We start from the raw sequence: 72,089 nt of genomic DNA on the forward strand, positions 1-72,089 counted from the left end.
CCGGAATATTTTGCTGACGCCTCGGGGTCACACGCTGGCGTGTCTTGCGCGGCGGTCGGTCCGTCCTTTTCGGCTGCCGGAGTTCTGCACCCGAACACAACCATCTTTGCAGCGGAGGCCTGCGCCATCCTGGCGGCGGTTGGACACATCAAACGGTTGGACATGCCCAAGGCAGTCATCTTTACTGACTCTTTATCCGTGTTGAAATGTTTAAAAACTCTCAGTGGGCACAGAGGCCCCGTCATTGTGGCTCTTTATTCCATAGTTTGCACCGCGTATGCATCCGGGCAGCAGATTGTGCTGTGCTGGGTGCCGGGGCACCGCGAGATCGAGGGGAATGAGTTGGCCGACAAGCTGGCCACATCTGCTCATACAGACGCTGCCACTTCACCCATAGCTGTCCCTGTAATGGACCTGAAGCCCTTTCTCAAGAAGGGGGTCGGGGCCTGCTGGCAACGTCTGTGGGACGGAGAGGCGAGCAGCGGGTTGCACACTATAAGGCCTCAACTCGCTCATTGGCCACCGGAATCGAAGACGCGCCGCACACGGGTTGCACTTTGCGGACTCGGAATGGGACACACATGCAGTGCACGCGCATACTTATTGTCCGGTGGTCGTCCGCCTGTCTGTGATGAATGTGGCGAGCCGCTTAGTGTGCTTCGCGTCCTCCTGCAATGCCCTGAACTGGAGCCTCAGAGGAAAATACATTTTTCATTATCGTTGCGGCAGAATCTACCATTGCATCCATGTATGTTTTTGGGCAATGAACCTCTTTTTAAATACCAATCCGTTATCGCGTTTTTGAAGGATATACCTAACTTTCGTGTTATATATCCGGGTGGCTTGTGGCGCGGTCTCTCTGGAGAGGCCGCTGCTGCGGTATTTTATTAAAGAAAGCACGTGCCTCCTGGTCTTTGTCTACAAGGGCTTCCGGTAGGCGTCGTGCTACTTTTATACTCTTAATACTCTAAGCACCATGACCATTTCTCATCGATTCACTACCCATAGATCATTCCACACGTCACTGCCATAATTATATTCGATATATGTTTTGCGCTTCTATACCGCGATTTGTTCTTGGGCCCCTTTGCAGCCACATTGCATCCCGTCGTCGGAACTCACTGATCATGGCAAACATACCATTCATTGTCTTGGCGCTCTTTGGCCACACTTGGCCCTTGCGCCACAAAACACCAAATATCATCATCATCATCAACATGAAAGGAATCCTGGCCGTGCAACCCCCCAGGCACGCAGCAGGTGCTCCTTCTGCGCTTCTCATGTTCATGTGTTTCAAAATACATTGATAACAAAAATAAATGTGTGCTTACTAAACGCAACGAGCAAACGAGTGTTTGCTTGTCTTCTGAAACCTAAACGCAGAGTAGACGATCAGGAACATTGTATTATCGGTGATTGGAAACGAGCAAGCTTAGACGGCATTATTGATGTATCCTAACAGTTTGTATTCTATATTTTTTGTAAATTATAATAATTTCAATTGTGTTTCGGAGTGTTTTAGGTTATATATGCAGCAAGTTTTGCACAGCATATTTAAATGTCGCGCTCGGCACACCGGTCGATCGCAGCGCCGTCTGATGGCGTCATCGCAAAAGCGAGCACGGTTTTCGCATTGTTTTACTCACTACCTACTAGTTTCACTACCACGCGGACGACACGCTCCTGTACTGGTCACGCAAATGACTGCATTTCATTTCTTTCCTCACAGCAAGCTTGTTAGCACCTTCCATTTGTGACACTGAGATAGCGACAGCTTATTTCCTTTACTTAAAGCTGCTCTTATGTGTCAGCTGTGCGGTTGTGCACTGTGAGCGCGTCGGTCAACAACGCCGCTTGACCGCTTGACTGCCGCTTTCGCTTACGGGCATTTCCAAAGGTAAACATACATGAGCGCACGAATCATTCCATCGGTCTGTGCAATGCCTCCTTATATGTGCATGTCCGCTGCATTCGTGCATAAATCTTGCGCGTAAGTTTGCATCCGTAATCGACATTCTAAAAACAGCAGAAGGCAATTCGACAGAGGCACTGTGGGCTTTAATTCTTTGTCTGCGCCGTTTTTAGAATATACATTACGAACTACCTTGGTCTGTGTACAGCTAAGGGACGTTTTTACCTTGATGCATGGGAAGCGTGCTTCTACTTGTGGCAGTGACGTGGTGAAGGGCTCTAGGCCCATATCCCGGGCTGTGTGCGCAGCACTTGTCTAATTTGTTTCACTGTGTTGCTGCTGTCTTTACAGCTTCTGCTGATTTCTTCTGCCTGCACCTTGTATTTGTTGTGTTCATCAGGATCTAGCCTATCTCTGCCTTGTTGAGTACAAATAGCCCCAAGTACTGATTGCTGCTGGTTTGCTCAGTCCAGAATCTGGTATGTATGTCCATTTTCTGAGGGTGTGCTCTTGATTCAGTCGCTCAAACAATCGATCAATTCTTTATTCGGCACCGTTCCAGGGTGCTAGGAGCGTGGAAAAAAGCCAGCAGAAGTGCTGGCTTCTAATGCTTGTGCTGCTCCTGTAAAAGAATACTTCAGATTATAATGGGGGTTTGAGTGACGTATGACATTGTCATAATCGTGCCAGACAGGTGACAGGGCTTGCTCACATATTTAAATTTTGCAAGCTACCACAATGGTCATAAATTTCCATTTCAAATTGTGTAAATTCACTTGTAATATTGTATTGCACTTGATACATAGTGCTATCACAAAAACACACTAGAAGATGAAACCAAAAAAAAATTTGTTTCCAGCTGACCTGCGATAATTAATCATAGAAGAAGATTTGTGTTGCAAGCTACCAACAGCCATTCTCAGCTTTGGCCCATATTTCTATGGGGCTGCTGTTTTTCACCAGCATCTATTGCACGAAGGGCCCTATTTTCAATTGCATCCTTAGCATCTGACTCAGAAGACTATGTCAGTCTGTAGGATGTCTTGCAGGTGAATCAGAAATTGGAATCGGTACAATGCCATGGCAGTGCTATGAGTGTTGCATGTGAACGGATGAAGAATTGTGTTGGGAGCTACCAACAGCTTTTATCAGCGCTGGCCCATAAGTCTATGGGGCCGCTGTTTGTCACCAGTGTGTCTTGCATGAAGGCCCCTATTCATGCATTAGCATTCTACAAGTATTTAATTCTCGTCCATCATGCTTCCATGTGTAGGGTAGCAAACCGGTTATGCTAAACTGGTTAACTTCCCTGCCTTTCCTTCTCCACTCTTTCCTTCCTTCCTTGAAGTATTTCACGCACTTTTCAGGTGCTAGATATTTATGTATGCAACGGCGTACCAAAGGAGGGGTGGCGGTGTTTCGGGTGTTGTAACCCCCCCTCCGTCACGCGTCTAGCCCCAGTCCAACGTGTACCTTCAGTGCTCTGTTCACATTGTCATTTCAATTCAGGAGGTGGCTTGAGGTCGAATTTGCCTGATAGACAGAAACAGTCTATCACTGTTTTGTATTTATTCGTTCACTCTTAAATTACTTAGAGTAAAATGCTGAAGGAGTAAACGTCATCATCCTTGGTGTCATTTTATTATAAATATTAGGTATTGTATTTGCTGTTAGATTCCTCTGGCTTAAGCAAGGAAATTGCATATTATGCAAAGTGCTTGCTCCCCCCCCCCTGGCAGTGATCCTGGGTGCGCTACTGTATGTATGGATGTTTGTATCTAGCCGTTTTCGCGGCTACCTGGCTCACTGGGTAGTCCATGGTCAAATGAGTAGCGCAACGGACTGCTGTGCATAGGGAACAGTTCGAAACCAACTGTCGGACCAGATTGGGTCACTGAGTATGTGGCAGTGTTTACATATGTGCCATTCTTCAACGAACTTCTTTCACGCTGACATGGGTCACTGTAGATGTAAGACTGGGTGGTTACTGCTGTTCAATGAACCTCTTTGATGCTACCTTGGGTCACTATGCTACTGGGAATATGCCACTCTACAATTACAGGAAAGATTCCGTATATTTATTTGATATATTTGATATTTCTTGGAGGGAAATCACACCCGTCTCACGAGGGTTTGATTCCTCACAGCAACCCGATGCGTTGTAAGGCTGTGCCGCAAATGCACTGGTTATGTGCTGCTTTTCAGTGAATGGTCTTTCATGCCAACACTTTAGCAGGCAGTGCCATGATTGCAGTGGGTATGTGTCACTCTTCTCGCCAACTTGGGTCACTGAGTATGTCCCACTGGGTGTTTGGGAAGTGAGGGAACAATTCCGAATGTTTGCAGGCACCGGCGCGACACGCTTCTCGTCTTGGAGGCCATGCACGGAGTTCTCGGCAGCACCACTAGGTGGCACAGTGGGTCCAGAAAGAAGCGCTAAAGAGGAGCCCAGTTGCCGCATGACGCATTTCTCAGTGTTCGCTGGCATTTGTGAGCCATGCACTGCGGTAGCCATGCGCACGCGTTATGGCAGCAGCACTAGATGACGCCGAGTCTTCTTTGGGAAACTTAAGAGATTCTTAAGGTTCTCTTCGACTTACAAACACAGCAGGAAAGAAATCGGGAGATAAATTATGCATGATATTGCAAAAGGGATGGCCTTGCCGAAGCTGAGGACAAAAACATACCGGAGCAAAAATGCGCCACAGGATGAGGCATGTCTGTGTGCTGCAAAGAAAGCCCAGAGATGACTTAGGACATCCTAATGGAATGCCAAGATGTTCACCCAGCGAGATCTGTAAGGAGTGTCCACCTTCCAGAAGCATTGGGATTTCACTTCTTCACTTTATTACGTTGAAGGCCCCCAGGTTTGGGGGTATTAAATAAGAGGTGGGCAACAAGTATAAAGTAAATAATACACATGGAAAGGATGTTTAAGTACATGTTTGCTCGCGGTTACATATGGAAGTTATACAGTTCAAAAATGTGGATGGGCAGGTGATTGCGGCGATGTCGTGTGAAAGGCCGTTCCAGTCCGAGGCTGAGCGTGGGAAGAATGACGAGGCAAAAGTGGTAGTGTGCGCACTTGGCCGGGCGAATTGAAGGGGATGACCAATGCAAAGTGAAATGCGGGCCGGAGGACTGATGTAGGGTGGATGATTAAGTGAGCCGTAAAAAAAGTTATGGAATAAGTTTTTGGAACTTATGAAACATACTAGCGATACGACGCCGACAAGCCAGGGTTGATATGCCGGACTCTGCTTTTAACGATGATATACTGGTATTGTATGAATAGCATGAATGAATGAATCTTGTGGCACAATTTTGTACCGATTCTATGCACTTTATTAGATATTTTTGGTTAGGGCTCCAGATGGCAGATGCATATTCCAGCTTAGCGCGTACGAGTCACTCGTAGGCAAGCAGTTTTAGGTCTGGTGGCGCGGGACGTAGAGGATGTTTTAAGAACCCAAGGCTTTTGTTAGCAGATAATACAATTTTAGTGACATGCGTGTTCCAGGTTAGATCATTAGACAACGTTACGCCGAGGTACTTATAAGACTGTGTTTATTCTATGGTGACATGCGAGGTAGTATAAGGGAACAGGAGAGGATTACGTTTTCGGTTGAACGACACGAGTTTGGCACAATGCGTTGGCGGGCTAGTTGGTTAGAATCCATAATTACTGGTTTAGCGCAAAAGCAACGGACACGTGAAAGACGACAGGACAAGGCGCTACTCTCAACTGACATAATTTTATTGCATCACTCCTTTATATAGAGCAGAAACAAGAAGAACATGCGCAGTGAGCACCATGCGCGGCAACCACCACAACTTCTGATCGCCAGAGTGCACTCATGACACATAATCCAAAAAACCATATTCAGCGCTGTACAAGCTTAAGGAAGGCACACTAATGCACTGCGAACCCAGTGACTGCATGAAAAAATCTTCTGATAATTCTCGGGCGGTGGTATCACAGCTCTTTTTCAAAATCGTAGTGTCATGAAACATAGCCTTGCACTTGCATATTTTGCAATGTTGAGCTAAATGGGAACCTGTGCCTGTCGGTATAGATCGCTCGTGTTCTCTAAGGCGCTCGTTAACACAGTGGCCTGACTGCCCTACGTATACTTTCATACTAGCATACGGCTAGTATGTCCATCGTCGTATGTACAGATGACGACGACAATATGCCCAAAATGCGCCCACACTACAAAAATTGCTCCAAAATTACTTTGGGCAGTCCCACCCCTGTTGAGCATTACAAGGTGCTCATCAAGGCTGACCTGTCTCAGAAGACCATTGGTGACATTAAGTCTGTCCAAGTGTTTCTGACTCAGCCTTGCTGTAAACATGGCTAAGCTGGCAGCTGTCAATAAAAATTCACGTGATGTAAAAAGCAATGTCTGAGCAGCTTCACTTAACTTTAAATAAACTAGTTACAGTACATTGTGGGAACAGGTTTGTTGTCGTTGAAATTAAAGGGAGGCTCAAATTTACGTCTGCCTTAAACATTTATTTATAGGAAGAGCAGCGTTGCTTTACAGCAAGCAAATACTTTCAGGAGTTAGGCTTGTCAGTTTGAAGTATTCGAAATAACCTAGGGCGTGTCCAGCAGTTGGTATATATTGGCTCCAAAGTGCTCCAAAATCTGTATTTGAGTGCTCCAAAACTAACATTTTGCTGCTCCAAATATTGCTCCAAATCTCAGTTCATCAGTGACACCACTGGATGTAGTAAATCATGATTAAATCAAGCAGGCTAGGTGGCTATTTGTCCCTGCCCCATTTCAAAGGGAATGCCTATAAATATCATCATTATGTAACGCGAAAGAGAACTCCTGCCGCAGTAGACGCCGCATACATAACTCGTTTTGTGTTGATTGATTCAATGTTAAACGCATTAAGGCTTATTCACACTAGGCCGACACGACACCGGTTTTGGTCGGATTGTTGGCGACAGCAGTTTACAATATGGAAAACGCTGTGGCCGACGATTTAAAAGAAGGAAGATGCTGTCGCCAACAGTCGGCAGACCAAAATCAGTGTCGTTTCGGGGCCTAGTGTGAGTGAGCCTTTACCGTCATCATGACAATCATAGTGAGTTGGGTCTGCCAAATTTTTTGACCATGGACTGCCCAGTGACCTTAGTTGGCGGAAAAGAGGTTAGATGCAAACACACGCACGTGCGCACACACATACACACACACACAACAATTTGGATGAAGTTCCCAAAGAATGCTGTTGCTATAAAAATAAAATTTGGCAGGCTATGTAGTGTGTAGGGCAGGTGTATTGGGGCTACTCAATGGGTACCAATCGAAGGGACGATACTTGTGGTGTTTTATGTGACGAATATTTTGGAACATGCAGTTACCTGTTGTCAGCGAATAAGGTGGTGTGATGAAATAGGAAATTTGCAAGCGCTGGTTGGTATCAGCTGACACAAGACGGGGGCAATTGGAGATAAGCTGAGAGATGCCTTCGTCCTGTGATGGACATTAAATAGGCTGCTTATGATGAAAATGACCTTGGCATCTCGCATTAGTCGGACTACACTAATAGCTCTAAAATGCATGAGATGAACTTAAGCCTGAGAGATGTTCTCCTGTCGTACAGCTTGTGCTGACAAAGGTCGCCCTGCTTTCAAATATTCGGTGTGTATTGTCCCTTGTAGCTTTTTAGTGCTACTGAACTGACACGATTATAGTGAGTTCCGTGGCTACACTGTAATCTGCCCCTGCATCTTTTTTGTTGTTTTATTTTCCACTTGTTCTCAATGCAGCAATCGCTCCAGTTATTTTCTGCAGGCCTCACAAATGCAATGAGTCTTGGTGAATGCATCACTGTTGCCATAGTGGCATGCCAGGCCCCTTCCAAGGTCGTCGGTCAGGTCAAGGTTGGCACGCAGTGCTGCCTGCCTCTGGCTGACAAGTCTGTCGGGTGCTCCCTAAGAGCACAGAAGGTGTCGAGGAGCATGCAGACTGCAGAGGCTGTGGATCAGTCCAGCTCCACCTCAGGTAGGCAGTTACCAGCACTTCTCTTACTTCAGCTTGCTTGTGTGAACCTATGGTAAATGGCTGCCTGGTACGACCTGCTCAAGTGTATATGACCTTCTACTGCTGAGCACAAGTCGGCAGGTATGCAATTCTCGTCTGCATTCTGATTTAGGTCAAATGCAAAATCTGCGGATCCCACGTGCTGTGGGAATCGGTTTAAGTGAATCTTTCATTGTTGTTTGTGAGAATGGCTGTTCCTGCTTAGTTATCATTTGCGAGTAACCACATGAGGCAGTTGGGTAGATTTTCAATGGGAACCTCCTCACTCAACATAAACTTGTTGCTCTCGATCATACACGTGGCATGTATGATGGCAGAAGAACGACAACGATAAAAGCACCATGATGGCATAAAGATAAGAATGATGCTATGATCATAATGGATGAGGATGACTGTATGATGATGGAATGGCGACATTTGCATGGAGATAATGGCATGATGATACTGGAATCATGCAATTCCCATATAATCCAAATGCTTTCGAATGTACTCTGGTTCCCACTGCTGCTAAGGGTTCCGAGGAATGTCGGCATGCTCGCCCACTGACCAATCGTGCCAAAAGCTTCGACGTGATGATGACTGATCTGCTCCCACATTCCCACCTGAATCTCTTGTGTGGCCCTGGGTCCCACCTATCACCAAACTTCCAAAATTTGATTGTCCTTATCCCATCATTCGGATAAGTGGTGCCGTGGAGCAGAGGTAGAATACCCGGCTTCAAATCTGAAGGTCGTAGGTTCGAATCCTACTCCAGTCCACTACATTTTCAGGCATGGAGTGGTGCCTGACACCGGCAAGAAAAAAAAATATAGACATATATATTGCCGAGAGCTAGTGGGGCTATACTAGTTCAGGTGCAACCAAACTAGGAAGGCCCACTAAGCTTCATCAAAGTCACTCCCTCACCAGAACAGGAATTGGCCTCCCTGGTGCAGTATTCGGCCACTATCTTCCTCATGACTCCGACAATTAACCCATGGCCCTCAGTCCCCAATGGCTGCGGAGCACCTGACCAAGGCGGCGGTGAGACTTGCTACTCGGCAGAGGGTGCTAAGAATCTCTGGGTCCGGACAGGCCGCCAATGGAAACTGAACCTGCCAACGTTCCACACGCGCGTCTTATCGAGTGAGGCTAGCTTAGCAGGGCTACTTGAAGAATCATCAGGTATTGCCTGGGATATTATTGGCCTTAGTGAGGTTAGAAGAACGGGTGAGGCTTACACAGTGTTGACTAACGGCCACGTCCTCTGCTACAGAGGTCTTCCCGATAACAGAGAATCCGGGGTAGGATTTCTAGTCCATAACAACATAGCGGGCAACATTGATGAATTCTACAGCATCAATGAGAGGGTAGCAGTCGTCATAATAAAGCTGAATAGGAGGTACAAAATGAAGGTAGTACAAGCCTATGCCCCAACCTCTAGTCACGATGATGAAGAAATAGAACAGTTTTATGAAGATGTTGAATTAGCAATGAGCAAGGTGCAAACTCAGTATACTATAGTCATGGGCGACTTCAATGCAAAAGTGGGGAAAAAGCAGGTTGGTGAGCAAGCAATTGGAAACTACGGCATCGATTCTAGGAATGCAAGAGAGATGTTAGTAGGAATTCGCGGAAATGAATAGGCTCCGAATAATGAATACCTTCTTCAGGAAGCGCAGCAACAGGAAGTGAACCTGGAAAAGCCCTAATGGAGAAACAAGGAATGAAATCGATTTCATACTCTCTGCCGATCCCAGCATAGTGCAGGATGTAGAAGTGTTAGGTAAGGTAAAGTGCAGTGACCATAGGTTAGTGAGGTCTAGGATTTCTCTCAATTTGAAGAGAGAAAGAGTGAAATTAGTCAAGAGGAAACAGGCCAACCTAGAGGCAGTAAGAGTAAAAGCAGACCAATTCAGGCTGGTGCTCGCAAACAAATATGCAGCTTTAGAAAAGGAAGATAAAGACAACATAGAGGTAATGAATGAAACCGTAACTAGGTTGATCTCAGAAGCAGCAATTGAAGTGGGAGATAAGGCACCAAGGCAACCAGTAGGCAAGCTCTCCCAAGAAACAAAGGACCTAATAAAGAAACGACAAAACATGAAAATGTCCACCTCAAGAGATTAGATAGAATTCGCTGAACTGTCAAAACTGATCAACAAGAAGAAAGTAAGGGATATTCGAAATTATAACGTGGGAAAGATTGAGGAAGCTGTAAAATATGGTTGCAGCATTAAATCAGCAAGAAGAAAGCTTGGCATAGGACAAGGCAAGATGTATGCACTGAAAGATAAGCATGGTAATATCATCAGCAATTTCGATGACATAGTAAAAGCAGCGGAAGAATTCTATACTAACCTGTACAGTGCCTAAAACAGCCAAGATACTTTCGTTTGAAATAGTGATGTACCGGATACAGAGGCTCCTCCTATAACTAGTGATGAAGTTAGAAGCGCCTTGAAAGACATGACCAGGGCAAAAGCTGCTGGAGAAGATGGAATAACAGTAGATTTAATCAAAGATGGAGGAGATATCATGCTTGAAAAGCTTGCAACCCTTTATAGGCAATGCCTCACAACTTCAAGTGTTCCAAAAGCGCTAGAATAACGCCAACATTATACTAATTCATAAGAAGGGAGACGTTAAAGAATTGAAGAATTATAGACCCACTAGCTTGCTTTCAGTATTGTATAAAATATTCACCAAGATAATTTCCAATATAATCAGGGCAACACTTGACTTCAGCCAACCAAGAGAACAAGCTGGCTTCAGGAGGGATATTCTACGATGGATCATATCCATGTCACCAATCAGGTAATCGAGAAATCTGCGGACTTCAATCAAGCTCTCTGTATGGCTTTCATAGGTTATGAAAAGGCATTTGATTCAGTAGAGATACCAGCAGTCATAGAGGCATTGCGTAATCAAGGAGTACAGGAGGCATACATGAATATCTTAGCAAACATCTACAAGGATTCCACAGCTACCTTGGTTCTCCACAAGAAAAGTAGAAAGTTACCTATCAAGAAAGGGGTCAGGCAAGGAGACACAATCTCTCCAATGCTATTCACTGCATGCTTAGAAGAAGTATTCAAGCTCTTAGACTGGGAAGGCATAGGAGTGAGGATAAACGGCGAATATCTCAGCAACCTTCGGTTTGCAGATGACATTGTCCTATTAAGTAACAATGGAGACGAATTACAGCAAATTATTGAGGACCTTAATCGAGAAAGTGTAAGAATTGGGTTGAAGATGAATATGCAGAAGACAAGGATAATGTTCAATAGCCTGGCAAGGGAACAAGAATTCAGGATCGCCAGTCAGCCTCTAGAGTCTGTGAAGGAGTATGTTTATCTAGGTCAGGGGTTCTCAACTACGTTCATCCCAGGGAACCCTGCTAAGCTCCATAAAGTGCCAAGAACGCTGGCCTGCTTTCAACTGTCGTGCACGTCGCCATGGAGCTAGTGGAGTCTGAAAGTGACGACGAATTTGACGACCTAGTCGCGATAATGGCAGTGAAGCTAGCAAGAGTGGACAGAAATCGCATTCCAAGATACTGTGAGGACGTCGTAGGCCGGTACTTCGGGTTCGAATTTAAACGGATGTTCCGACTCTCACGCGAGACGTTCAGCGATCTTGTCGCCCGCTACGAATCGTCTCCGTTCTTCCCCGATTCTCCAGGAGGGCGCACACGGATCACTGCCGACAAGACGTGCTTGGTGGTACTGAGCTATATTGGAAGCCAATCGAGTATGTACTGCCTTGCTGACAGATTTGATTTATCCGAATCTTCAGTGCACGTGTGCATTGAGCGACTGTTGAACTTTTTAAACAGCATAAGTGGAGAAGTCATCGCATGGCCTAGCGGGCATGATCAAGAAAGGACCAAGGCGGGCTTCTTGGTAAAGAGCTCCGGCAAAGGGCTGCGTAACACCATAGGCTGTATTGACGGGTGCCACATAGAGATCAACAAGCCGACTGAATCCTCCCAGTCCTACTTCAACCGCAAGAAGTTCCCGTCTGTACTGATCCAGGGAATATGTGATAGTAGGAACAAGTTCATCGACGTTTTTATCGGTTTTCCTGGATCGGCACACGATGCCAGGGTGCTTCGTGAAGGCCCCTTCTTTGAGATGGCAGCGATGAGATGTGATGGTGGCTACCTGCTCGGAGACTCTGCATACCCCCTGCTTCCATGGTTGTTGACGCCGTACCGCGATAATGAGCACAGTTTTCCGGCATGGAAGAAGCGCTATAACAAGTGCCACTCTCAGCAAAGGTGTTCTATTGAGAACACCTTTGGTCTTCTAAAGCAAAGGTTCCGTAGGCTTTACTTTGTTGACGCTGCTACAATCAAGCAGTGCTGCCTCATAGTAATGGGTGCTTGTGTGTTACACAACATGTGCAATGAAAATTTCAGAGCTTGAAGATGTTGGAAATGGTGACGAAAGTGACATTACTGACCAAAGTTTGGCTGCCTATAGTGAAAATTTGAGAAATGCAATTGCACAAAAGCAGTGTTAGTGTTCCATTTGTTTAATAGAGCACTTTCTTAATGCGAGAGGTGCTGATGTGAAGCATTCTTGTGGAGTTTTATAAAAAATAAACATTCCTTCATGCTCAGTGAAGTGTTCTTGCAGAGTCTTATAAAAAAAAATCATTCCTTCATGTTCAAAACTTATTTATTAGCAGCACATGCCTCAACGGCACCAACAAGGCGCTCCAAAAGTGCCATTTTTTTCTCAAATCGCAATTCCCGCTCCTGCTTTGCCGCCTTATATTCCTCGACAAGAGCCTCCACAGAGGTAGCAGATTTTCTTTTTCTTGCTGGGGCATCTTGGCTGGGGTGGTTCGATGGCCCTGCCTCCTGGCAAGGCTCTGTCTCCGCAACAGTGCCCTCTCTGAAGCATAAAAAAATTAGGCTTAGAAACAACTACATATCAAGTAGGGCCATTGTACCTGTTGTTTTCAATCACCTCCCCGGGCACTAGGAGGACTGTTGGAGTGATATGGTGTTCCTTTTCAAGTACTTCAGCCAGTTCCCTAGAAATAATAAAATATCAGATACATAGTAGCTTTACGAATTTACGGCAACAATGGCCTGTACTCACTCCTCGTAATCGCAGGTGATCAGGGAGTGGCCAGATGAAGAATTATTCGTCTTGCTACGCTTATATGCCCTCTCCAAGCTTTTCCACTTATTTTGAGTCTGCATGGGCGTCACTGTGCAGTTGAACTCCGTTGAAATAAGGGAGGCAAGGCGAATCCATAAAACTTTCTTTGTACTGAAATAAATGCAACGAGAACCATAAACAGTGTGTGGAAGCCGAACACATACGAAGTAGTCTATAAACTCGCTGTATGAGTAAAGACACTTTGATAGAATTATTGAAAAAAAAAACTGCCTCATAGAAGCACAAACCTGTGCTGCTATTGCCCAAGGCGTATGTTTCCGTGCATTTTGCCACAATGTCATTTGTATGCTACACATACATTATCCTTCACAGGTTGACCAGATGAAACAGGCAAAAAGAGGTACCCCTCTCTAAACAAGACCAATTAAGTAGCACAGTTGGTCTAAAATAGTTAAGTAATAATTGATTAAATTTAGATTGTAGGACATACATCATTAAAGTTAAACGAACATGCTTGTGCATTGTTTTCGTACTTGTTTTAAACAGTAAGGTGAAACTGCCATAGATTAGTTTCATTAATCACAATACTAACTTGTCTTAGCAATGTATGCCAACAGGCTTTAGATTGCTATTTCATGTTTCTGAGCGTTACTAATAACTGGGCTTACTGCAATTTTAACCCTGCAAGATATCCAGAAAGGAGAGAATAACCAATGAATTACCATTTGTGGATATCAATGTCAACCACAAAAACAAGCCGAAATCCAATTATGATAAAAAGAAGTTACTCTGATGCATAAAATAAATGAGCATACTTATGCCCCAGCAAATACATTTTACTCTTAAGTCAACTGCTTACTTAAAAAATAAAGGATACTTGCCGAAAGCCACCCTTCTTACGAAGTAGCTCTTTCAGTTCCATATATTTTTTAATAAAAAACCTAGTTTTCGCCCCGCTCCAAAGGTCGTTCTCACGGCTTTCTTCCTCCTCGGGGCTCTGTGCCAAGGGCTGTGCAGCAGTGCCCACAGCCTGTGTTTCGTCCAAAGCAAAACAGCCCGGACTCTGAGAAAGAATTGGCTCCACAGTGTCCGCAGCCGGTGGGGTTGATGGCACTGGGACACTGGTGTCTGGTGTAGGATCTACAAATATGGTCAGCAGAGTACCATCTGTAGAAGGAATAAAAGGAAGGATAATTGTGGAAGTGCCTAGCTGTAAACAGCTTCATCATTTAATAAAAACACTGCAGCTCTTCTGTGCGAACTAATTTTATAGCTGGCCATCAACATATTACTAATAACAAGTCACGTAAACCGAACGACTGCATACCTATATTTTGATCCGTGCATCCAGCACGTGACACCCCTATTTTTTGTCTTGCCTTAAGGTGGCTGCAAAGTAAATCTGTAGATTGCTCGCAGTGTCACCCAATATTACCGTCACACAGACGCTTGCGAGTGTGCGTGAATCAACGCAAATATGACATCATACAGGTCGACGGCTATTGTAATCTCAAGTTCGATTCCGCCCGGTCCAATCCAAACCCACGGCCTCTGGGTAAGAACGCACGCGTTGCAGCCTGCCTCGCTCCCATTACAGCCTGCACAATATTTAATTCAGCGGCTGTGCCAAACTAATCACGCTTACTTTACGGCCACCGAGATTTTCGAGCACGAACGAAACGACATTCGTAAGCTCACAGCACACGACGGACACACATTGTTATTGTGTGTCCGTCGAGTGCGCGGATTGTTGTTAGGCATAAAGTTATTGCAGTCACCAGTACATTTCGCACTTATTAGGTCTAATCTCGCCACCCTCGAAGCTAAAACAAGCATAACACGTTTTTATTTACAGAAAACGATTTCTTATGTGCCGCACACGCTTTGTGCATGTAGTACTGCGGCAACGTACCGACTAAAATGTTCTCAAATAACATCTAAAGGGCTCGTGTGACACATGCATACCACGATCGTATACATACCTTGTGCTCTGTAGGCAAAGCCGTTGCCATTCCTCACTCGACAACCGTCTTCGGCAATTAGTGGCGTTATCGTCTGCTCCACGCCGTCAATGCAGACGACCATGCCGTCTGCTGCCATTTCGAACGCGCGCGAAACAAACAATGCTGCACCAACGTGGAACCACCAACTCCGGCGGTGCCGAAATTTCAGGAACCAGCCCTGCACCTTTCCGGCACTTTTTGAAATGAATACCGGAGTGCAGAGGGCGCTAGGCTGCACCAGTGAAACGAACGGCAGGGTGCAGCACCTCGTGAACTGGTTCCGATGGTGCAGGCGAATCGAACGTACCTATTATTGATGACAACGGTCCGAGCAACAAATCTCAAACGCTATGGTTTTAAGAATCGTCTATTTTACCCATCATTTTCACCATTTATACATGCCTGTATATTTTTTATTTATGTAGTTTGGTTAGAATTTCTTAGTTTTGCTTCACCCGGCAAGCCCGCAGGTAACCCGATCAACCCTGTCCACAGTGTATAGCCAAATCACCATCGCCCTATTGTTCCAATTTTCTTTCTCCGTGTACTATTGTGCTGTTGCCTGACTGATCCATGTGCAACTGATCTTCACATGCTTCATCGATGTGGACAGCCGTTGCCTGGCTGTCACCACATGGGTATGGAAAACAGCTCCATCAAGCGCCGTACTTTCCTGACTGTCGCAAAAAAGTTGGACATCATTGCGAATATAAAGTGTGCAATGAAGCAAGCTGACGCCGCCAGGAAATTTGGGTTGTCCAGAAAGGTGGTCGGCAGGATTTGGACCCAACGAGAGAAGCTGTTAAAGGAAGCGCCAACCGGAGCAAGCAGATCGAAACTACATAAGTCATCTCATCATGCTTTAGAAAAAGTGCTTCTTCTGTGAATACAGGATGCGCGGAGCAAGAACATACCGCTCAGTGGACCCTTGGTTCTAGCCAGAGCCAGGCAGCTTTCGTTTGGCCTTGGCATTGAGTTTGAGGCCAGTCAAGGATGGTTCAACCACTTCAAGCGTAGGCATGGAATCAGCTACAAAGCTGTTTGTGGCGAAAGCAGAGCTGCTGACAAAAATGCCGTAAGGCAGTGGAAAGACGGGACATTGCAAACATTGCTGAGAGGAAGGAAGGCTTGCGATGTCTTCAACCTCGATGAGTCGGGAATATTTTTCAAAATGCTCCGTGGAAAAACGTTTTGCCTTGCTGGTCAAGATTTCAGTGGAGGCACAAAGTCAGAAGATCGTATTACAGCTATGTTCTGTACTAATATGGACGGAACTGCAAAAGAAAATGTTTTGGCTATTGGCAAGTCCAAAAAACCATGCTGCCTAAAGTACTACTCTATGAATGTAAAGTACACTGCAAATAAGGCCACATGGATGACAGCTGAGATTTTTAACAAATGGCTGACTAGTTTTGATGAGAAGATGGCAATGAAAAACAGAAAAATTCTCATGTATCTAGACACCTGTTCGGCACACATGGAAGCCCCGCCATTGAAAGCTGTTGCGCTGAGCTATTTCCCACCCGGCTGCACGTCTTTGCTACAACCTCTAGATCAAGGGGTCATAAGAGCTGTTAAAGCAAAGTACAGAGAACGGCTTGTTCAGCAGCTGCTGTTTGATATGCTGCAGATGCGGGAAACAGCAATAAACTTAGGACAGCAGTTGCAATGCTCTATGGCTACTGGAACGACGAACGACGTTACGAGCAGCACTGTGAGAGGGTGCTTCCGTAAAGCAGGTTTTAATCTGCAGCAGGAAGACACAGACGAGGACACTGCAGATGAAGACTTTGTTTATGTAGATGAGGAGCCAGAATCTTGGCCAATCATTCAGAGGAACTTTAATGAGTCGGGCATATTTCAGGGCTTTGTTGAACCAGATGACAATCTTGCTGGTACAGAAGACCTCTGTGATGAGAACATAATCAGGATGGTGCAGGAAGATGAGAAAAGTGAAGACAGTGCCACATATGTTTCTGACAACGAAAGTGATTGTGCAGCACCAATGACTTCTGGGGAGGTAATGACAGTACTTGGCCGAGTTCGTCACCACTTACAGCTTTGGACTAGTGACCGTAAGGATCTCTCGTCCTTGTCATCAAGCTGGAAGAAGCTGTGCTGAAGAACATTCAATGCAGCCAGGAAGCAAACCAAGCTTGAGAACTATTTCACTAGTAACCCAGTTTAACAACAAATGTCATATAATAAAGCTTTTTTCAACAGGTTATAGCCTTCTTTTGTGCTTCTTTTAATTGTATGGTGCCAATATCGAAATAAGGGCTGGTTAGAAAATGAGAACTTGGTACCCTGCTTATAAGAGGCCTCTCATATAAGTGACATAAAGTGACATAAACTGATCCCCAGCACGTGTCTCTTATAAAGGGGTTCAACTATATGAGCCAATCCTATCGTCCCTGTAGGTTGCCAGGATGGCTCCTTCTTTAGCCAGGGGGCGATTGTAAGGAAGAACAATGGCACACTAGAAAGTCCGTCACCATTGCATGTCTTGGAGCCAGGAGAAGAAAGCAGTCTCCATCTCGCGTCTCGTGGCCACTTCGCCCATCCAGCTGAGCTCTCAATGCTGCCACTGCATTTCTGGCTGCCGCTCTACGACTCCAATAACCCTTGCCACAGAATGTATTTTCAATAAATGCATTGTAATGCTTATTATTGCACGACACATCTCTGAGTGGTCTCATTTGTTAACTTCAGTTCTGGTACAATATGCTGTGTATTTCTCCGAGTGCTTTCAAATATAATTTTCTTTATATACAGTCAGACCTCAATATAAGGACAAGGATATAAGTTATCGTACTTAACGAAATAAATATAAAACTTGCTTGTTTATTCTTTATTTCAGTGGACTACATTCTCCTGCTATTATTAAATCGGAATTGATCTGTCACGGTGTTGGTTGTAGCGAAGCACATTTTCTTTGCAGATGCCTCATAATATATACACTGGTAGGAAAAACAAATAATAAAATTGTCACTTTTCGGACGCCTGAATTTTCTTAACTTCACAATTCCTGCGGCACCACCACCTACCCCAAGCACCAATCTATAACGGCAATGACCACAATTTCATATGCTGCAAGGTGTTTCGGCCACCAACTGCATTGTGATATCACAAACTTTGCGGCCACGAAGAAAGGTGTTGCCATCTCCACTGGCACAAAAGCGCAACTTTGGTTGCCGACTCCCCAATGAAGTGGCGCTGGTTAGGCTTGTTGGTTTAAGCAGTGCTGCCGGTGAAGTGACTGGTGGCAAGACATCTTAAAAATCCTGCTACCGACATGCTCGCGTTCTTAGACCTGTGGGCACTTGAGCGCGATATCAGATGCAATTTCGCACGAAAGTGTCGCCAGATGCGCGACTTCGCAGTTTGCATGGAAAGGCAAAGCATTGAAAGCAGTAGAAGAGCATTAGACAACTACATTGAGTAAGGCTCACAGTTTTATCGTCCTTACAAATTGCAGTAAACATTTGCTTAATAATTAAAGTAATAATTATAGTGTCACGCACGCACAGGCAATCGCGAACACATCTCACTCGATGATCACAAAACTTGCTTGCACAATGCTGGCATGTTGAAGAGCACCCGCCGTGCTTCGTCCTCCATCTCGCTTCACCGGTTCTTCGAAACTTGAGATTGTGCAGCCTCTGACGCTAGGCACACGGAAAAAAAGCGCGCCTAAAGACACCAGCAATCTCGGCCGGCCCCTAGCTATAGCACCTGTCGCATAGACCTCTTGCGTAATGCAACATCTCTGTGCCGACATTGGGCTTTGCCACCATCTTGAAGGGTAGACGTGCGGGCGAGTGCAGATTGCACGTGGGGCATTGGTGGACAGCGCGGGCTCTGCTACAGGTCGTGGTGACTGCTTGTCTGAATCTTGTACTATAATTGTAAAGGTTGAGTGCAGCTACAAAGAATATGTACAGTACACGCATGGCTTGTTATTCGTTTTTCACACCGATGAACTACAGCGTTGTAGTGAGCTGTGCATCACTCGCTTAAGCCATGTAAGCGGCAGCTCGCGTGTTTCTTGAGCCGAAGATATTATGACGGTCAAAGACTGCTGCGACAAGATGGTCAGATGCTCTAGCACTTGCAAGTCCACTTTGGCCGTGCTAGATGATTGCACTGAAGTGCTACACTAGGACAAAAATATTGCAGCATGCCACAGATTTGTAATTTGCTTGGATGAAACCACGATACCTTTAGTGCTCTTGCTGCTCTTTGGCATATCACAATAAATTTCACTGTTGTTTTAGTTGTGCAGCATCAAGGCCTTCTATTTCACCATCAAAGGCTAAGGGAGACAACTCGCACCAGGGATGCCTCCACCGCTGTCACCTCAATTATGAGACCAATAAGCTGTGGTGTATGAAAGTACATGCCAGGATCCACACTGGCAAGCGTTTGTTTGAATGCCATTTTTGCCTTCAGACTTTCTCACAGAGGAGCATCCATTTCGATGCCCTCGGTCATTCTCCGATGCGTCCACCATGAAGCAACACCTGCACAACCACACGAGCGAAAAGCCATTTCAGTGCCTTTCATGCCCTCAGACCTTCAAGCAAAAGTCCACAATGCAGTCACACTGGCATACCCATACCGCTGCACCGTCTGCTCCATGTCCTTTCGGTGGTGTGGTTGCTTGAGAACACATAAAAGAAAGTACCAGGATACCATAGTTCAACTGCCATGTTGAACTAGAGTCTGTGTTAGAAATCTGCTTACATGTGTAGCATGCTTCGTGGTGTTCTGTGGATCAGTTAGCTCAAGTGTCACCATATGCTCCTTTATGGCGAACTGCTAAGTCACTTCGCAGGAGGTCCCAGCCTAATTTACGAAGTTGCAGGGACACTTGTAGTAATAAGATTGCGGTACATTCAGAGGCCACGTTCATTTTGTATTCCTTCATGGGAACACACAACACAGAAATGCTCATTTCTTAGTTATGCCTTCAAAAGGCTCAGTGTGTGTAATAATAGTATACCCACACATGATAAATTCTGATAATTAGATGTCTCACACAAATATATTGGTGTTCTAAATATACTGCGGCCTACTTGAAGTAATGGACATAAGATGGAAACAGACAATCAAGCCGGAGAATGCATAGAGGAAAATAATTGTTGTGTTTAATTGAAATAATAAGCAAAGGGGAAATGAAGAGAAAGCTTCCTGCAAGTGGGGCTACATCTCCCACATTTCATGTTCAGTGCTTTACTAGGGCGTTTGGTTTAAGATTGGTGAGACCTAGGTAAATAAACCATCCTTTCCTTATTTGTGTATGTGTAGAATATTACCACTGGATGTGCTAGCTGGAGTGCCGCTGATAGCAGTGGATATGGAACATCCTTAAACCTATCTAGGGTTATAAGGATGTTCCATTGTTATTCTACTATTTCAATCAAAGTGACCCACTTTAACCTTCTTGCGATTTAAGAGTTAGACCCAAATCAGGCACGGTGCAATCAGACAGAATGTGCTTCATCAACATGGGCAGTGGTTTACTTGTTATTAGCTATAACGAATCCATCCGCACGATTCCTGCTTATCGATATAACACATTTGTATATCAAGAAATCAATGCATCAGATAATGTTGTCACGGTGCCACAAGAGCGACAAAGAAGATCACCAACAAGAAGAGAGGACGTAGTGGGGCTAGCCTAACGTTCCGCCATGCTGGTTGTACTGGCCATATCTTCTGCAGAATAAACACAGTCCCATTTAACCTTATTTATTTCTCTGCCCATTTCAATATTAACACAGTAAGGACAATGCAATCAAACCAAACAGCTGTGTATGATGATTGATGAATCACTAAATATACAACCTTCTTCCGTAAAGTTCAGAGACTGAGTCTATTAAAAAAAATGTGTTTAACATTGCAATCATTTGTGCAGCACCCCTTTGAAATAGTCTCCCTTGCAGTCTATACACAGCTTCCAACGATTCTTGAGGTCTTGGAAACAGTTGGAAAACACTTCTTTGGGCAGGGCTGTGAGCTCCTTTGTCGTGGCGTCTTGAATGGCCTCCATGCATCCAACGACCTTTTAGGGCTCTCTTCACACGAGGAAACAGGAAAAAATTGCATGGGGAGAGGTCAGGCAAGTATGGCAGATGGGAAAGTACACTAATGCTGTGCTTGGCAAGAAATTTTGTCATGCTGAGAGTAGTGTGTGGCCTTGCGTTACCGTGGAGAAGGCTCCATTGTCCAGATGCCCTTAAGTCAGGGTGACGGCGTCGCATGTGTTGGAGCACGCGGGTATAAAACTCCTGATTCACCCTCTGCCCTTGTGGGACGAACTCATGGTGTATGACACCTCTGGCATCGAAAACTATCAGCATCGACTTTGTTTTCGTCTTCTGTCGCCGCACCTTTCTCGATGCCGGAAAGCTTGTGGACCGCCATTTGGCACTCCACCTCTTTGTTTGAGGATCATATTGAAAACACCATGTTTCGTCTTCAGCAATGATGCTATCGACAAATGCAGCATCCTTCTCTGCCTCGGAGAGCAAATCAGTGCTCACGGATGCCCGAGTGTCCTTCTGATCCTGGGTGAGGGAGTGTGGCACAAGTCTGGCATTCAGCTTTTGTTTCCCCAAGTTCTCACGCAAAATTTGGTGGCATGTTGTCTTACTAATGTCGAGAGCATCCGATAGCATGCGGACTGTAATGGTGCGGTCTTGCTGTACGATCTCTCTGATCCGAGCCACGTTGTTTTCATTCCGTGAGGTTGCAGGGCGTCCCTGCCTTGTATAGTCTTCCACTGACGTTCTCTCCGAAACGAACCCTTGTTCCAATTGAAAACTCGCGCCTGCGATAATGTCTCGTTGCCCTAAGCGCCATGAAGGAGATCTTACGTCTGTGTGGCTGTCTTGCCAAGCTTCACACAGAATTTTATGTTTACACGCTGTTCGAGGTGGACGTCCATCTCTCCACATTCACTCACAGTAGAATGCACAGACGACTAGTGACAACGTATTTTTCTACATTTATTGCCACCTAGCAGCTGCCACAGGTTAGCTGAAAAAGATGGCGCTACACATGCGCACCAACATTTGTTTTGAGGAATCATTTCTAGAAAAGAAAATAAATCAGTCTCGAAATATGGACAAAGGTTGTATAAAAAGAAAACATAAAATTTTTATGCCTACCACTAAATAGATTTTTCATCACTCATTCTTCTCTTACATATGTGCAGAATTAGTGAATGTCAATCACAAAATTGGTGATACGAGCGCATTATAAATATAGCTTGTTATTACCATCTTGTCATGCCTAAGCAACTTTTGAAAAGCTAGCTGAGAAAGGAATTGTACTTTTTCTTGAGAAATATAACCTACTAATTCCAAAGCCACGTTGCATTTGGAAACGTGAACTTGCTTGGCAGAGCAGGCTATGCTGTTCGGAGACTGAGATATACTGGCTATGCAGCGATCATTTACACTTTCCGAAGAGTTCTGTGTACGTGAACAGGCTTCTAATCTGTTTTCTAAAGCTCTATTTGTGCTTATCATAAGCAACGCTTCCTAACGTGCAGTGTATTGACAGAAAGTTGCTAACATTATGAATACTTGGATCTGATCATCGTTTTATATAACTTTTGAATGAGACTACTTATTATTTAAAAAATAATATATGTATAATTAGATTTGATTCCTTCCTGGTACTATTTCATTCGATCTCAAAAATTGCTGTTCATGTGCCCCTACAAAATATGTATGTTCAATGAACTGCACTGTAATGCTTATTACTGCGCTACAGATGTCTGAATTACCTGCTTTGCTAACTTCTGCTAGGAAATTCTGTGTTTATTTACATAATGTTTCTTCACATACAGTCAAACCTGGATATAACAAACACGGGTATAACGAATTATCGGATATACCGTAAAATTCCGAGCAAGCGCCCCCCCTCAAGCAAGTCGAAATTACCGGCAAAGTTAGGGGGGGTGCTATCCCGGAACGGCACCAAAATTCAAGATGGCAACGACAAAATTTTCTCAAAAAAAAAAAAAAAGAAGCGCAGTGGGAATGGCATTAAAATTTCATTGAACTTTATTAAGCTAAAGATTTGTTAGTGGTGTTTATCAGTCTCAAAACCACCGAAATAACTATAGAAAGAACGCATCGACGCTGCACCGACGCGTCGCCGCGACCGGCGAAACGAACATTGGTTATGCAGCTTTTATTCCAGGCAAAATTATGTCCTCTAGAGTAAAGTGACGCATAATGTTCACTTTATTAAAAACCATGTCTACGGTGAAACGTTTAGCACTAATGAGAGTTCCGATATAAGTCAAGCTCAGCTGCAGTACATGGCTACCGACGGCAGACAGCGAACCGCGGCTCGGCCATGCTCGCATCGCAGCTGGTGGCACCGCAAATATCAGCATGTTTTCTTCATCGTGTGAAACTGTTGTGAGGAGAGGGTAAAGCGGCAACGACGGTAGCAAAACATTGCTGCTTGGGAGCGTCGGCGGTTCGTTCTGTTACGTCGTCTGCTACAGATTCGAAGTGAACTGGAAAAGGCCTAGCGACGATATCGGTGACGAATGATTAGCAGTGGTGAAGCTGCCGGCGACGCCAGAGCGTAGCCGCGACCACTCCTCTGTTGCCGAGTGATCATGTCGCTGTGCCGCAGGGAAATCCTCTGTGCCGTGTGAGAGGCAGATCACGCCGTCGGCTGGCAGTCAGTGAACTACAGACCGCCAGCCGCAGTTCGCCCCGATGCACACGTGTGCCCACTGGGGGGCCCGGGAGCGACCATGATTCGATGAAATGGCTCATCGGGGCACCCCGATGCGCACCGGTGCGATTTGCCATTATTTTCGTGGACTGGATGTGGCAGGCCAGTGTTGGTGCGGAGGGGGGGGGAGGTGCTTTCCCGGAACGGCGTGGAAATTTGAAATTAGCAGTGAAGTTAGGGGGGGGCTCTTGCACGGAATTTTACCGTAGTAAAGTAAATGTAAATTTTTTTGTCAAGCTTTATCTGTGCAGAGCAAAAAAAAAATACATTATGGAATTTTATGTGCCAAAACCACAATCTGATCATGAGGCACGCCGTAGCTCCGGAATAATTTTGATCACCTGGGGGGTTCTTTAGCGTGCACCTAAATAAAAGTACATGGGTGTTTTTGCATTTCGCCGCATTGAAATGCAGCCACCGTGGCGTCTGTGCAGAGTATTCTCCTGCTATAATGAGATCGAAAAGTAGGAATCGGTCATGGGTATAAGTTATACCGAAGCAAATATTTGTTTCCACGTGCCTCAGAATATATGTAATAATAACAGTAACAATTTACAGGGTTTTACATTCTGAAACCATGATCTGATTATGAGGCATGACGTAGTGGGGGACTCTACAAATTTATCGCTCCGTTATACGCTCCCGCTTAGACTATGGTTCCGTAGTGTATGGTTCAGCAAGGAAGTCATACTTGAACCGCCTGGACCCAGTACATAACTTAGGTTTACGTCTTTCAACTGGTGCATACAAGACCTCGCCCATAAACAGTCTGTATGTAGAAACCAATGAACCACCACTTTCAGACAGAAGAACTATGCTCACATGCTCATACATTCTAAAAATCCGTTCACTGCCCAAACATATCTGTTACCAAATAGTTACAAGGTGCCCATCGCGAACACTGTTTACCAACAAACCCCATGCAATAAGACCACTCCTTCTCCGCTTTGAAGAGAGATGCCAAGAATTAGATATAATGGACACATTGCCTCATATAGCCCAGAATCCCGACCCACTCCCGCCTTGGTATCGCCTGCCCTCTGTGTGCGACTTCACATTAACGCAATTTCACAAAAAACAAACACCGCATGAACATATATTACAAGAATATTTAGCACTAAACGAAAAGTACGCGGAACACTCAGCATTTTATACCGATGGTTCGAAAACAGCAGGCTACGTTGGAAGTGCCGTGATACAACGCAATTGGGAAAAAACTGTACGCCTAGCTCAGTGTGCATCCATTTTCACTGCCGAGTGTTACGCAGTCTCTGTGGCTGTAGAAAAAATAATAAATGAGAACATTGAGAACAGCATCATTTACACAGACTCACTAACTGTACTCACAGCACTTCAGCCTAGAAATGCAATTACACCATTAATCGGCAACATCCTACATAACATAAGAAGAGCCACAAGCCAAGAACACAACATAAAATTTTGTTGGGTGCCGAGCCACGTCGGAATCAGTGGCAATGAGAAAGCAGATGAATGTGCTGCGAAAACGCGGCATAAAGAAATCATAAATGTGAGAATTCCTTACAAAGATTCCATGAAATTAGTGTTCCATAAACTGCGAAATAAATGGCAGTCTACATGGAAAAAAGAAGTAAACAATAAACTACATCTAGTAAAACCTAACATAGAAGAATGGAAGTCATGCTCACACCAAAAACGCTTCATCGAAGTCATATTATGTCGCCTCCGCATTGGACACACGCATCTTACTCACAATTTCCTACTGACAAAACAAGACAAGCCTGTTTGTGAAAAATGCGGAGATGAACTTACCGTAAGCCACATATTAATATCATGCACGAAACTCGAAACACTGAGAAAAAAATATTTTACTTTGTTTTACAATGAACACATTCCTTTTCATCCATCATTAATTTTAGGCGAAGACGCACTAGTAAATATGACATACGTTTTTAGCTTCTTAAGGGAAGCAGGTGTCCTCGAAAAACTATGAATCTGACCCTGCGCTTCATTTCACATTATGATACACCTCATTCACCTTCTCTTCGCCGAGAAGAAGACTGAGGTTTTTTAATTTGTTGGGATCCTGGGGGTCCTTGCCTAGACAAGGACTGTTGATCAGGTGACCCAACTGTCGAAAAGAAACTTTACCTTGTGGTTGGCGCATGATAGCCTTAGTTGCTTATGCACCATTTAACACAACACACACACACACATTAATTTGGGCCACCTGGGGTACACAGTACACAGGCGTTTCATTTCACCTCCATTGAAAAAAAACTTCATGAGCCATTCCACTTTGTGAAGGTGGATGACCAGCAAAGCTGTATAGATGGTATGTCTAAATGTACAACAGAGAGATACATAAATGTCTTGCTGTTTATATTTTCACCCAAGTTACTATTGCTTTGTGGTCACTATGGTAGAGGGCCAGGGGTTCGGTGACGGCGATGGACAGGTTCTTGACGAAAGTTCAGTCCAAACACGTGCGCCTTGTGGTCGTTGGCGCCTTGGGATCGGTGTGGCACTGTAGCCCTAACGGTTCGAGCATAAACGAGGGCAGCCAGTTGTCATCTGGCTGCGACACATCCACGCTGACCAACAATGTGGGCAAGTTCCTCTTCTCAGATCCCCGAGTCGCCGCGACGATGTCGTTCCTTGGTGCGGGTGTGCTCTTCTTCCCACACCGTCGGGTCGGCGGCGCGACGTAGATGCTCGCACGCCGTGTCGCGGGCATGTTCATCTTCTCGGGAGAGCAGGTCAGCTGTGCGACGCCGACGGTCACATTCCCGCTGCTGCTCTCGGTGTCATTTCTTGTAAAATCGTTATTCGGTCGTACAAACCACTCGCGGCCATGCCATGGTGAATGAAGATCTAAAAAAAGACTGCACCTTCATCTGCTTGAACGTATGACACTGTGCGCATGCTCTATACGGAGAAATACGTTCGAGCAAATGTTTAAAAGACACAGGTGGCAGCTAAAGCACACTTCGATGCGATGGAAACAGATGTGATGATGATAGTTTTATCGCACAACAGAGCCAGCTGTGGAAGAAGATGATGAACGCGCAAACAGTGGCACGAGCGCGTTCGTGTGGTTGCACCGAGGGGCACCAACTAGCTGGGGAAGAATGTGACGCTTGCGCCATTGCTGATGATGATAGTTTTTGTTCGCGGACAACGGACATTCTCCATCCACATACAGCTTTGCTGTAATAATATATTCTGGCAGAAAAAACGTCAAATACAGATGCGAATCAATTTTTTAGATGCCAGATTTTTTGGACCTGCACGATACATGCGCCACCACCACATACCCTTGCACCAATCTATAACAGCAGTGACCTCAATTTGTTATGCTGCAAGTTGTTTCGGACATCAACCGCATTGTGATATCACAGACATGGTGGCCATGAAGCAAGGTGCCATCGTGTCGACTGGCACAGAAGTGCAACTTTATCTGCTCGACGATGAAGCGGCATTGGTTACGTCTGGCAGCCTAAGCAATGTGGCCGGTACAGTGGTTGGCGGCGACACACCACGAGAGGCCTGGCACCAACAGTTTAACATTCGAAGACCTTGGTCGCTATCTTGTACGCGTTCGAAAAGCCGACGTCCGGTTTCGTCTTTGACCATTGCACAAGCCATTCACCTTTCATGGATCATTGATTGAAAACCCAGAAAGCTGGCTGGAGGCATACGAAAGAGTGGCGATGTTCAACATCTGGAACTCTTGAGTTCCTTTATGTATACTTTTTGGAAGGCGCCGCGAGGACCTGGTTCGAGAACCAAGATTCGACCCTAATGATAAGGGACTGGTTTCTCAACAGCTTCCTGCAGACCTTCACGAGGAATGTGGGCAAAGAACGAGCGAAAGCTGTGCTAGAAGCCCATGCCGAATTAGAAAAATCACGACCTGTTCAGCCATGCTGACCCCGACATGGGAGAAGAAAAGAAAGTTTGTTTCCTGATGAGGGATGTGAAGCAAGAACGTTTTTCCAGATTGATTCATGAACCACCCAAGACTTTTGCAGAATTTTTTACTGAAGCAGGGGCCATCGAGAAGACACTGGAAATGCACACTAGGCAAGATAATCGCCAAATACTTAAGCCGAAGTGCCAAGTCCAAGCACTCGGCACTGACAATCTCCGGGAAACCATCAATACCATTGGCCGCGAAGAACTGCACAAAATGTTTCCTGCGTCGCAACCTCTGGTCACCTCCACACCGACATTATGAAAGAAGAAATTCAACGGTCACCTGATTCTTCCTTAGGAGATGGACTTCACTGATACAGAAGCTGTTGGCTGACTACAAAGAAGAACTCATTTCAGTATTATGTCATCGGCTTGGGAAAGCAGCATGTCTTGCTTTTGGGGCAGATTGGCAATGCAGATGAAACACCAATTTTCTTCCGATAAGTCATCTGCTGAAACAATCCACCAGAAAGGTGACCACCAAGTCAGCATGCGGACCACTGGAAATGAAAAAGCACGGGTGACCATAATGGGGGCTTGCACCGTCGATGGGCACATGATGCTGTCATATCAAGTATTAAAGGAAATCTATTCCAAAAGAGTATTTTACGAGAAATATCCATGTTCACTGCCACGAGAAAGCATAGATGACTCACTGTGGCTGCCACGAAGGAACTCTGGGAAGGTGCCAAGGTAATGGGCACGTGCTTTCGGGCTGCAGCGATTGGCAGCAAGGGGGACTCATCTGATTGTTTGGGCTATTCGCGTACATTGACAATCATTGTTGATTGTTCCTGCAAAATTATTTTAATTTAGGAAATCCTCGCCTCGCCTATGGGGAGCAGGCAGCTCGCTGCCACAGCAACGTTGCAGTTGACCTTTTGCGCCAAGTGTGCAAGCGTCGTCTGCTATAGCGTGGTGCCGTTATAGTAGTTTATTGTGGCACTCGGAATTTACAGGATGCTCGCTGATTAAATGAGCCATCTTGCTCCACAACTGTTCTATTTTCATAGATACAAAGAAGCTAACTGGGAGGCTAGGAACACAAGCTGTGTCTCATTGAAGTCTGAATAAACGCGGTGTGTCCTGTAAGCATCCTCCTTTTAAGTAAATGAAAGCCATTTCCAGGGAGATCTGCAATGCTCCCCGCGTGAACTATGTGCAGCAGATAAAGGCCTCAGCTTGCTGTGAGTGAAGGCAGTTGAAACGATGCCTTTGCATTCACGTAGTCATGCAGAGCTGTCATTAATTGCCGCATAATTAGCTGCGCACCAGAAGCGTTACATCATTGCTACCCACGGACAGAACGGCTTCAGTGTACTGACTTCGAGAGCTCTAGGCTGGCATATTTTTCATGTACTTTCGTTTACCTATGGCCTTGACGAATGCAGCATTTTGCCAACCTACATGCATGGTTATAAGCAGCTATTTACTGTTCACAACATTACATTAAGTTAAAGGGAAGAATGCCCACTGATGGCGAACTATTGCCAGGTTGAGACAACAGCCACTGGAGTTCTGCTTTTTACTGTCGATTTTTTGAAGGCTGGTAAACTAAGTTTGCCAGGTCTCCTTGGTGTACTTAACTGTCGTGAAATACTATAAAAAGTAACCGCGTGATCTAAATGTGCTTCAAATCTTTTAAATTTCACGTAGATACCATTCTTGCACCAGATACACGCCTAGTAGCTAGCGCTTGGTTCCACGGTATTCATTAGTTGGCGCTAAAAAAAAATACATTCTACCATTACCATTCGTGTACCATTTAAGGAGTATTTAGAATTGAAAATAATGTTGCAGAAATAGCTGTAGATAAATCTGTGGCTTCCCAGAATCTTTCTCTCCAGTTGCCCCATGAGGCTGTGTCTGTGCGAGCGAATCTCTTCGAGTTAACCGTCTGTTGTTTTTACTTACTGCCTCATTACCAACTCTGCAAAACAGAATTCTACATGCTCATTGACCAGCTCTTAGGACCACACATTATCGCCGGTGATACAGCTCTTTGTGGAGAGACTCCCGATGTGATGCCAGGGGTCGAATTATAGTAAGTTTTCTAGTAACCTCATGTGCGTGCCTCTTTAATAAAAAAAACGAGCCCACCTACTACATTATCCACCACAATTCATAGTCTTATATAGATTTAGCGATTGGCACTCGGGCCCTCCTTCCTTATGTAGATTGGAATGTCGTCCAGAATCCATTTGGCAATGACCATTTTCCTGTAACAGTGAACTTAATACAGCAACATGACTGTCCACGCCAGGCCTCCCATTGGGGAATAACATTGGCTAACTGGAAACGTTTTAAAGAGTCAACCTATTTAACACAAGATTTTATCAATCGTTTTAGCATTCATGATGCAGTAGCGTATTTTGCCGCTTTTTTTCTCAACGCAGCTGAAAAATTATTTCACAAACAAGTGGTCTCTCATGTAAAAGACGAGTCCCCGGTGGAATGAGGACTGCAAACTGGTGCGAAAGAAACAAAACAAGGTGTGGGGCGTACTGCATCGCTGCCCGACTGCCAAAGATCTTGTCGAATTTAAACTTGTAAAATCACTGATAAGGCGGATGTGATGACAGGCAAGGAGGGCATGCTGGGAATGGTTTCTTTCTGGCATAACATCTTACACACGACTCCAAAGTATGGAATGGCCTAAGAAGGCTAAAGCAGCAGTAAACACATCCATTACCCCTGGTCAGTGAACAAGGAAACGGCTTAGACCTCGCCAACGCTCTTGGTGAACACTTAGAGTGTGGGCTGAATCATTTTTTTATATGCATTGAAATAGCCAAATGCAAGGCACTTGACCGTAACTGCACACAGAATCGGTCCTGTTACCTTTCTTTTAATATCGCCGAGCTGAGAGCTTCCTTGAATGTATGTAAGAGCTTTGCAGCGCGCATCAACAGAATCATATATGACATGATGAAAAACCTCCACACAGATACCCAAAGGGCACTCCTAATACTTTGTAATAAAATTTGGACTGCCTTGCAGCTACGTGGAAAGAAGCTGTTCCGATTCGGAAGCAGGCTAAAGATTCCTCGTCTGTAAATAAACTACCTCCAAATAACGCTTGCGAGTTGCCTCCGTAAGCATTTTTAAAAAATGGTTCATTGCTGTCTTCTACATTTTCTGGAATCTAACAAATTGCTTGATCTGTGCCATTCTGGTTTTAGGGAAGGCTGCTCGATGACCAACGCTCTCGAATGCATTGAGGGTATCATTCGCGATGCCTTCATTCGCAAACAATTATTTCTGTCGGTATTCCTCGATATTGAAGAGGCATTGTTTATTTCATTTTATTTTCAATACTGTGAGCCCTTTCGGCTGTTACAGGGTGGGAAAGTTCACAACACTAAGAGCGAATATACGAACAGCGTAATACGAGCAGCACAATGCAAACTGAAAGCAAAAATGTGTAAACAGCATACAATAGCATAAACAAAACAGCAGCAAGAAACAGTGTAGCAAGTTGCCGTATGAAAAAACATTGAATTTACACATTTAATGATTCTAGGTTTTTTTTTAAAACTCGCAAGCGAATTCGTAACGTCAAATATTTCTGAGTTTGTTCCACTCTTCTATTATAGTTTTGACCAGAAATGAATGTTTTTAAATGTCAACTCTAGGCACATAAGGTCTAACAACGTAAGGGTGACAAGACCGAGGTGACACTCTGCCAGGAGGCTGCAAGTCATAGGCGTATTTACCGGGGGGGGCAGGGAGGGCACTTGCCCCCCCACTGTCAAAAGTGGGGGGGGGGGCAAAGTATGCCATTTGCCCCCCCACTTTCGAAGGTGGGCACTTTTGGCTACACACTGGAAAGTCCAACAAAACTACAGCTGAAGCTAAATTTTATTTCTTAATAGAGTCACCACGTTAATAATGCTTTTCTTTACTACGTATCCCCGGTTTGGGCAGCGAGTATTGTGTCTCCTCGTGACGCGCTGTAGCGGGCGACGCTCGAGATTCGCCATACAGGCTTGCATTGCGCAGAAGTCCTGCCGCTGGACAGTTCCCGCAGTTACAAATTACCGCCTAACCATACTTGAAAAAAAAAAACAATGGGCTTGATATATTTAACCTTCGGGCGAGGGTAGAGGTCCGAAAAAGTATTTTAATCAGCGGCGCCCAACGATGGGTGTGCCTTACTGTATGAAATGGTTGGATTATCAAACGTTGGGACTGTTGAATCTCCGCCCAGAAATAGTCTACGTAGTGTTGAAGTATAAATATACATCTTATCACCATCAAAAATCTAATCTAACCACTTACAGGTCTAACTGCCGAATTTCTTTGTGTAACCACTACTTATCGTCTATTTATTTATTTATTTATTTATTTATTTATTTATTTATTTATTTATTTATTCATGATACCTCAAAGGTCCCAGAACGAGAAATTACATGAGGGGTGGCACGTAGAAAAATGGCGGGACAGGTTAGGTGGCGTGACTTGAAAGATGGTCTTCAATATGAGTTTTTAAAAGGGAAATGTCAGTGATGAGGGGATTGTCAGAAGGAAGGGTATTCCATTCTCGTGCTGAGTGCAGAAAAAAAAGAACGCTGATATGTGGTGGAATGGGCGCGTGGTAGATACACAGCATTGGGATGCGTACGGCGGGAGAAACGATACGCTGGAATGATGATATTGTTTCCCGTGGGCAGCGAATGAAAGAACCTAAAAATGAAAAAAAAAAAGACGAGCACTTTTGCGGCGGGAAGTCAGCGAGGGAAGACAACCGGGATTTTAAGGCTGAGACACTTGCATTTAGGAGTAGTCAGAAAGAATGTACCTGGCAGCACGGTTCTGAACCGAATCAAGAGAATTAATCAAAATAACCTGTTGGTTCTAGTTTAGGACAGATTAGGGTTTTATATGTAAGTTCATTTATTCATGATACCTCAAAGGTCCCAGAACGGGACATTACATCAGGGTCTGCGAGGTGATATGGTCGTGAAAGTGACCTCGGTCGAACGTGCAGAGCAATTTCAGTGCCAATAGAACACTTTACTGAATTTTTTCTAAAGGCCTGTGTCACTTCTGCTTTTATCGAGGGCAGCATTGCGGGCAAGTTGGTAGTCCATTACTAAGGTGTTATTGCGCAACAAAAGGACAAGGACGGCAGAGAAAAATACACACGCGCTTGGTGTGTGTATTTTTCTCTGCCGTCCTTGTCCTTTTGTTGCGCAATAACACCTTAGTAATGCTTTTATCGATTTCATTTTCATGCTGTTACTGAATGAGGGCTACCCTACTACTTGTTCCCCGGCAGGAGCAAGAGCAGCAGGTATTTTATATTTTCAAAAAATGAAGACCACCTTATTGCGAAGTGAGGCCGTGAAGGGGAGGCGACGTTTAGCTGCGGCACCAAATACGTATTTATATAAAAATGTTGCGAGGCGAGAATGTGGGTAAGATTTCCAACGCAGCTCGACGAGTGTCCCATTCTGATCTCGTCGAAAACCTCCGAGCCGCCCCCAGAGGCACCGGCAACAGTCACCAACGCCGCGCGCGTTCGGTGCGAACGCGGGCAAAACGCAAACGGCGTCGACAACAGTTCTGCGCGTTGCCGGTGCTGCTGCATGTCCAAGTTTTTACAGCTGATAAAACTACTATCCTTGCTCCGTATGGCTCTCTACTAATTTGTTATCGCAATTGATGCTTCGCCTTTCGGGTGAAACTGCGACATTCTTTTTAAATTTCCAGCAAGATGTGCTTCAAAGCATTACACGGGGACAAGGTTTAAAACGGAACACTAATATATGGGTAACTTTTCAAAGTATACGATGTAATTACAGGAAACTGAAACATTTAGTGCAACTGTTCAAAAAAAAAAAAAACAGCTTCACTAAAAATTGGGTAGTAATTCACCAAGTTCGCACACCTCTGGCGTCTTTTTCTTTTTAGTATTGAGAGTAATTTATGTTGACTGTACATCGTTCTCTTTAACCTCGACAGTATGATTACCTTAACTAGCGATACATTTAAGCTGTAGACTTAAACACCAAGTAAAATTCTTTGTTTAATTAGTAAAATTGACTGCACAAATGGGCATGTTTTTGTGAGCTCCGCTGCTGCTACTGGGTTGGATCAGGGACCTCTGGGCACCCAATGCCACTTGTCCCTGCATCACATTTAGATTTCATAGCGACAAGAAATAAATGCAAATTCAAATAATTTTTCGGGCCTCGATGGTTCACCATGTGTTTGAGAAATAGGTCTATTGTTACAAATACAAATACCTGACAGATGCATTTCCAGGCTTTTTCACTTAATATAATAGTAATTAATATATATATATATATATATATATATATATGGAGAGAGAGAGAGTCAGATCTGCGGTTCGCCCCCCCACTCGAGAAATAGTTGGTACGCCTCTGCTGCAAGTAGAGTCTGGGATTTATGTTTAACATGCGATTGTACAATTGATAAAGAAATTTTAGCCTGGCCATTTCCTGCGTGAAGCTAGATCTGGAAGGTTCGCCTTATCAATCAATGCAATAAGAGATTCAGTCCTCTCGTATTTAGAGAAAATAAAGCGCACAACAACACTCTGTACTCGCTCGATCTGATTTATTAGAGTTCGTCGATACGGGTCCCACAATATACTCGCGTACTCCAGGGTAGGTCGAACAATTGTAGTGTAAGCCTTCAGCTTTACGTTAGGAGACGCTTGCTTTAATTTCCGTCGAAGCATTCCCAGCTTTCGCTGTGCGGATCCACAAATATTGGCAACATGTTCATTCCAGCTGAAGTTATGTGTGGTGGTAACACCCAGATATTTCATCTTCATTGTTCGTCAAATTTCCTTACGTCCAATTCTGTAAGTAAATTGCAATGGGGATTTTTTCGCTGTAGCACACGTGTAGACCGATTTATCGAAGTTAATTTCCATGTCGTACGCTGCAGAAATTAGAAATTATGCTTAGGCCTTTTAGGGAATCATTTAGCAGGGATTGGTCATGGAAGCTCCTCCCTTGATAAAATAACAGACAATCGTCCGCGAAAAGGCGAACCTCAGTCTGTGGGTCTACATCTTTAGCAATATCGTTGATGTAAAGCAAAAATAGCACGGCTCCTATCACAGATCCTTGGGGCACCCCAGAAATGACAGGCAATGAAGCTGAGTACTCATCAGCCATTTCCACAAACTGCCGCCTGTTACACAAGTACGCCTCAATCCATTTTACTACCATGGGACTTATACCGTATGTTTTCAGTTTTTGAATAAGTTTTGCGTGGCAGACTTTATCAAAAGCTTTCAAGAAATCCTGAGGAATAACATCAACTTGTTCTTTCTGGGTTATAGTATCTGCAAAATACTGAATTGTCTAGAAAGAGCTGCGTAACGGTTGACAAACGCCTTCGGAAGCCATGTTGCTTAGCATAGTGTAAATTGTCTTCGGCCTACTGAACCAGATATTTGTTAATTACATGTTCAAGTATGCATACGATGCATTTTATCAAGATGGGACGGTAATTACTTAATTTTAGCTTGTCTCCAGCTTTGAAGATCGGAAAAACGCGGGCAACTAACCAGTCATGATAAGGCACCCGTTTGAAGGGAAGCTGTGAATATTTCAACTGAAAAATTAGAAACCCATTCACAGTAACGTTTTAGAAATGCATACGGTTTTTTATCAGGACCAAAACTTTTCCTAACGTCTAGATTTAGAAGTAGTGCTACGATTCCGTCTTAAGAAATAATGACGTCACTGGTACGTTCTTCATTTACCCCAGCTTCTTCTACCAGATATTCTTTCTTAGAGGAAAACACCGTGACAAAGTAGTTGTTAAAAGCCTCAGCCAGCTAAAAGCCTCAGCCATTCGCTACAGACAATTTCATTGACTAAAACAACATGTAGCATTGGCTTGGAAGACAACTACCTCCAAAAATTTTTCGTGTTACAAACCATGTAATCAGTCAACGTAGACAAAAAGAAACAAGTTTGGGTATCTTTCAGCTCTCTTCGCATCTCCGTGCCAAGCCCCAAAATCGTTGCCACTATGTTTTTTTGTTTTTTTTTCGAGCACGTCGCAGTCGACTCTTTAAATGAATAATATTGCGGGTTACCCACGGGCTCGCTCTTCCAATTCGCTTTACTTTCCTAGAAACGAAGCGAAATAAACAATGTGATAACAGGGACTTAAAGTGCTTGCACAATTTATTTACATCTTTTTCCTGTGGAAGCATGTCGAAACCTACTTCCAGAGCATCCAGAATTGATGTGTTATCAGCTTGTTGAAAATCGTACACGTAGGCTGTTCGGGCTTTAGTTAATTTTTCGTTTGTCGCACTAAGGACAACTACTACAGATTTATGGTCTCAAATCCCATCTTCAACAGTGACATCATTGGTGAAAGTTTTATCATACAAAAATAATAAGTCTAGAATTGACTGGCAATGGTCTTGTATCCGTGTTGTACTGCTTGTACTAGGCTGTGGTTTACCATTATTTCCAGCATTACGTCTGCGTGCGAGCGATTTAAGGAGCCTGCAATTCTGCTATTCCCATCAACACCCGGTAGATTGAAATTACCCATAAGTACTATTCTGCTTCGTATATTTGTGATGCACTCAAATAAACATCAATTTTCACACAAAAATCCAGTGAACGTGTTGGTGCTCTATATACTGTAACCGACAGTTATGACACCCGTTTCTAATAAAACTCATTTATTCTGGGCGAACCTGTGCCCGTGAACTCCAGAGACACAACACTCAACAAAAACGCCTGCGAGCGTCGCCTCTTTGAGGTTGTTCTCTTCTTTTTCACCTCCTGTCGCGTGCCATTCATCCGATCCTCGAGCACGAGCCACCGGTCTGGCAGCACGTGGTGTGGGTACGTGCGGCGCAGCGTTGCCTTGCGGTGTCCTGCTTGACGCTTGTGTTGCGGCGGTTCTTCGAGACACAGCTATGATGCTCGGGCGTCCTTTCGTTCTCAGTGTGTTGGCGGCAATACTACGCCGATAAGTAATATAGTCTCACCGAGAAATTGCCGACACCAAACACTTTGATGATCAATGTCCGGGAGCAACTCGTATTTCAACGTTTTTTTCATCAATAGAGCAACACCACTGCCCCTACTCGTCCTGTCTTTTCGAAAAACGTTGTAGCAGCTGGGAAATACCTCAACGCTCTTAATGTGCAACCAAGTTTCCGTTATTCCTATTATATGGGGATCATATAACAGACATACGTTCAAGTTTTTCATGCTTGTTAGGAATGCTTCGTGCGTGAACATTTATAAGCCTTATTTCCTGTGGCTTTTGATATCATACATTGTCGCGAGATGCAGAAGCTGAATATTTAGGCACTTGTACACGAGTATGAGCGCACAGGTCCCATGTGTAGGCCGTTCCATTGGTAAAAAAGCCTGTCATTAACAAGCTTCACCTTCGCGCCAGCCCTTTTATCTGATCGCGCAGAACGCCACAGTTCTTTTCCGTGGCGTTTCAGACGAGTAATCATGCGAAACGTTCACGGTTGTTCCTTTCGGTTTCTTACAGTTCTCCAATATCGCTTTCTCCTTGTCATTTTAAAGCTTCAAAATAACAGGTCTATCTTGGTCCCTCTTCTTTTGCCCCAGCTGATGAATTCTTGCTGTCGATGTCACTTCCACACCGAGGCGATCAGAAAAGATACCCTTCACAACTGCGTTTTCAATTTCTTGTTTTGTTTCATTGGGACTCTCCGGGACTCCGTACACAATAGTGTTGTTCTTCCTAGCCCTGTCCTCTAATTCAATAATTTTCTTTCCTTGTTGTTTAATTGTCTGTTCCAGGTTGCGTACAGTGATTTCGAGACTTTCCAGTCTCGCGCATGTCGTCGCCACTTTATCAAGTTTTTGTTCAAAGAAAGAAAGCTTAGAATTCATTTGTGTTTGTGTCTCGAGAATAAGTTGCAGCAGTTCTTCAGTAGAAGGGCCGGGATTTGTTGCAATATCCCCGCAAAATAAGAGTTTCAAATGAGACCACAAAGAGTTTATCACATCAACACAGTTCACTGGGAGTGGCAGCATAATTAGACACAGATAATCTGACTTAAATTGAATGGGAATAGTAACTAACCTGTAAAACAAGGCATGCGAATTTAGGCAACATGACTGCAGTGCTGCTCCCGCTGAAGAAGTAGCGATGTGGTGAAGGCTTTATAGGCTCCGGAAAGCAAGGTGATGTCTCTCTGCCTGGCAACGCCCAGTTTCCTGGCCTTATGACATCACCGCTTGCAATCTTAAAGTCGAAAAGTCCATCAATGACACATTCCCTTGTCCACTTGAGGCAGCAAAATTGACGGTCAATGGCAGAATCTGTAAAAGAAGCCGTGCGAATTCAGGCAACATGACTGCAGTGCTGCTCCTGCTGAAGAAGTAGCGATGTGGTGAAGGCTTTATAGGCTCCGGAAAGCAAGGTGATGTCTCTCCGCCTGGCAACGCCCAGTTTGCTGGCCATATGACATCATCCGCTTGCAATCTTAAAGTCGAAAAGTCCATCAATGACACATTCCCTTGTCCACTTGAGGCAGCAAAATTGACGGTCAACGGCAGAATCTGTAAAAGAAGCCGTGCGAATTTAAGCAACATGACTGCAGTGCTGCTCCCGCTGAAGAAGTAGCGATGTGGTGAAGGCTTTATAGGCTCTGGAAAGCAAGGTGATGTCTCTCCGCCTGGCAACGCCCAGTTTGCTGGCCATATGACATCATCCGCTTGCAATCTTAAAGTCGAAAAGTCCATCAATGACACATTCCCTTGTCCACTTGAGGCAGCAAAATTGACGGTCAACGGCAGAATCTGTAAAAGAAGCCGTGCGAATTTAGGCAACATGACTGCAGTGCTGCTTCCGCTGAAGAAGTAGCGATGTGGTGAAGGCTTTATAGGCTCCGAAAAGCAAGGTGATGTCTCTCCGCCTGGCAATGCCCAGTTTACTGGCCATATGACATCATCCGCTTGCAATCTTAAAGTTGAAAAGTCCATCAATGACACATTCGCTTGTCCACTTGGGGCAGCAAAATTGACGGTCAACGGCAGAATCTGTAAAAGAAGCCTTGCGAATTTAGGCTACATGACTGCAGTGCTGCTCCCGCTGAAGAAGTAGCGATGTGGTGAAGGCTTTATAGGCTCCGGAAAGCAAGGTGATGTCTCTCCGCCTGGCAACGCCCAGTTTCCTGGCTATATGACATCATCCGCTTGCAATCTTAAAGTCGAAAAGTCCATCAATGACACATTCCCTTGTCCACTTGTGGCAGCAAAATTGACGGTCAATGGCAGAATCTGTAAAAGAAGCCGTGCGAATTTAGGCTACATGACTGCAGTGCTGCTGCTGCTCCCACTCAACGATGCTACCTGGCATTACCGAATATTGCAAGGCCTTGTAGCGGCCGCGAGAGGGCCATAACGTGCAGGCAAGAGTGAGCAGCGAGCGCACCTCCAAACAGGTTTCTCCAAACCGTTTCTGCCCTCCACTTTACCAATAGTGAAGAGAGGAAAGGGCGAGCAACCCAAAGGGTGGCTGAAGCCAAAGAAAAAGAAAAACAGTTGACAGTTGGGATTCACACTGTCGAGTCTCTCTCTCCTCCGCGCGTACTCGCGTCCCAACACTGGTGACCTGGATGAGGCTTAACGACAACTACGTATCAACGCCATGGAGACTACAGCCGACGCACCAGCCATCTTCACTGTCGCCGTTAAGCTACCGCCATTTTGGACAACCGATCCAGAACTCTGGTTTCTGCAAGTGGAATCGCAATTTGCCACCTGACGCATTACTACCAAGCAGACAAAGTACAGTTAAACCTGGATATAACAAAATTGACAAATTCCCGAAAAACTTTGTTATAAAGAGGATTTCGTTTATGCAGGTTCGGCACGAAAATTCGAAAAAGAAACGCTCACCGTATTTACTCGATTCTAACGCACCCTCAATTGTAACGCGCACCCGTTTTCCGTTTTCGTCGAAGCACTCATCCTTGGAATGTCACACCAGGTACCGGTTGCGTGGACGCGTGTCGTTTCGCACAAGCGCGAGGCATCGGAAACGAAGAGCGAGCGTCACGATGGCGTCGTATAGTGTTACAGTAGAACCCCGCTGTTGCGTTCCTGGGGGCTGCGTTTTCCCAACTGTTACGTCTTTTTCGACCGGTCCCGGCACAGCTCACATAGAACCCAATGCATTGGTAACCCCGCTGTTGCGTCGCAACTGTGGGACCGTTCCCGCATCATACGTTGCGAACTGCCACCCCGCGCCGGCCCAAGCGGCCATTTTGACTTTTTATGTCACTTGGCTTGGTGGCTTGACGATGGCATTGGCCGCCCAAAGTGCCGGGGGCGACAACTATGACGTATTTTCGGTTTCCGCCAGCAAAAGTATGGCCCTTGAGATCCGTATTTGCTATATAAAGATGGTGTCTATGACATGTTGTGGCCCCAAAATTGGTTTTGGCTCATAGATATTCCGTATAAAGTCCAAGGGCGATAACGCAGTCGCCGCGCGCCGTATGCTGTATGTGCGAGTGAAAACGTGCGAGGGGAGCCGACGACCGCGTCTAAATATCGCGCACGCAAGAAAAGCAGGGAGGAAGCGTGCCTTCTTCCGTTGCGCTCGAGGCACCGGCGAGGGAGGAGGGAAAGCGGGGCAGCGTTGTACTGTACTCTGGCATCAACTGCATACTGCGCGGCGGCGTGCGGTCGCGCGGACCCTATCTTGAAAGCGATCTGCGTTGGGGCAGAGTCTATAGCAGTGTAGGTGCGTCGGCGGCTCGTACCTTTGTGCGTGCTGTGTGTTCTCGGCGCTCAGTTTGCGTTGAAGTGATAGACAACAGCACGAAGGTCACTTTGCTCGCTTCTCCAGCGGCGCTTCCACACGCCGCCAGCGGTTGACAGCGTGGACATCGAGTGTGATGTGTCACAGCGTGTACCAGCGCGTCCGCAGCATCAACTGGAAAAGGTGAGTGCCAGCTTGGCGGGCTAGGCCAGCTGCAGCAAGCGGCAGGATCAGGTTTGAATGAAGGGAGGGGGAAAGGTCACGCCCGCGGCGGCAAGATCGCTGGGTCGAGGGGTGCAGGCCCGCCTCGCACACGCTCGCATGCGCGCTCACGTGCGCTCGCTTTACATTCCGTCGCGGCGTAGAAGGTGCTTCCGGTTGCTGCTTGCGCAAAAATGACAAAATTTGGGACGAAATCTCTAGTTTGTCGGAGGGGAAAATTCGTTATATTGAGGGGGTCTCCCGCTGCCACTTCGTTACGTAGAGGTCTCAAATACATGTGCTTCTATGGAGTAACGGTGGGGAATAGAAAAACTTCGTTATATCCAGGAATTTGTTATATGGAGGTTCGTTATAAGCAGGTTTAACTGTGTCACCACGTGGTCTGCAGCCTTCCACCTGCAACAGCGAGTGATGTACGGGATCTGCTGGTCGCTCCACCTGCAGCGAACGCACACACAATACTCAAGCAACTGCTGATCGGTCGCCTCATGCCATCAGAGCCTCAGTGACTGAAACAGCTGCTACACAGCGCTGAGCTCGGCGACCAGACCCCTAGCCAATTGTTGCGCCACATGCAACAGCTGCTTGGTACAAGAAATTCACTAAGCCCAGAAATTGTCGCAGCTGGCGCTTTGTAATTGGCTGCGGGAATCCTTGCTCTGCTTCAACCTTGCCGGGGTGAGGCCGAACTCCTGAGCTAGAAATTACGTGTCCCAGGAACGACAGCTCACGTACACCAAGCTCGCATTTGGCCATGTTCACGACTACCCCGTATTCGATTAAGTGATGGAAAACAATGCACAGGTGCTTTATATGCTCAACTTCTGCCACGCTTACCTTGATGACCTGCTAGTTGCAAGTGGCGCACCAGAAGAGCATATATTCCTTACTTTCTTCCTGTTGATCATATTTGACAGTTATGCGAATTCTGTCTGTTCTCTTCAGTTATACACTTTGATGCTTTGTCGTTTCTTTATTAGGTCCCTTGTTATTTGGGAGAGCTTACTACCTACTGGCTGCCTTGGTGCCCTACCTCCTACTTCAATTGCTGCTTTTGAAATCAGCCTAGTTATGGTTTCATTCATGACCTCTGTGTTATATTCATCTTCCTGTTCGAAAGCTGCATATTTGTTTGCGAGTACCAGCCTGAATTCGTCTGCTTTTACCCTGATTGCGTCTAGGTTGACCTGTTTCTTGACTAATTTTACTCCTTCTCTCTTCAAACTGAGAGAAATCCTAGATCTGGTCACTGCCCTTTACCTTACCTAACACTTCTACATCCTGCACTATGCTGGGATCGGCAGAGAGTATGAAATCTATTTCATTTCTTGTTTCTCCATTAGGGCTTTTCCAGGTCCACTTGCTGTTGAAGAACCTGAAGAAGGTATCCATTATTCGAAGTCTACATATTCCTTTCCGCAAATTTGGCCAGCATCTCTCTTCTTCTGCTCCTAGAATGGATGCCGTACTTGCCAATTGCTTGTCCCCCAGCCTGCTTTTTCCCCACTTTTGCATTGAAGTCGCCCATGCAAATTCCCACATATAGTATTTTAAATGTAAGTGCCTTAGAACAATGAATATCCTGAAACTCCTGTCACACAAAACATGGGGTAGTGACAGGAAGTGCCTCATGACCATGCACAAGAGCCTTATAGGCTTGCGTTTAAACTACATCCCTGTAGTTATATCAGTCTGCTGCACCCAGAGCCCTCAAGATGCAAGATTCTGTACACCATCTAGGTGCACCATCCGCCTCTCGACTGGTGCCTTTAGAGCAAGTCCCATACAGAGCCTCTATGTAGAATGAAATTAGTGGTCGCTTCATCTGCAGAGGACATGCTCCAGTTTCTTATACCTCCAGGAAAATCCCCATATAATGTTTATCCAAACTATTCTACGATAAACGATACATCTATACACTTTTTCACAGCCAACCTTCTGTGAGAGCGGCTTTCTCACTGTGTGTAAGGAAATTGAATGAAGACGTGGGTGTTCTGCTCCCTACACAAGAAACAATGGTTCCAGCGATGCTGCTTTCACTATGGCTGTAGCAGGAGATAGTGTGACAATGTCATTTGTTGAAATCATTAAACATGCTCCAGAGATGCATGGCCAGAAATGGTGTTAGGTACAAAAAATTAAGACACGGACAAGAGAATAAAAGACACGGACTGGCACACTGTTTCGTTGTCTGTGCCTTATTTTTTGTGCTTAAAACCATTTTACCCATCTTCCAACTAGACTGACAGCAGACGTTGCCAGAGAAACACATTTGCATGCGCTTTGTTGAACTCCACTGGAAGTACTGTTGCCCACAATTTTACACAGATGCATTGAAGTCACGTTCAGGCCTATCATATGCAGCTGCTGGTCTATCATTTTTAGAATCCAACATCCTGCACCAGGAAACCAGCATCTTTACTGCAGAAGCCTATGCACTGATGGCAGCTGTGAAACATATTAGGAAAACAAAGCTACAAAAAGCCATTACATTCACAGACTCTTTAAGTGTAGTGAAAGCTTTAAAATCACAACACAAACATAAAAATCCTATAAGCAACGATCTTTACATGCTGCTTTGCACAACCTGTACAGGGTGTTTCATTTTAGCTGCATCAAATTTTTAAAAATTTCCTGTGGCATATAGCACAATTATCATTCTTGATCTAAACTACTCGATGAGGTGGCCATTACTTCCTCGAGAAATCAGAATGCTTAATTGAATAAATAACATTACACTAATTAAGTTTTTAATTCAGTATTATAGGCACATCTTTCAATCTATGAATTATAGCCACTAAGTTCGCAAGGCTTGGAATGAATTCTCAGGACTGAACCAGCTTCGAAACTGGTCCAGTCCTGAGAATTCATTCCAAGTGGATACACCTTGCTAACTCAGCAGCTATAATTCGTAGATTGAAAGATGTGCCTAAAATAATGAATTAGAAACTTAATTAGCATAATTATGTTCATTATTCAATTAGTCGTTCTGATTTCTTGAGGAAGTAATGGCCGCCTCATCGAGTAGTTTAGATCAAGGATTATAATTGTGCTATATGCAGAGATCGCAGGGAGAGGTCTTCATCCTGCAATGGACATAAAATATAGGTTGATGATGATGATGATGACAATATGCTGTTTCGTTGTGCAGCCTTCAGTGAAACATACTAGACGAGTTCAACACAACAAAGAATGTCAGAGTTTATTCAGCGCTGCCTTTTGTACATTCCAGAAGAGAGGGAAAGAGGAGAAGGGCAAGACTACATTGCCAACTGCTGATTTATCAAACACGATACATATGACACAGGCCATTTTTAAAAATTTGGTGCAGCTAAAATGAAACACTGGGCCTCCTCGATTATCCGTCTCTGACAGTCCCGGACTGTCCGCGAAGCTACACACGCAACGCTCATTGGCTGAAAGCACTACCTCGGGCAGTCCGGGACTGTCAGGGACGGATAATCGAAGAGGCCCACTCTGTATGTCAAACCAACACATTTTAATTGCTGGGTGCCTGGGCCCAAAGGCATCGAAATAAATGTGCTACTAGATTAAATGGCTAAAGCCATTGCAATGAAAGCTAGCAATTTGTCCATAGCAGTTCCTGCCACAGACCTGACGTCATTCCTGCATAAAAAAGGAGCTATTGGCAGCACTTATGCAATTTCGAAACTTGAATAAGCTCCACGTAATTAAACCCCACTTGGGGAATTGGCCGCCATTATCAGAGTCACGACGATGTGATGTGCTCTTTTGTCGACTGTGAATAGTGCGCATATATGGTACCTATTCTTATCTTTTAACTGGTGCTGAACCTCCCAACCTTTGAGAATTTTTCTGCATCAGTGTGACCGATGCCTTTAGTGTTGTTTGGTGCAAAGCAATTTTTTCTTTTTCTGTTTGTGTGATGTGTTCATTGCTTTTAGGTTGTAATGCATATACAGTATTTCTGTATGGAGCTATTTAGGTTATTATTCTGTTACTGTGTTTTTACTGTCTTTTTGCATATAAGCTCGACTTTAGGGCTATTGAGTGTTTCACCTTGATTAATAAATCAGTTCACACTGCGTGTCTTGAAGTGCCAAGTGAATGATATGTTTACTGAACGTTCATTTATCATTTTGGTTGATATAATAATGCTCATACTTGCTTGCAATGCTTTTTCATTAATATTGAAATTATAGTGCATTGAGTGCTCAATATAAAAATTAAATTCAGCAGTCTCACTTAAAAACGTTTTATTGCTGCCATTGAAAGATCATTTTATAACTGATATTCATCAGCATTTAAAATTTATTGCCAGTTTTTGACATTCATGAGCATTCTTACATTGGTAAAGCTTTGTTACTGGCTCTTCTGCAGACTATATTGTGGCAAGTTCTTCCTGTAATATGTGCATGAAATCTCTTCCTGCTATGTATGCTTGAAGCAAAGAAATTTTATTTCTTCTGCGGCATTGTAAATCCTTTATATGTGGCATGAGTGAAGGATGAACCTGACGGTAAGATTGGGTAGGTTCTTTCTTATAATTCTGCCTTGTAAACAGAATGATACGTAATTGGGTGATCCAAATCTTATGCCCTTGTCACAGGGAGGCATCATGACTTCCCACCAACGGTCAAGCACGAGGAGTTGCAGCAGGGCCAACTCTACCATTGTGACTGTTGCAACTATGCGACTGCCAGGTTGTCCGCTCTCATTGTACATGAGTGCAGGTGCACAGGTGAGAAACAACTTTACTATCATTACTGCCCTTAGAGCTTTTCACACAAAGGCAGCTTTAAGTGCAGGCTGCTCCTGTATATTGACCCATGGGAACATGGAATCTCAGTGCCTCAACAAGGTAAAAAAAGTGCCTTTTTTTGGTACACCTGATAGATTAGGCAGAACTGGAACTGGTAGCTCTAAATATATGTGCAGTAAGCTGCATGGAAAGTTTGAGCCTCAGGGAGCGCAAGTGTGACTATATTTTGTTATAGACTGAACTGTTATAGACACGTCACAGGATATCCATCACGATTTAACAAGGTGTTACACAATGTTGAGATCTGACTGGCTATATTGGAGGCATGCAAATTTATTTGTTGTGTCCATGTCCATGTGTCCAGTGTCCACATTCATGTGGTAATCCTTCATGGGCAGATGCAACGTTAGAAGTCCAAAAGAACTTTGGCCAAGTTGGTGTTTGGGCTTTTACTATACATATTGAACATGGCTCATAGTGTAAGAGCATGAAGCAAAGGCTTTCGTTATCTTGCTCCATGTTCTTCTATTTTGCACAAAGGATAACATGTAGAAAAAGTTCCAAGTGCTCATCTGTCAACTATGCCTTAAAAATACCACGTATGAGGCTGGACCCAAAAGTAACCAGAATCTAACATGGTCTGCACTTGCCTCCCTTGTTATGCATACACCTGTTTAGGTTATGTTAGCTTACACATCTACAGCCTTAATTCGCATTGCTCCTTTGCTCTTGGCAGAGGGAGGCGTATGTTTTCACCATTGCTTGATAGTTGCAGAGTGCGTGTCAAATTCTTTTCTTTTGGCCAAAACTGCAATTGAAGATGTCGTGCTTCGTTAAGCCTATAAGGACGACACTGTGAGTGAAGGCTAGGTCTGCAAGTGGTTTTCCTGGACGAAGAATGGCGCGATGTCGGTCAAGGACAAGCCATTTCCTTGCTGGCTCTTCATGTCTTGAACTGATGAAAGCATTGTTGAAGTTCTGCATGCGATCAACAAGGAGATATTCACTGATGAATTCTCGTGTAAGATAAATTTGCCGTGGTGCCCGTGAATCATAACTAGAGCCCCTAACTCTATGCGGTGGATATTTTGAAATTCTGCAAATCAAGATAGAGGAATCTGCAAAATTCCACGGCAACATTGAACAGACATAAGGTACATACCAACGTTACTAGATCCTTTCCCAGTTGTCAAACTCCGCCTGAACCGCCCCGGAAACATGACCCCTCTCCGTTTGCTGTCTCCAGGGGGCGCTGCCGCCACGGTCAGCCCGATTGGCAGGTCGGCTCGCAGCTAAACACGCAGCCTCCCTCTGCAGTTCAGCGCGGTAACGGATGTTGTCCATAGGTTCTGCATGCTTTTTCGGCTAACATTTTTCTTGTATTAGAGACAAATTGGTTGCTATTATCCAGAAAACCGGGAAAAGTTGAGTGGGCGACCCGTATTACTCGCGATCTTCCGATTAGCGCGTACCGCGAACGCCCGGCTGCAGCCTCGGTTCAAAATGGCTAGAATATTTCCGCACAACGTTTACACACTCCGCCACTCGCAAGCGTGGTTGCTTGTGCTTGTTGGTGTAACAATTAGCGTCTTGATAACGCGAACTACCGGCGAGGACAAGAGAAGGAAGACGAGGACTGAAAGCGCTTGCACTTACCTTTACTGCAGCCTAGCACCTAGCTTTGCAGCGGCCACAGCGAAAAAAAGTATGTACGGCCTGACAAACATTTATTTCACGCACAAGCATGAGTACTTCACACATTCAAAGAACACAAAGAATCTCATCTGGTTGTTGCGTGATTTATCACAGTAGGCGCGCCTTTTTGCTCGCTATTGCCACTTTTTCGCGGCTTCCCAGACGGCGGTTCACATCCCGCGAGTATAAATGCATGCGGGTGATGACGAAAAAGTTCAACACTTGGCACGTGAATGCAGCATTGTGCTGGTCACAGCCAAGTCGAGAAAGGTGGTGCTCCTCTTCCAACACTTTCCAAAATATGTCCCCACAGAGACCCTCCTTGTCCAGACAAGCTGAAATTTTCATGAATGTCAACATCTTCTGTGTTGGATGCTTTAAGCTGCCTTGCTTGAAGCTCCTGTAGTCAGTTAAATAGCTGTCAGAAGCAAGCACTGGCGTGGTGGAGCTGATGTCCTCTATGCAGAGATGGCATGTTGCATGCTTGGTGAACTTGTGTATGACGTAGCCACACAGGTAGTATACAACAGTGTCCTCCACATCACCCCTGTAATACGTATGGTCGCTTGGCCCTTGCTCAGATGCATCAGCAGAAGCAGTGGTGATTTCCAATATTTTGGCTTCCACTATGTCGTGCAGGTGGACTTTCTCTTCTTGGTGGGCATCCTTTGTTCTCTTGAGTGTGTCAGTAACACTAATGAGCACAGAACATGGTGTGCCTTGCACACTACCACGCAGAGCTGTCTTTATCGGTGTGTAGAGGCTGAGGAGGCGGAATATTTGACTGAAGTTGACAACAGTCGGGTGAGATTCGTCACCTCCAAATGAGCGTGCCAGCCCGAAGTGTCGCTGAAACAGAAATATATGGCTTTGAGTTGCACTGACATCTGCTAACAAAATGCACCAAGTAAAAACAAGAATGGCACGCTTACCTCCAAGGGGTCCTGATTTAACTTTGCCGTAAGGACATAGTGGGCACCTTGAGTCAGCAAGTATTCAATGATGTCTATGGTAGACAGCAAAGTGACTCTTAAAGACTGTGTTGTTTGCTGTGACGCAAAAAGCTTCAGGTTCTTTTCGACTGAATTTCGTTCTGTCGTGTTGAGCATCTCCAAGAAGGCTTTTAGGATCTGAAAATATTAGTTTCGTGATGTTGACATGCTCAACAATGTGAGCGCTCAAGAACATGCAAGGCCCAATCAGGTGAATAGGGGTCCAGTAATCACCTGTATTTCTTTCGAGTGGCGCCTCACTCCTCTCGATGGTAGCTTGATGTTCAAAGCATCAAAAAGATATCCTGGTGAATGTTTCAGTGCCTTCAGAGTTTTCCATGCCTGGCACTTTGGCTTCTCTGTACAGCTTGATGCCAACTGCTGTGCTACGGCTGAACAGCTGTTAAGAAAGCGCATTTGTGATCAGATTAATGAACACAAACAGCATGCAACGAGTAACACGCATAGACTATAGTAGGCAAAATACCTGGGTGGCAAGCCTGACACTCATCTTCTGAAGGTTGTCAGGCGCAACATGGGCTCGCGTCAGTTTTGGCACGACTCGTAGGTGTTTGTCTTTTTCTGTGTCGAACAGCGTGACGTAGTGGCCAAAGTTGATCTGATGATCACCTGCCTGGAAATAAGAAAGTTAACGATTAAAACCTAATTCAAAACATTTGCATTTTTGTCTTTTTTTTTCTTACCAGTCCATAAGTATGCTTCTTCAGATGATTTCTGATGCATTTTATGATGTGTGGGACATCACAAATGAAATAGATCCTCTGAGAAGGCTCCCAAGGGTGCGTTAGGCGGCTTGAAAAAGTGCCTCTTCTCAGCTGCAACCCTCGCAGAGTCGTAGCCGCTTTTGCAGCCGGTCACAAAGCAACGTGGCATTACTTCTCACTACACAGGCACAGCAGTCATTGAAATCCTAAGACTATGCACGGGAAATCAAAGCAAACGCGAATGATAACAACATAACCAAAACGCTGCGGTCGTCTTTAGCAACGTTGGCCATGCAGTCCAGCCGGGCAAACAGTGTCGCGCGCGCCCCCACGCGGCGCTCAATGGAAAGGCGTCATGCGCAGCGGCGGAGTTTGAGAACTGAAAGAAGGATCTAGTAACGTTGGTACATACATGTAACAGCCGCCATGTTGGATTTTCCGCTGGCTTGGCCGGGCTTAGCTTCCTGTGCCCCCCTGTATAGCCTTAAAGATCAGAAGACGCACGCTATCCTCCCGTCTCTGAGGCCATGCCCGCTCTTCCTTGGCCGACAAAATGTTCCAAAAAGCGGCACTTGCTTTTTTTTCCGGTCAGCTCAGCACTATTTTCATAATCACTTAAGCAGAATCCGTTTTTTTTTTTTCCAAGTTTCAGTTGCGCCGTAAGCTGTGTGCGGCTGAAAGCTTGCGAGGGTCAGCCGGCAACTGCAATTTAATCTCGCGCATGCGAGAGAGGAAGGCGACCAGAGGCGTGTGGACTTCGTTTGCTCGCGGGGCCTTCGTTCGCTCGCGGGGCACGGGGAGAAGGCGACGGAGACGGTGGGGAGCTGCGTTCAGCTCTTGCGGCTGCTGCCGACGAAGCTACCGCCCAGGCACCGTATTTTGAAAGCGATCTGCGATGGGTACAAAGGGCGTATGCCAAGTGCCAGTAGCTTCATATGCGCAGTTTTTTTTTTTGACGTTCGCGTTGAAGTGAGAGAATAGACAGCACGAAGGTCAATTTGCCCGCGGTCATCGAGCGAGATGTGTTCATGTCAGTAGCACACCCAGGATCTCTGCCAGGGGGGGGTTGACAGTTGGCGAACACCATCTAAACAGCACTAATTTCAATTTCTTCACGGGAAATTGTCAAAAAATACACTTTTTGCGAGTGTGCAGACGATTGCGTGTCTTACATCTTAGTTGCAGTACTCAAATGCGCAAGGAAAGAAAAGGGGTTAAACAAAAGGGGGGGTTAAGTCAGCCTCAGGGGGGGGGGTTACAAACCCTGAAACCCCTCCCCCCCCCCCTCATCGGTGCGCCACTGGTTCATGTAACCTGTGCACGCGTCACATTGTGCTTATTTAGTTAGTAAGCGCATATTTACAATTTTATGCAGCCGATAAAACTAACATCCTTACTTCGTATCGCTGTCTATTAATTTGCTATCGCAATTGATGCTCCGCCTTTTGGCCGAAACTGTGACATTTTTCTTAAGCCGCTCTAAGCCTCAATTTTTTTCTGTTGGGGGGAGGGGGGGGGGCGCGAGTTTTTCGGACTTCAGTTTTTCGGACTATTTTTCAGTCCCCGCGAAGTCCGGAAAATCGGTCGGCTACTGTAGCACCATCTTGTGAAAACTGTGAGAAACAGCGTTTTGCTGCTGCTTCAAAAAGCAACTTTAAAAAAATCGCATTTCTGCGAAAAAACATCAATTCCATGATTTTTCGTGGAATCGCGGAAAGCTAGGGCCTCTAATCATAACTTATGTTTTGCATGTCTCAAATATGGCCACTAAACCTCTAGTAGAGTGTACTAGAACTATTGAGTGGCGCGACCGAAGCCGGCGCGCCTTGCATACCGCGTCCCCTGTTTTGGAGAAAGTAGCGGTGGCGCTGGCGTCGCCCACTCTTGAAGCAAGCGGGTGCGCTCTGGCCTGTGATGGCTGTGTGCGTGCGCACGTGCGAGCTCTGCGGCACATTTGTGACTAAAACAAACAGGGGGGGGGGAGTAGCGTTTAATTCGCTGTTATACACCTGGGTGCAAGGCTGGGTACGCTCGCACGGGCCAAGACCGCAAGGTATCGCTTTTTAAAGCTCCCAGAGATGAAGAGCGACTACTTGCGTGGGAGAGAAATGGGTGCAGACTTAATAAGCTCGTCGGCACTGATTGCACTGTGTCCGAGCTTCACTTTTAGCCTCATTTCACCGTGAGAGACTACGGGCACATAACGGAACAGAAGTTCGAGTGCCAAGGATGAAACCAATTCTTCGACCTGACGCGGTGCCGACTATTTTGCTGAAGGTGCCTTGATATCTAACCAATAAAACACCGACACCGCGGTCACTGACGCAACGGCGTCAGTTCGTGTCTGATGACGTCGAAATTTGTTGCATTGCAGAGAGAATGCTTATTTAAGCAACCATGTGTAGCAGAATTACGATTTCAGACACTCTTTACGGAGACCCACGAAGGAGAGCGCATTAAAGAAAAAAAAACGGAACAAAGCTTAGAAATCTTTAAATCTGCTTTAAAAACAGATATCGCAGTTGCGTGAACTGCATCTGTTAGAGCATCTCGAGCGGAAAAATGTTATATATCAATGTACAGCTTCAAAGAAATATTTACAATGTTTACGAACATTTTGGAAAATTCCTGCTAAGAAATTATGGGTGTCTTTCAGGGCAGTGTATAATACATCAATTTTGCGCACTGCGTATATCCAAGTATACAGATGATTGCAGTATAAAAATTTTTGACATTTTTGTTTAGTACTTAGTTAAATTTGATGCTTGCCTTTTGCTTTAGTTTAACAATATTTGTATAAAATATATTGCCAGCTTTAATAAACATTCTGCTTCCTACACTTTGATCATTTGAAAGTTTTATTTCAAAAGGCAACAAACCCCATCAAGAACGGTGCAGTGGATGCCGAGCAAATTGATATTTTCTTTTTTTGCATGCACTTAGGTATAGGAGGTAGGTGTAAGCTTCTTGCAGTTCGAATAAGGATTCTGATTACAGACAATATCTATACCTTCGGCAGAATTTCGACTAAATGAAAAAAAATTATACTAAAAACGTGTGCTCGTTTATTTTTCTCGGGTGAATATACGTTTCACTGTCTAACAAATGTTATCGCTCCGTGTAGGACGCATGTATCGAAAGTTTCTCGAATGTTATCGATAGTTTTATCGGCTGTCTGTTAATTGTCACCAAACCTTTCGTAATCTGATTGCATGTATGTGCGACGCGAATTGTGTAGTATTTTCTGGAAGACACGCTGGCACCAGCGATTACTCTGGAACCTTCGATGATTCATGCGTAGAGAAAGAGTCAAGTATAAAAGCCGACGTGCTCGACCCGCTGATCAGACTTTCAACTGCGTTCGCCGCTATCGTTGTACTTTGAATGTAGCCGGTTTTCCTGGGCACAGGTTCTCCCACTGAAGAGTTAGTTTTGCCATTCATGGTTTTGCTGCTGTATTCTCGACCGTCACTATCACTTGACAATACAGTTATTGCAATATACTGCTCACGCACTCAGCTGTGCTCATTAGAATGCGTCTTGTACAGGAAAATTTATAATTAAGCAGGCAATAAAATGAATGACGGGCATTGATCGCTCCAATAGCAACGTTTGATCCAATTTCCAAGCAGCAGGTTAATAATACGTTTTCTATAATAAGGTTATTGTCGCGCTTCACCAATCATCTTACAATCATTTTGCGCGTCATAAAAAAAAGAAAAAAAAACCTCTCCGATCATGCCAGGTGCTCGCCCGGCGCAGAATAATTGTAGCCGGGACAGTAATGTAGTTCAGTTGCGATGAAACATTAATTTCTACGTTCCTTTCGTGGAAACTCTCCGTTTCTGCAAACGCACCGACAAGCTGCCGCCTGCGAGGCCGGACGACGCTTTCAAGAGTGGTCGACTACAGCGCTGCCGCTACTTTTCCGCACGAAAAGGCCCTCTCCACGGCCGCCGGTCGCGCCACTCAAAATATTCTAGTACACTCTACCTCCAGTAGTCGTTGAGGATCAGTTGCTGGGCCAATGATTCTTGACTCGGTTTTTCATAATTTGTAGAAAACAGTGACAATCCTCAAACGCTCCAAATTTTCTCACTTTGTAATTTTTCACTATTCAAAAAAATATTTCATGGTGAAAATATGGGCGGATTTGCAAACTTGGTTGTTAACCTTTTCAGGGTCAATGGCGTACATGTACGTCCTCCACGAACACCTTCAAAATGGTCAATGACGTACGTGTACGTTATCGCTTGTACATTTAAAAAGTGCTCCTCTTTCGATCATTTCTTTCACTTGACATGTGCTGCCACTCGACGGAAACACGTGGAATTTTTTATTTGCGCCAATGCCGCTCCTTTTTTTTATGGCTATCGCACGTGGAATTTTTTACTTGCGCCGATGCCTTTCCTTTTTTTTATGGCATCTGCGCGTCAGCTATAGCTTCCGCATCAGGGAGCGCGCGCACGCGCGGTACCGGTGGCAAGTTACGGTTTTCTCCTGCGGCGGATCCTGCTTGTTGCCTCGCTAAACTGATGGCTAGACATCTGGTTTCAAATCTCTCAAAGGGTGACCGCTTGTTACTCGATCGTTTATCACCCCCCGCGGCGCAATTACACCTGTTCCCAGGCACGCGCATATATACACAAACGATGCTGCCGTTTTTGCGTTTCCTTTTTTGGAGACCACAAAAGCTCTATAGCACCTTGTTGGCGATAAGACAAAGGTTTCTTACTTGTTTCGGTTTCCGGACGTGCACACAACTATTTTTCAGTGCACTTATCTTCTTATTCATGAATAAACATTGTGTATATTACAACACAATTTTTTCCTCACTTTACTGTCACTCTAAAAAAAAATTAAGACCATATTTTTTCTAAATAGGTTCTTTCGAAGAATTTAAATCAGCAGTAAAAAAAAATCGACTGTGGGGGGTCACATTTGGCAAAAAAATTCGAACCTCAAAGGGTTAAGTATCCGAATACAAAATTATTGAGCAAATCATAGGGTCCACCAGCCATGCCTTGTTCTATCATTCTGAAATAACCCTTAAGACCTATCGAATAAAAAGGGAAAGCTCGTCATTAGCTTTAGTATCTATGTTGTTTTTTGCCATTTCATAATAACTTCTACTTTTCCTTTATTTGTGCAGCATCAGGGCCTTCTATTTCTCCATCAACAGCCGAGGGTGACCAGGGATGCCTCTGCAGCCGTCACCTCTGCGAACATCAAACTAAATATCTGCATGACCTTGAAATGCACACCAGGATTCATACTTGCGAGGGTTCGTTTAAATGCCATTTGAGCCCTCAGAGCTTCTCGCAAAGGTCCATCGTGAAAGGACATCTGCGCACCCACACATGCAAGAAGCCATTTCAGTGCTCTTCGTGCCCTCAGAGTTTCTCACGAAAGACCACTTTGAACACACATCTGCGCATCCACACGGGTGAGCGTCCCTTTAAATGCCATTTCTGCCCTCAGAGCTTCTCACAAAGGTCCACCCTGGAAGGACACCTGCGCACCCACACATGCGAGAAGCCATTTCAGTGCCCTTCATGCCCTCAGAGTTTCTCACGAAAGACCACTTTGAACACACATCTGCGCATCCACACGGGTGAGCGTCCGTTTAAATGCCATTTCTGCCCTCAGAGCTTCTCACAAAGGTCCACCCTAAAAGCACACCTGCGCACCCACACATGCGAGAAGCCATTTCAGTGCCCTTCGTGCCCACAGAGTTTCTCACAAAAGGCAAATTTGAACACGCACCTGCGCATCCACACGGGTGAGCGTCCGTTTAAATGCCAATTGTGCCCTCAGAGCTTCTCACAAAGGTCCACACTGACAGCACACCTGCGCACCCACACCGGCGAGAAGCCATTTCAATGCTCTTCGTGCCCTCAGAGTTTCTCACAAAAGACCAGTTTGAACTTACACCTGCAAATTCACACAGGTGAAAAGCCATTTTCCTGTCCCTCATGCCCTAAGAAATTTCGGAATAGTGTAGATTTTAACAGGCACCTGCGCATCCACACAGGCACCTGCGCATCCACACAGGCACCTGTGCATCCCCACAGGTAAGAAGCTATTTTAGTGCCCTTTTTGCCTCGGAGTTTCTCATACAGAACCAGTTTGAACATACACCTGAAAATCCACACACGCAAAAAGCCATTTCACTGTCCCTTGCGCCCTAAGACATTCCGGAATAGTGTAGATTTTAACATGTACCTGCGCATCCATACGGGTGGAAAGCAATTTCAGTGCCCTACGTACCCTCAGAGTTTCTCGCATAAAAGCCATTTGACCGTACACCTGCGCACCCACACGGGCGAGAACCCATTTCAGTGCCCTTCATGCACTCGGAGATTTTCGCAGAAGAGTGCCATGAAGCGACACCTGCGCACTCATACAGGTGACCGACCACACCGCTGCACCGTCTGCTCCGTCTTTTGTGCGGGCTGATGTCTTGAGTGAACATAAAGAAAGAAAACACCCTGACACTGTAGATTAAGTCAACGGCCATGTTGAACTAGCCTGAATTAGGAATCTATAGAACAGCAGCGGTAGTTAAATGCTAGAGCACCTGCCTTGTGTGGTAGGTCCTGGGTTCGAATCTCGGTGTAGCAGGAAACGCACTGGTTTTTCAAATGTGTTGAGATGTACAACGACCTCGCGCTAGGTTGTTTATGTGTGTTCTCTGAAAGGACTGAAAGGCACCCCTGAAAAGCCGGACTTCCCTGAAACGCCTCCCTTAGCTTATAGCCGTGCTTCCTACCCACCGAGCCGCTGCTGCAGTCCTGACTTCTGACCTATTTCACAGGCAGATATGCTACCTAGGTCTCGATTGCAGGCCGTATGCATTTTTTAATGGAATCAAACTCGTTATTTCGGGGATATTTGGCCGCACATTGCACTCTCGGAGCCCCGCAAAGGTGTGACGCAAAAGAGCAAAAATGGAGCTAGCATCCAACCTAAACGGAGCGGCGGAGTCCGCATCACCGTAGTTATCAGCATAAATCATACATGAACGATAGGAATGCCAGAATGCTTATTGCCTATTTGTGCCTGTATAGCCTTCATTCTTGCGTTCACTGCAGCTTATAACAATTCATTCATTCGTGTTCATTCATAGATGTGTTGGCACCATCCATCATTGCATCGATAGCAACCATGATTTCATTCACAGCACTTGCGGCAAACAGTAGTTTGGTTTTCACTCAGTAACAACGGTTGCGCACGCAATGTCACAAACACAGCGGCAGCGGTCGAGGATGAGCTCTGGCTACATTGCGATAGACGGACAATCTGTTGGCGACCGACTCGGGGGCGGAAAAATAATTGGGATGTCCACGTGGCGGTGAAATGCGTGTCTTGAATGGAAACGTGGCCGCCCTGCAAAGGAAGTCGCGAGGCCTTAGCTGCTGCGAGCACTGATAAGTCATGCAATGACGAGAATTGCAGCTTTCACACTGCATTTCTGCAAAATAGGAACAGGATTTGCTGATTCATTCTGTAAATAAAAGCATGTTGCCCTAGTAAGCATGTGTTTATTATTTTGTTGATACCCTCGATAATTAGGCATTCGGTTAATTCAGAGGTTCTTTTTCTCGGTACCGTGAAATCCGAAATAGCGAGGCTTTATTGTATACTAGTACAAGCTAACTACAGCTTTCAAAAAAAAATTAAAAGGAAGTTTCAGATTCTTGAACAACCTTGCCAGGCTTCAGCACTATGTGACATCATGGGCCACCTTTCATAAAATTAATTGGAAAGTTGTTATTGCGAAAACGAAATACTTGAAAGAAATATTATCAAATGCACTTCCTTTACTTTTAAATGAACATAATAGAACTGGAATTGATATTTTAACCACTGTACAACGAAACCTAAAGATTTCTTTTTCTCGATGTCACTAAGTAATTTCCATCTGTGTAGTAGCGAATCGACACATCACTTTTACTTCCTTAATGCACATAAGTTTTTGTTTGATCTATGCATTTTGTCGCACTCTTTTTTGGTTTGCTATCTGGGTAAAGGGACAATACAGGCAAATATTAAGTCAAGTTAAAGTGATAAATTAGTGCACGAGAAGCTCCAAGGCATCAAAATTATCACGGACAGAGCCTTAGTTATCGAGAAATTGAGGTAAATGCAGGACACGATTGGAGACTCCCCCGGGACATTCAAGTACTTTCCCGATGATGAAGGCACTCCTCATTTGTATTCTGTCACTAGTAGTCAACCACTCGGTATATTAACATCGTTGTATTGCATTATTAGGTAAAAGAAATTGCTTCTTGTGCAGTTCTATTTCATTTTTTATTTTCCTTTAAACAACGCATTGACATAACCTTTAACAACGACACGGGCGGTCGAAATGTTTGTTTTCACTCGACTCCGCACCGCCTGCACTCTCGCGTTTCAGTAGTTTCGTTATCGCGTAGTGCCGTGCTGGTCTTGCTGACTCGCGAGACTCGCGCAAACTGCAAATAACAGAGAATTCCACTTTCATGTGATGTCGCGGCATGCCTGAACGGTCCACGCCACTCAACCAAAACCAGCTTCAGCGGCGAATCCGCCGGTCTACTGTCTTGGCTCGGTTTCTGCGTGGCCGCATGTTTGCGTTTTGTGCAAAAAACCATACTGCCATCTGTACGGCATCGTTTTACCCACAGACGGCAGCAAAGAGTGGTGATGGCATATGCCTAGGGTTGGGTAGCAGGAGATTTGAATTGCGATAAAGGTCATCATCAATAGCCTATATTTATGTCCACTGCAGGACGAAGGCCTCTCCCTGCGACTTCCAATTAACTCTGTCTTGTGCTAGCTGATTCCAACTTGCACCTGCAAATTTCCCAACTTCATCACCCCACCTAGTTTTCTGCCGTCCTCAACTGTGCTTCCCTTCTCTTGGTATCCATTCTATAACTCTTATGGCCCACCGGTTATCCATCCTTCGCATACATAACCTGCCCAGCTCCATCTTTTCCTCTTAATGTCAACTAGAATATTGGCCACCCCATTTGCTCTCTGATCCACACCGCTCTCTTCCTGTCTTAACATATGGGGCAGAAACTTGGAGGTGAACAAAGAATCTCGAGAACAAGCTAAGGACCGCACAAAGAGTGATGGAATATGCGATGAAGGTATTTGCAAGCAAATATGCAGCTTTAGAACAGCAAGATGAAGATAACATAGAGGTAATGAATGAAACCGTAACTAGGCTGATCTCAGAAGCAGCAATTGAAGTGGGAGGTAAGGCACCAAGGCAACCAGTAGGTAAGCTCTCCCAAGTAACGAAGGACTTATTTAAGAAACGACAAAGCATGAAGGTGTCAAACTCAAGAGATCGGATAGAATTCACTGAACTGTAAAAACTGATCAACAAGAAGAAAGTAAGGGATAACAGAAATTATAACATGAGAAAGATTGAGGAAGCCGTAAAATATGGACGCAGCACAAAATCAGTGAGAAAACTTGGCATTTGGACAAGGCGAGATGTATGCACTGAAAGATAAGCAGGGTAATATTGCCACGACGAGCCTGCGTCTAGCTACTTGGGTTTCACTCGAACTTTTACTAGGGTACGGAAATCATACTACTGGCCAAAACTCGCCACTTGTGTTAAACGATATGTCCAAGCCTGCTGTGAATGCCAGCGCCTAAAGTCTCCAAATGTGAAGCTTGCGGGATGGTTGAATCCTATCGAGCCGCCTTGAGGGCCCTTCGATCAAGTCGGCATGGACCTCCTGGGCCCGTTTCCGTTGTCTACTTCCGGAAAGAAGTGGATAATCATCGCCACAGACTATTTAACCCACTATGCTGAAACAAAGAATCTTCCTAAAGGCACAGCTTCTGAGGTTGCACAGTTTTTTTGTACAGAACATTGTACTACGCCATGACGCCCCATCCTGTGTCATCACAGATCGAGGAGCGGCGTTTACGGCAAGGCTGCTAGCAGAAATTTTTCAACTGAGTTACACCACGCACAGAAAGACAACTGCCTATCACCCTCAAGCAAATGGCTTGACCGAAAGGCTTAACAGAACGATGACCAACATGCTGTCGATGTGCAGTCGCGATCAAAAGTTTGGCGACCGTGATTCCAGCAAAAAATTTAAATATATTCAGGTGTAGCTGCGCGGCCTGAAATTGGTTTAATGCATCGTATTGGCCAAACAAGCGCGCGTATGCTTGCGCACTTGATTTCAGCTGGAATGCCCAGGCTGCAAAACAAAAATTAAAAATCGTCGCACCTTTGGTCTCTTAACTGTTGATTGCGACTGTACATAGACGTGCAGCATAAGACGTGGGACAAGGTACTACCGTACGTCATGATTGCGTACAACACCACTATGCAAGAGATCACACACTTCACGCTATTTTCTCTTGTTTACGGTCGTGAAGTTCAGACTATGTTAGAAGCCATGTTACCATGTGACCATTCTGACAATTTTGATGAAGATACCGAGCGTTTCGTGCAGCGTGCCGAGGAAGCACGCCAACTGGCTCGCATGAACATCAGAAAACAACAGTGTATTGACGCACGACAGTACAACCTCTGCCACCTACGAGTTCAGCACCAACCGGGTGACCAAGTGTTAGTTTGGACCCCTGTTCACCATAAAGGCTTTTCGGAAAAACTTCGTCAGTACTTCGGCCCTTACAAAGTGCTTCGGCGAGTGAGTGACCTCAATTATGAAGTTCTTCTGGACGGCACCCAGCTAGCACGACGCTGACAACCGCAGCCCGAGATTGTACACGTCATGCGGTTAAAACCATATCACACCCCATAATAGTCATGGTTTCCGGACCATTACGTTTGGTCTGGGACAAGACATTCTGCCCATCAATGTTTTGTTTAGCATCGAGTCGATGCTCTTCTTGGAGGAGGGGTAATGGCACGTGCTTGGTCCACTTTCTCCCAGAAGACGAGGACGGTCTAGTTCTCGAGCTAGTGCCTTGGTCTTTTGGCGGTGCAGCGCTTCCCTTTTGGCGATTCGGACTTACCTTAACGGCCTCTTTTAGAAGTCGCTTGTTCATTAAACATGAAAATATCATCAGCAATTTTGATGACATAGTAAAAACAGTGGAAGAATTCTATACTGACCTGTACAGTACTCTGAGCAGCCAAGCTACTTTCATATGAAGAATAAAATTGGGTTGGAGTGCATAACTAGCGATAAAGTTAGAAGGGCCTTGCAAGACATGACCAGAGGAAAAGCTGCTGGAGAGATGGAATAACAGTCAACCTAATCAAAGATGGAGGAGATATTATACTTTAAAAGTGTGGGAAGACGTGATGGCATTTGGTTGCCCACATTTATTTATGCATTATCACAGACGCTGTTGCTCTTGCCGCCATTCTTGCCGTCTTGTCGCCGTTCAACTCTCGCGCTCAGCTCGAACGCGCGGAGCAGCCGAGGTGCAACATCGTCGTCGTCGAGACGCTGACGGCTCGCCATAGGGCCCCCCCTCTAGCGAGGTAGCCAGTGTGCGAAGGACCGATCTCTATGAGCAGCTGGTAGGTTCTGCTGTTGCGAAGCTAGTTCGTCTCGTGTTTGTGGATGGCTTTTCGTCTTTAGGAACGGCGTCGATGTTGAGGAAGGCCGGCTTTATGCGGTCAACGGAAACACTGTCTTCGCGTCCATTAAGAAGCAGGATGAAATACTTTGGGCAACGCTTGACGACATGAAAGGGCCCGTCGTAAGACGGCTGCAGTGGTGGTCTGCCTGCATCGTGCCGTACGAATACGTGTGTACAATCACGGAGAGCACGACTGGTGAAAGATGGGCGTGAGTGTTGATGCGGCAGAATAGGAGACACGTCTCTCATGGCATTCCCGAGGCGGCTGGCATAATCGGCAACGTCCAGTGGTGGTATAGGTGACGCTTTGAAAAACTGGCCAGGAAGCCTTAAGGTCATGCCAAAAACGAGCTCAGCTGAGGAGCAGGACGCGTCCATACGTATCGTGCTGCGAAGGGCGAGGAGGACGAGTGTTAGTCGCTCCGTCCAGGGTATCAGTGATCGTGAGGCCATGAGCGAGGCTTGAGTTTACAGTGAAGTCGCTCAACCATGCCGTTCGACATCGGGTGGTAGGCCGTCGTCTTGATGTGGTTGACACCAAGCATCCGGGACAAAGTGCGGAAGAGCGCAGAGTCAAATTGACGAGCTCTATCGGTTGTGATGGTCTTGGGAACTCCGTAACGGCTTATCCACACAGTGATGAGTCTGCGGGCAACTGACTCTGCCGTGATGTCGGTGAGCGGTAGTGCCTCAGGCCACCACGTGAACCAGTCAACGCACGTTAACATATACCGGCTGTTGTTCGATGGGGGCAAAGGGCCTACGAGGTCCAGGTGCACGTGACTGGACCACAAGTCGGGAGGCGTAAAGGTACCCAGTGCGCTCACTATGTTGCGCTGGACTTTGGTTTGCTGGCATTTGAGGCAAGCACGTGTCCAGCGGCGGGTGTCGATGTTCATTCATGGCCATAGATATCGCTCTGTGACAGGGCGTTGAGTCACACGTATCCGGGGTGCGACAAGGAATGCAAGGCGTTGAAGATGCTGCGGCGAAATGGCGCTGGAAGATACGGGTGAGGACGTCCGGTAGAGGTGTTGCAAATGAGTGGAATTGCGCAGCCTGGAAGTTGGACATCTTCGAACTTGAGGGGGTTCTATTGGAGTCGTAGAACTTGAAGTTCACTGTCCTCGCGTAGTGCAGTAGCCATGCCTGCAAAATCGACTGGCAGGTGCTCATCCACCATTGCGTTAATTTCTATTCGGGATAGTGCGTCAGCAACAGGATTGTCTTTGCCACTGATGTGGTGGTATCGCTGGTAAACTCTGATATATAGACAAGTTGGCGGATCTCACGTGGAGTGTGGGAAGAGTTGGTAGCAGTCGAAAGACACGTGAGCGGCTTGTGGTCGGTGAGGATATGGAATTGCCGACCTTCGAGGAAGTGGCGAAAATGCTTGACAGCCAAATAGGCCGCCAGCAGTTCGCGACCGAATGTGCTGTAACGGCGCTCGGTCTGTGAGAGCTTCCAGGAGAAGAAAGCAATCGGCTGCCAAACTCCATCGACCAACTGCTGCAGGACTGCTCCAATGGCGACGTCCGAGGCATCCACGGTGAGTGACGTGCTGGAGTCGCACTTTGGGTGCGCGAGGAGTGTTGCATTGGCAAGCGCTTCCTTGATGAAACTGGAAGCTGCCTCGGCGTCGCCTGTCCAGGAGATGGAAGCGTTCGGCTTCGTTTGACCGGACAGAAGTGCATGGAGCGGGTGCAAGATAGCAGCGCAGTGGGGAATAAATCGCCGGTAATGGTTGACAAGCCTGAGGAATTCATGCAGTTTCTTCGCAGTTGTTGGTCGTGGAAACTGTAATATAGCGTCCACGCACGCGGCTGGTGGAGAGATCCCATGGGAATCCACACGATGGGCAAGGAAGTCCAGTGAAGAAACTCCGAACTCGCTCTTCGGTCCGTTGACGACTAGTCCGTACTTCCGGAGCCACGTGAAAACCTGACGCAGGTGAAGTTCGTGATCCACTTCTGAGGTGCTGAAGACGAGGATTTCGTCGATGTACGCGAAGCAGCACGTCAAACCATGAAGAACCTGGTCCACGAACCATTGAAAGGTTTGTGCGGCGTTTTGTAGACCAAACGGCATACGTATGTATTCAAACATGCCAAAAGGTGTTATTATGGCAGTCTTTGGTACGTCAGAAGGCTCGACAGGTATTTCGTGGTATGCCTTCACTAAGTCGATCTTGCTGAATACGGTGCAACCGTGCAGCAATGCCGTGAACTCCTGAATGTGTGGTGTCGGGTAGCGGTCCGGTACTGTCACTTTGTTGACGGCGCGATAGTCACCGCACGGTCTCCAGTCACCTGATGACTTGGGGACCATGTGTAGCGGTGATGACCAGGCACCAGAAGAGGGGCGGACGTATCCGAGCTCAAGCATATGCTCGAATTCTTGCCTTGCGATCTTGTAACGGTCAGGAGCGAGACGACGAGCACGTGCAAACACCGGCGCTCCTACTGTCACAATGTGGTGAGTGACATGGTGGCGTACCGGGTCTTCAAGAGATGGAGCACAGAAGAGATCGGTAAATTCTTCCAGAAGTGTAGACCACGGCGGAGAGACTTTGGCATGAGCTTGCTCAAGACACAAAGGTGGTAAACTTGATGTCACGCCTTGAACTGTTAAGTGGTTCTCAGAATCCAGGAGACGGCTATGGCTTAGGTCTACCACAAGCTTAAATTGCCAAAGAAAATCCACACCGATGATTGGTACACGCACGTCAGCGACTAAGAAAATCCATCAAAACGTGCGTCTCAAGCCAATGTCAAGCGTAACGGACCTGTGTCCGAAGGTCCTTATGGTTGAACCATTGACAGCAGTGACAGGTGGTGTGGTCTGACGTCGGCGGCGGTCCTCCAGCTTTGGAGGAACGACACACACTTCGGCACCTGTGTCGATGAGGTACCGGACTTTCGTGACGCGATCAGTAGCGGGGAATCGGCGGCTGTATGTCGGGCCTGAAACACTGGCCGCCATCAGTGCGTGGCCCGTGCGTTTCCCGCAAACTGGCATGGCTAATTGCACTGACAAGCGCGTGCGCCGTATCAGCGGTGGTGCCAGCAGACGCTGCGCGGCAGACTTGGTGATCTGTCGCGGCTTTGGTGTCGCTGTCATGACGCACTGCCTAGGTGGTCTGCTTTGAGCGAGCCGAGTTCAGCGGCCAGCTGGTCCACTTTGCAATTGAGCACCTCGTTAGCTTGAAGGAGACGGTCCAACCAGTCGTCGTGGACCGGCGCAAAGAGGGAAGAGTCACGTTGTCTCTCGATTCCAGATATGGCCGGGGTGCCGACATCCATAATTTTGTCAGCCATTTGTGCCAGTGAGTCGAGGGTTTCTGTGGAGGACACGCTCAAGATCATCTGCACCTGCTGTGGCAGTCACTGTAGGAAGAGCTCCCGTAGAATGGATGCGTCCAATGCAGCAGACTGGTCCCCAATCAGATGCCGCATGCGACGCAGAAGTTCCGTGGGCTTTCGGTCACCGAGCTCCTCCGCGGTGAGTAGCTGCTGCAGCCTACGCTGTTCCGACTCGGTTGTCCGGCGTATAAGCTCCATTTTAAGAGTGTTGTAGGGTGTGTCAGGAGGCGGAGAGCGCAGAATGTCCCTTACGATGGCGATGACAGCAGGTGGTAAAGCACTGATGACGTAGTCGTACCTTGCTGTTTGCGATGTTACTCGATGTCGTCAGAAAAGAGGCTCGACGCTCAGAAACCAGAGTTCTGAGTCCGACTGCCAAAACTCCGGTAGCTTGAGAGTAGCAACGACAGGTTCGGGTACCGTGGGATTCGGTGTGACGTCGCTGTTTGGTGTGGTATCCATGATCAGCCGGAATGAACGAGACTGAAGGTGTTTACCGTGGACACTCGGTGCGTTCGCGAAGGAACGAGCAGGTGGCGCGTTGCCGTCGGCAGTCCCGGGTCACCACTTGTGTGAAGACGTGATGGCGTTTGTTTGCCCACATTTATTTATGCACTATCACAGACGCTGTTGCTCTTGCCGCCGTTCTTGCCGTCTTGTCCCCGTTCTACTCGAACGCGCTGCTCAGCTCGAACGTGCGGAGCAGCCGAGGCGCAACATCGTCGTCGTCGTCGAGACGCTGACGGCTCGCCATAAAAGCATGCGACCCTTAATACGCAGTGCCTCACGACTTCAAGTGTACCAGATAGATGGAAGAACACCAACGTTATACTAATCCATAAGAAAGGAGACGTTAAAGAATTGAAAAATTATAGACCATTCGCTTGCTTTCAGTATTGTATAAGATATTCACCAAGATAATTTCCAATAAAATCAGGGTAACACTTCAGTCAACCAAGAGAACAGGCTGGCTTCAGGAAGGGATATTCTACGATGTGTAAGGAAGAAGAAGTGCCGGTTAGTCAGGTGCATCTCCAGTGTATGAACTACGACGAAGAAGTGCCGGTCGGTCAGGCGCATCACCAGCGCTTTTACGCACGGGGCTTGTCCTGACTGCTCGCAGGGTTCTGACTGCCGCACCGAGTTCGACCTCTCAATCTTGTCAATAAACACCTTGACATTTGGTGGAGGTGCTGGGTACGACTCCATCAACGCTGGAACTTCGCAGCCGAACCCTTCAATCATCTCGGCCCATGCCGGACGATCCAGCCCAGTCTTCTCGAACCATGCCTGACGATCCAGCCCAAGAAGCAGCAGTCACGGCACCAACTGTCATCTGTCCTGGCGTGCAGCGTCAGCGGGATCCTACGATTTTTGCGGGTACCGGTGATCAGGACGTCGAGGACTGGCTCGCCTCGTACGACAGAGTCAGCAGGCACAACCACTGGGACGATAGGGATAAGCTCAACAACGTAATTTTCTACTTGAGCCACGTTGCGCACTTGTGGTATCGGAACCACGAATCCGACATCTCGACATGGTCGGCGTTCAAGACCAACTTCACGGAAATCTTTGGTCGCCCTGCCGTACGTAAACTTCAGGCCGAACAACGCCTGCGCGGACGCGCCCAGCAACCAGGTGAGAATTTCACCAGCTATATCGAAGACGTCGTTAATCTGTGCAACAGAGTTGACGCAACGATGCCAGACGCCGATAAGATCCGGCATATCCTCAAGGGAATTGAGGACGACGCCTTCCAGATGTTGGTCGCCCGGAACCCGACCACAGTGTCTGTCGTCATTGCGCTGTGTCAAAGTTACGACGAACTTCGAAGGCAGCGAGTTGTCACACGACACCCGCCCTCAGAATTTGCCCCTGTCTCAGGTCTGACGCTAGGTGTTGACGAGTCGCCTCTAATGCACCAGATAAAGGAGTTCGTGCGCGAAGAAGTTGCTCGGCAGCTTTCCCTGGTGCCCTTTACGAACGCGCAACCACACTCCCCACTGACACGGGGGTTACAGACCGTCATCAAGGAGCAAGTCGCTGAGTGCCTGCCAGCTGCTATTCCACCGCCTACAGTCGCGGCGCCCTTGACATACGCTGACGTCGCTGCAAGGCCGCCCTTCGCTCCACGTCCACCTCGCCAAGCTGTTGCGCGACCGCCCCCGATTCCCTTCTCGCCGCCTGCACCACAGCTACCACGCCAGCCAAATCCTTGGCGCACAGCCGACAACCGCCCGATTTGCTACCATTGTGGTATTCCGGGACACGTTGCCCGCTTTTGTCGACGCCTTATGCAGCCTACTTATGATTACCGCCGACCCATGAACAGTTACGCCCCTCGACAGCTACAATCCCCTGTGCCACCAGATGAAACCCCTGTTCCCTACACTACTCGTCGTTCGCCATCCCCACGCCGCCGTTCCATCTCACCGATGAGACGCCGGCCAAGCCCTCTGCCTCAGGGAAACTAAGTGTCGCAGTTCCCGAGGCGAGAACTGCGTCCCCTTCGCTTTACCCAAGGCCTCGAAATCACCCCTGCAACGTAATTGAGGTATACGTCGACGGGATTCCAACATTCGCACTGGTCGATACGGGCGCAGCAATCTCGGTGTTAAGCGCAGGACTTTGCCGACGGATGGGAAAAGTAACGACGTCGCTTTCCGGACTGTATTTGAGTACTGCGAGCGCACAGCCTGTAGAACCTTTGGGAGCCTGCACTGCTCGTGTTGTCATCGCGGAATCTCTTCATGTCATTGAGTTCGTTGTCCTGCCGTCCTGCTCCCACGATGTCATTCTAGGCTGGGATTTCCTATCATCTAACAATGCCATCATTGACTGCGCCCGCGCCGAGGTGGAGTTGCTCCCTTCCGCTGCAGCCATGGACCACGATCCTGTGACGCCTCCAAAAATGATTGTGGCCGAAGTTACCGATATCCCTCCTCAGTCCGCCGCCGTCGTCTCTGTGTCTTGCGTATCTGCACGTGACGCAACCGTCTTATTCACGCCATGTGACTTGTTCGCCCGTCGCCGTTCCCTTCCGCTGCCCTTTGCCGTCATCGCCATCAGTGCTGGCCGTGGTGTGATGTGTGTGTGCAATGTGTCTTTCCTGCCGGTTACTTTGCATCACGGAGAGTGCCTCGGTTATGCTGAAATTGTGGATTCTTCGATGCTCTTCGATGCTCCCGACACCGCGCATTTGACGTCCCTCGCCGCGCTCGACAATGCGACTCGACCGCCGTTGGAGTGCTTCGAACCGTCAATCTCCGGTGATTTGACAACCACACAACGCGCGCAACTTGTCAGCCTGCTACGCGAATTTGCTGCCTCCTTCGACTGCCATCAACCTTCTCTCGGCCGCACCACCACAGTGTCGCACAGCATCGACACCGGTTCGCACGCCCCACTCCGGCAGCGTCCTTACCGTGTCTCAGCTTCTGAACGCCGCGTCATCGACGAACAAGTGAGCGATATGCTTCGGCGTGGCGTGATTCAGCCGTCCCATAGCCCGTGGGCATCACCTATTGTCCTCGTAAAAAAGAAAGATGGTTCTATTCGATTCTGCGTTGATTACAGACGTCTTAACAAAATTACGCGCAAAGACGTATATCCCCTACCGCGCATAGACGATGCTCTTGACTGTTTGCAAGGTGCCGAGTTCTTTTCCTCTTTGGACTTGCGGTCTGGATATTGGCAAGTCCCCATGGCAGAGTCTGACCGCTCCAAAACCGCCTTCGTTACACCGGACGGATTATACGAATTTAATGTCATGCCATTCGGCCTATGTAATGCGCCCGCTACGTTCGAGCGTATGATGGACAGTATCTTGCGCGGTCTCAAGTGGCACACGTGTTTGTGCTACCTAGATGATGTCGTTGTCTTCTCACCTGATTTCTCGACTCACCTCCAACGACTAAGAGAGGTATTAAGCTGTCTGACTAAGGCTCGCCTGCAACTTAACATGAAAAAATGTTTCTTTGCTGCTCGTAAGCTTACCATCTTAGGCCACGTGGTATCCAAAGAAGGCGTGCTTCCGGATCCTGCAAAACTCCGTGCAGTTGCCGAGTTCCCCAAGCCCACTAATCTGAAGACACTACGCAGTTTCGTCGGCCTCTGCTCCTATTTTCGCCGCTTTGTGAAGAACTTCGCCATGATCATCGCCCCTTTGACTCAACTGCTGGCTGGAGACAACGCCTTCGCCATGATCATCGCCCCTTTGACTCAACTGCTGGCTGGAGACAACGCCCTATCCGCCTGGTCGAAAGCATGTGATGACGCGTTCACGACCCTTCGCCATCTGCTCACCTCTCCTCCTATTCTGCGGCATTTTGACCCCGATGCCCCAACTGAAGTCCATACCGATGCTAGTGGAGTTGGCCTTGGGGCGGTTCTTGCCCAACGCAAAAGTGGTCTTGTGGAATACGTCGTTGCTTATGCTAGCCGCACGCTGACAAAGTCGGAGCTAAACTACTCTGTTACAGAAAAGGAGTGTTTAGCAATACTGTGGGCCCTTACGAAATTTCGACCTTATTTATACGGCCGCCAATTTGATGTAGTAACGGACCACCATGCGCTGTGCTGGCTCTCCTCATTGAAAGACCCCTCTGGCCGCCTCGCACGCTGGGCACTCCGTTTGCAAGAGTACGACATCCGGGTTGTGTACCGCTCTGGACGCAAGCACACCGATGCCGACGCTCTCTCCCGCTCGCCACTATCACCTGACCCTGATCCTGACCGTCTTTGCCCACTCAACTTTGTCCTCTCAGCACTTGCCATCGATGACATGCGCTCTGAGCAGAGCAAGGACCCGTGGATTTCTTCGCTTTTGGAGTTTCTATCTGATCCTACCACTGTTACGGCGTCTAGGACTCTACGGCGGCAGGCGCATCACTTTGTTATTCGCGACCAACTCCTATACCGTCGCAATTATCTCCCCGAGGGTCGGCAATGGCTCCTAGTAATACCGCGTCATCTTCGGGCTGATTTATGCGCATCGTTTCACGCTGATCCCCAATGTGCACACGGTGGCGTGTTAAAGACCTACACCCGCCTTAGGCTCCGGTATTACTGGCCTGGCATGTACAAGTTCGTTCGGAAGTACGTCCGCTGCTGCCTCGACTGCCAGCGCCGAAAGTCGGCCCCTACTTCCACGGCCGCACCCTTGCAGCCGCTTCCTTGCCCATCCCGTCCTTTTGATCGGGTCGGAATCGACCTTTACGGCCCGCTTCCTATGATGATGACATATTCATGTCATCAATCAGGTAATCGAGAAATCTGTGGAGTACAGTCAACCTCTCTATATGGCTTTCGTAGACTATGAAAAGGCATTTGATTCAGTAGACATACCAGCAGTTATAGAGGCATTGCGTAATCAAAGAGTACGGCAGGCATACGTGAATATCTTAGCAAATATCTACAAGGATTCCACAGCTACCTTGGTTCTCCACAAGAAAAGTAGAAAGTTACCTATCAAGAAAGAGGTCAGGCAAAGAGGCACAATCTCTCCAATGCTATTCACTGCATGCTTAGAAGTATTCAATCTATTAGACTGGGAAGGCTTCGGTTTGCAGATGACATTGTCCTATTCAGCAATAATAAGGACGAATTACAACAAATGAATGAGAACCTTAACCGAGAAAGTGTAAAAGTGGGGTTGAAGAAGACAAACAATGTGAATATACAGAAGACAAACATAATGTTCAATTGCCTGGCAAGGGAACAAGAATTCCCGATCGTCAATCAGCCTCTAGAGTCCGTGAAGGAGTACGTGTATCTAGGTCAGTTACAGGGGATTCTGATCATTAGAAAATTTACAGAAGAATAAAATTTGGATGGAGTGCATACGGCAGACATTGCCAAATCCCGACTGGGAGCTTACCCCCTCTTTCTGAAAAGAAAAGTGTACAATCATTGCATTCTACCGGTGCTAACATATGGGGCAGAAACTTGAAAGTGAACAAAGAAGCTCGAGAACAAGTTAAGGACTGCACAAAGAGTGTGTTAGGCCTAACATTAAGAGACAGGAAGAGAGCGGTGTACATAGATCAGAGAGCAAATGGGGATAGCCGATATTCTAGTTGACATTAAGAGAAAAAAATGGAGCTGGGCAGGCCATGTAATGCGTAGGATAGATAACCGGTGGACCATTAGAGTTACAGAATGGATACCAAGAGGAGGGAAGCGCAGTCGAGGATGGCAGAAAACCAGATGGGATAATGAAGTTGGGAAACTTGCAGGCGCATGGTTGGCATCAGCTAGCGCAAGACATGTGTATTGGAGATCGCAGGGAGAGGCCTTCGTCCTGCAGTGGACATAAATATAGGCTGATGATAAAGGGTATTTGGACCTTTCAGATGCAATTTTCTCGTAAACTAAGTCTTTTTTTGCCATGAAACAAGTGCTGCGAGGTTTCTGCAATGCTATTTAAACAGTCCACGTCGACCTAATATTTGCACTCAGTGTTCCTTTAATATGTGTTTCGACAGCAGTGTCTTGCGCAAGGTGCTGTCGCCGCTGCATTGTACTAATTGGGGGCTGTGGGCTTCGATCAAGCTCTTAAGAGAAAGCTTTAGCTCGGGCCCAATTCCGATACTGCCTATTCAGATGCCTGTAAAATGCAGAAACACTTTTGTGGGATAACCACTGGGCCGATTTCAATGAAATTTGTTGCACTTGAGTGAGAAAGTTAAATTCTAGTGACTGCTGGAAGCCACATTTCTAATTAGGGCCTGGATTTTTAATGGCATTTTCAAGAATTAATAAGTTTGAAGAAATAGATGCACGAAGCTTACAAATTCGTAGCTTTGCACCAAGAACAGATATCAATTCTGTAAGCTGCATCCATTAGATAATCCAAAGCAGACAAATTTGATATGTTAATTTATATCATGTGAATTTGTTCCATTGTTAACAAGGGTTTTGCTACAGTTCTACCCACAAACGAGTGTTCCACTTGAGAGCTATGTATATTACATAAATTTTGTCCCCTTTAGATGTACTATTAGATACAATTTACAGAATTGTATTATTTTTCATTGCTGAGTTACAGAGTTATAAACTTTATAGTTTTGTTTTCTAAAAATTTTCGGTTTCTGTTAATTTTTATTAAAAAATTGATGACCTAAATAAAAAATTCGCAACCAACAGCCGCTAGATTTTAACTTTTTCCTTTAAATGCAACAAGCCTCATAAAAAATTGGTGCAGTGGTTGCCAAGAAAAACGATTTCATCTCTGCCATGTATTTAGATTGGAGGCCCCGAGCTAAAGCTTCCTCCTAAGGGCATATTTACCCACAGCCTCCATCTTTTTGATGAAAATAAAATTATATTATACATGTGTAGCATGCTGCCTAGTGTTCTGATGCATTGTTAACGCAGGTGTTACTGTATGCCCTTAAATGTTGAACTGACTTCACAGGATGTTCTTGTCTAATCTAGGAAGTTGTAGGAACATATCTAGTAATATGATTGCGCTACATTAGAGTTGTATGTGTTCATGCGATGTTCCTTCATGCGAAGGCCCTACAAATAAATGTTCATACGTCAGATATGCCTTCAAAAGACTCAATGAGTGCAGTAATATGCTCAGTCAGGATAAAGTCTGATGATTAGATGTCTCAGATGTATTGGTGTTCTTCAAGTACACTAGCTACTGCCTATTTCTAGTTATGAATGACAGGAAACCGACCATTAAGTTAGAGAAAGCATAGAGGAGAATATGTTTAATTGAAATAATGGTCGAAAGGGAAATGAAAAGACAATTCCTGCATGTGAAACCATATCTTCAAAGTTATGTTGGAAGTGCTGTGCCAGTCGAAACTTTTGGAAAATTAATTAGACTTTTTGGTAAATAAGCCCTCCTGGCCTGGCAGCAGATGTGCAACATAATTACAGCCTGGTATAAGGATGTGGCATTATTATTCTATTAGTATAACTATCAAGGTAACCTACCTTAACATTCCCGTGAGTTAAGAGTTTGACCCAAATAAGGCACGGTGCAATCTGCCCACACTTTTTGTATGTTTTGGTGACCTTTATATCACTATGGGCTGTCGTCTACTTGGTATTAGCTTTAGGAAATGCATATCCAAGCTCTCTGCTTATCACATAACACCAATGCATTGAAGAATAACAGCACTGTAAGAACAATGATATCCAAAAAAGCAGCTGGGTATGA

The 72,089-nt window shown here is 46.0% G+C and overlaps 1 protein-coding gene across 5 annotated transcripts; it reads left to right on the forward strand.

The window, feature by feature from the left end:
- The first annotated feature begins 1,674 nt into the window (after window positions 1–1,674).
- LOC125945256 (zinc finger protein 239-like) lies at window positions 1,675–59,243 on the forward strand. 5 transcript variants are annotated; one of them, XM_049666945.1, is made up of 6 exons: window positions 1,675–1,897; window positions 2,264–2,391; window positions 7,725–7,934; window positions 45,404–45,535; window positions 54,121–54,463; window positions 54,632–59,243. In XM_049666945.1, the coding sequence occupies exons 3-6, from the start codon at window positions 7,739–7,741 to the stop codon at window positions 55,044–55,046; spliced, it is 1,086 nt and encodes a 361-aa protein (XP_049522902.1). In that variant the 5' UTR covers window positions 1,675–1,897; window positions 2,264–2,391; window positions 7,725–7,738; the 3' UTR covers window positions 55,047–59,243. The 5 variants fall into 5 exon arrangements, with proteins under 5 accessions (XP_049522902.1, XP_049522899.1, XP_049522901.1 ...); XM_049666942.1 differs by having other exon boundaries at window positions 2,264–2,395; window positions 54,121–59,243; XM_049666944.1 differs by having other exon boundaries at window positions 7,700–7,934; window positions 54,121–59,243.
- Window positions 59,244–72,089: the final 12,846 nt, after the last annotated feature.

This window comes from Dermacentor silvarum, chromosome 5 (assembly GCF_013339745.2).
Source record: "Dermacentor silvarum isolate Dsil-2018 chromosome 5, BIME_Dsil_1.4, whole genome shotgun sequence".
Classification (NCBI taxonomy): Eukaryota; Metazoa; Arthropoda; class Arachnida; order Ixodida; family Ixodidae; genus Dermacentor; species Dermacentor silvarum.

Coding starts and splice junctions, on each gene's coding strand:
- LOC125945256 (XM_049666942.1), top strand. CDS start 7,739: ATGAGTCTTGGTGAATGCATCACTGTTGCCATAGTGGCATGCCAGGCC. Junction 7,935..45,403: donor TCAGTCCAGCTCCACCTCAG/GTAGGCAGTTAC, acceptor CCCTTGTCACAG/GGAGGCATCATGACTTCCCA. Junction 45,536..54,120: donor ACATGAGTGCAGGTGCACAG/GTGAGAAACAAC, acceptor TTATTTGTGCAG/CATCAGGGCCTTCTATTTCT.